Source organism: Diceros bicornis, chromosome 26 (assembly GCF_020826845.1).
Source record: "Diceros bicornis minor isolate mBicDic1 chromosome 26, mDicBic1.mat.cur, whole genome shotgun sequence".
In the NCBI taxonomy this organism is placed as follows: domain Eukaryota; kingdom Metazoa; phylum Chordata; class Mammalia; order Perissodactyla; family Rhinocerotidae; genus Diceros; species Diceros bicornis.
Genome location: NC_080765.1, coordinates 31857440 through 31929150, shown reverse-complemented (window position 1 = coordinate 31929150; position 71711 = coordinate 31857440). Strand labels below are relative to the sequence as shown.

Here is a 71711-nt window from a genome sequence, read left to right as displayed (position 1 = left end):
CTTCAAGGTTCATCCTGGTCTATTGATAAAAGATTGCTATATGTTTTTGGTGAGTAAAATGCTTTTCAAAGAAAAAGGTATTTGCTAAGCACAATAGTACATAATCAAATCAGAAAATTTTGCAAACAGATGCATTCGAAAAAATTTTAAAAATTACCTTGTCCCCTATAGATTAGCACTTTTTCTTATCATTCTATGGTATTTTCATGGAGCAATTTTTTCATTCTAGGTATATACAGAAGCATATACATTTTTAACTACAATGTATAGAAACTCATGGTTTCGGCTTTTTCCACTTGACATTAGCATTACCCATTTCCTGAAATGTCTTTGAAACATGAATTTTAAAAGCTGCCTGATACAGTCTTCCCTCGGTATCCTTGGGAGATTGATTCCAGGACCACCCAGTGGATACCAAAATCAGAGGATGCTCAAATCCCTTAGCTGGCCCTCCATATCCACGGATGTGGAACCCACAGATACAGAGGGCTGACTGCATTTCACTATATGGTTGTACAATAATTTAACAATTCTCCTACTAAGTATCATTTAGGTTGTTGCTATGTTGTCACTATAATCAGTACTGTTCTATTAAATATCTTCCTACGAGGTCTTTAAATGCATGCCTGGTTATTTCATGAGGGTAGATTACAAGAAGTGGAATTATACTCGAGAAAAGAAAATGAACATTTTTAAGGTTTCAGATACATATTATTTACCTGTATCTAAGAATGGTTATAAGAATTCACAATTCCCTAACAGTGTATGAAAGGGCCTATCAAGCAGTTAATCTTTATTATTTCTTTTTGATAGAAAGGATTTAGAGCTTGACGTTTTCTTATGGAGTTTATAGCTGTTTACTGAGTTCTTTACTAAAAACAGATTAGCATATTTTACAAGCTTGCTTCAGTTTCAAACATTAATTTGTATCCTTGTTAATAGTCTGAAAGGGAACAAATGAAAGGTTCAGTGACTATAAAAACCCCTGCATATTTATGATTCAAAGAATACCAACAAAGTACTGTAATATACTCACAGCAAGGACAGTGCTCCAGAAGCAAACGGCCAACAGAGCAACTCCCAGGTAGGCAGCAATAATGATAGGCTTCCAAAGAAAACACAAAATTCAGAGCCAGGATGAAAATGGTCAGGCAGAATATCAAGTAGGTGGAATAAAAATAATGTTAATATAATTAAAATGAAATAATAAAAAGACTCAAAGAAACTTTAAATATAGCAGTCACAAAGATTCATCTTTCTAAACTCCAAACCAGTGTCCAAGAGGTAACCACACCCCTCAAATATCCCCAGTGGATTCCACCACTTCAAAAAAGATCAGAACATGGTACTCTCATGTTTCTTTAGTGGCTGGCAGTGTTATCAGACCCTGTGACTCTGGGTAGTTTGAAGCAGAGCTCAATTTTCAGTTCACCTGGGACCCTACCAGTTCCTGTGTCTATGTTGGGCCAGAATCTCTCTGAATCACACTTTTCTTTTCATAAGTTGATTTTTGTCACTTAAAGATCACATAAGACAAAAAAATTAAGTCAAGAGAAATATGACTTTAATCAGAAATAATCAATTTTTGAGCCTTGTATAAGCCAAAGTGGTAGTAATGTATATGGTACTAATATGTGTAATTTCTCTAAGACCCTAGCTTTTAATTCTATTACATTTAATGTAAATAAAGACAAATATTCCCACTTAGTATGTATAGACTGCTCCTGAGAACTGTTCTACATCAATTGCTCTAGATTTAACTGCATATTCTTGAAAACTAGATACCTTCATTCTAAATGTTATCTTGAAGACAGTACATTAAACAAACAGAAGTATTCATTCAAAAGAATACTTTTGAAAGAATATGGCTCAACAATGGGAATGAATTAATTACTAATTTGTGCAACAACATGAATGAATCTCAGAAACACTGTGCTGAATAGAATAAGACAGACACAAAAGAGCACATATGGCACACATGGCAAGAATGCCCCTGGGATTGTGCATGCGAAAGAAAGTGCCCCTCCCCCTGCCTGGAGGTCCAGCTCAGCCAGTGGGCCAGAGTGCCCATGTATAAAATAGAAAAGCAGCAGCTGTGAGCAAGCAAGCCGTGGATCACAGCGGGCTCAGAATACACAGCTCTTGATCCCCACCCAGTGGTGGCAGATGGAAGCTGCAACCAGATGCTGTCACTACGCAGAGGCGCAAATCCACGCCATCAAACAGTATGAAAAAGATATATTAATACTCCAGACCAGAAGGAAAATGACAAGCACCTAGAAATCAATCCTGAAGGTAGAGAAATTTATAATCTAAATGACAGAGAATTCAAAATAACTATCATAAAAAAACTCAATGAGTTACAAGAAAATACAGATAGTTCAATGAAATCAGGAACTTCTTCACACAAAAGATCAAAACTATAAAGAAAAACCAATCAGAAATGTTGGAGATGAAAAACACAATGGATGAGATAAAGAAAAATCTGGAATCCCTGAATAACAGAGCTGATAGTATGGAGGAAAGAATCAGCAGGCTGGAGGACAGAAATATAGAAATGCTTCAGATGGAGGAAGAGAGAGAACTAAGACTAAAAAGAAATGAAAAAATTCTCCAAGAAATATCCGACTCATAGGAAATGAAACATAACGATTACAGGTATTCCAGAGACAGAAGAGAGGAGAATGCAGCAGAAAGCTTGTTGAAAGAAATAATAGCTGAGAATTTCCAAAACCTGGGGAAGGAACTGGAAATACAATGAAAGAAGCTATTAGAACTCCTAATTATATCAATGTATAAAGACCTTCTCCAAGACATATAGTAGTAAAGCTGGCAAAAGTCAATGACCAAGAAAAAATATTAAGGGCAGCAAGGCAGAAGAAAATAACTTACAAAAAAACCCCTATCATGCTTTCAGCAGATTTTTCAGCAGAAACCTTACAGGCTAGGAGACAGTGGAATGATATATTCAAAATTCTGAAAGACAAAAACTTTCAGCCAAGAATATTCTATCCAGTGAAAATATCCTTCAGATATGATGGAGAAATAAATACTTTCCCAGATTAAAGCTAATGGAGTTCATCGCCACAAGACCCCCCACCCTACAAGAAATGCTCAAGAAGGTGCTCATACCTGAAAAAAATTGAAAAAAGAAAGGGGTTACAAAGCCCAGAGCAAGGAGATAAATAGATAGACAAAATCAGAAAATTGCAGCTCTCTATCAAAGCAGGTTAGCAAACAATTATAACATTAAAGATAAAGGGAAGGAAAACATAAAAAAATATATAATCTCATCATTTTAACAACAAACTCACAACACAAGACAGAATAAGTTGTGACAATAATAACTTAGAAGGGGACGAGGAAAGGGATGGAACTGGCTTAGTCTAAGGAAATAAGAGGCTATCAGAAAATGCACTATCTCATATATGAGATTTTTTTATACAAACCTCATGGTAACTACTAAACAAATAATCAGAACAGACACATAAATGATAAATAAAGAGAAAACTAGAAAACAATCATAGAGAACTACCCAACTGAATTGGTTGTCTGTAAAACACGGTACGAGAAACAAGGAAAATGCAGAAGCACTGGAAAACGAGTGATAAAATGGAAAGTTTTGCCTTCATATATCAATAATCACTCTATATGTAAATGTATTGAATTCTCCAATCAAAAGACAGAGAGTGGTGGGATGGATTAAAAAACAAGACCCAAGAATATGCTGCCTCCAGGAAACACATCTCAGCTCTAAAGACTAACACGGGCTCAGAGAGAAGGCATGGAAGACAAAACTCCGAGCTAATAGCAAACAAAAGAAAGCAGGTGTTCCCATACTGATATCAGACAAAGTAGACTTCAAGACAAAATAGGTAATGAGCGACTAGGAGGGGCAGTATATAATGATAAAAGGGGCACTCCACCAAGAAGACATAACAATTATAAATATATATGCACCCAATACAGGAGCAGAAACTATATAAAGCAACTATTAACAAACCAAAAAGAGATATTAACAACAACACAATAATAGTAGGGGATCTTAAACCCCACTTACATCAATGGACAGATCATCCAGACAGAAAGCCAACAAGGAAATAGTGGACTTGAATGAAAAACTAGACAAGATGGACTTAATAGATATATAGAACTCTCGATCCAAAAATAGCAGAATACACATTCTTCTCAAGTGCACATGGAACATTCTCAAGGATAGGCCATATATTGGGAAATAAGGCAAGCCTCAATAAATTTAAGAAGATTGAAATCATATCAAGCATCTTTTCTGACCATAATGTTATGGAAACTAGAAATCAACCACAAGAAAAAAGCTGAGAAAGTGACAAAGATGTGGAGACTAAACAACATGCTACTGAACAACCAATGGATCATTGAAGAAATTAAAGGAGAAATCAAAAAATATCTGGAGACAAATGAGAATGAAAATACACCATACTAACTCATAGGGGATGCAGCAAAACTGGTCCTAAGAGAGAAATTCATAGCAACACAGGCCCACCTTAACAAACAAGAAAAATCTCAAATAAGCAATCTTAAACTACACCTAACAGAATTAGAAAAAAAAGAAGAAGAAACAATGCCCAAAGTCAGCAGTAGGAGGAGAATAATGAAAATTAGAGCAGAAATAAATGAAATTGAAACAACAACAAAAAAAAGTAGAGGGGATCAATGAAACTAAGATCTGGTTCTTTGGGAAGATACAATTGACAAACCCTTAGCCAGACACACCAAGAAAAAGAGAGAGTAGGCTCAAATAAATAAAACTAGAAATGAATGAGGAGAAATTACAATGGATACCACAGAAATACAAAGGATTCTAAGAGAGTGCGATGAAAAACGACATGCCAACAAACTGGACAATCTCTTGCTGTTTGCAGATGGCATGATCTTATACATAGAAAACCCTAAAGAATCCATCAGAAAAAAAACTCTTAGAAATAATCAACAACTACAGCAAAGTTGCAGGATACAAAATCAACTTACAAAAATCAGTTGCATTTCTATATTCTAATAATGAACTAACAGAAAGACAACTCAAGAATACAATCCCATTAACATCTGCAACAAAAAGAATAAAATATCTAGGAATAAATTTAACCAGGGAGGAGAAAGACCTATACAATGAAAACTATAAGACATTGTTGAAAGAAATCGATGATGACATAAAGAAATGGAAATATATTCCATGCACATGAATTGGAAGAATAAATATAGCTAAAATGTCCATACTACCTAAAGCAATCTACAGATTCAATGCAATCTCAACCAGAATCCCAATGACATTTTCACAGAGATAGAACAAAGAATTCTAAAATTCATAGGGGGCAACAAAACACCCCCAGTAGCTAAAGCAATCCTGAGGAAAAAAAAACAAAGCTGGAGGCATCACAATCCCTGACTTCAGAATATACTACAAAGCTATAGTCATCAAAACAGCATGGTACTGGTACAAAAACAGACACACAATCAGTGGAACAGAATTGAAAGCCCAGAAATAAAACCACACATCCATGGACAGCTAATCTTCGACAAAGTAGCTAAGAACATACAATGGAGAAAGGAAAGTCTCTTCAATAAAGGGTGCTGGGAAAACTGGACAGCCACATGCAAAAGAATGCAAGTAGACCATTATCTTTTGCCATACACAAAAATTAACTCAAAATGGATCAAAGACTTGAAGGTTAGACCTGAAACCAGAAAACTTCTAGAAGAAAATATAGGCAGTACATAATTTGTGTACACTACCGGGTATTTATCCAAAGAACTTGAAATCAACAATTCAGAGAGATTTATGCAGCCCTATGTTCATTGCAGCATTATTCACAATAACCAAGACGTGGAAGCAACCCAGGCGCCCAGCGACTGATGACTGGATAAAGAAGAAGTGGTATGTACATACAATGGAATACTACTCAGCCATAAAAAAAGACAAACTCGTCCCATTCACAACAACATGGATGGATCTTGAGGGTATTATGATAAGCGAAATAAGCCAGACAGAGAAAGACAAACACCGTATGATTTCACTCACATGTGGAAGATAAACTAACACCTGGTCAAAGAGAACAGACTAGTGTTTACCAGAGGGGAAGGGGGTTGGGGGGTGGGCATAAGAGGTAAAGGGGCACATTTATATGGTGACTGACAAATAACGATGTATAACTGACATTTCACAATGTTATAAACTATTAATGACCTCAATAAAAAAATTTTTTAAGCTATACAGCAGTGGTTGAGGCTAAAGGCTGTGGTGAATAAAGGGAGGTGAAGGCAGAGGGAGGTGAAGGAGCATGAGGAACCTTTTGGATGTGTTGGGTATGTTTATTGTCTTGATTGTGGTGATAGTTACACGGCTGTACACATATATCAAAATTCAACAAATTTGCTGCCTGTTATACACCACTTATTCCTCAATCTAGTTTCAGAAAAAAAAATGGATTTACAAGCTGTTAGAGGTTTTTATTTTCCTGACATAAATTTAAAATACTTTTAAAAATTAGTTAACAGAATTTAACTTAAGAATTTCTAAGCCATTTTGTAATTGAGAAAAATGAATAAATAAATTACAAACTTACCTTGGGATGGAAGCCTAGGTTTTCTTTTGTGCATTCATGAACTGCTTGGATATAATTCTTTGAAAAATATTCAAAAATATACCCATCCTGTATGAATGAATGGGAAAAAAATTCAAGATATAAATAAGAGAAGTATATATAGGTATGAGCATAACTACGAAGGGCAGTTGCTATTATAATTACACTGGAATTAATCTACCAGTAAAAATTAAGTATAGAATATCCTTAAGACCGAACATCTAAAACCACTGATATTTTCTTTCAATGTTAACATTTTTATTTTGAACTAGGGCACATAATGTTTGATTTCTGAACTGCGTAAGAGATTTGCATAACAGAGGACTCTTGCATGTTATATGATTAAAACTATGAGAATCAAAGCTAGTTAAAAACACAATTCAGAAGAGTCACTAGCAAGAGTTCACTGTCCAATTTCACAGTATTGCTCCTAAGACAAGCAGAGCCGGCTGACCTAGAACTTATGTGGACGGCAGCGGCCAGAGCCTGGTCAGGCTGGTCAAGAAACCTGCACTTAGGCCCCCGGTCTGCAGGGAGGACCAAGTTTTCCTCAAAGAAACCCAAAGAAGCTGTTATTTAAACCACAGTGTGAAACAGCAGAATAAAAAGGAGGGAACCCCTGATGTCCAAGATTGACTCATATTCGAGTTTGGGTAACCAGGAGACCCCAGCAAGAGGAAGACAAGCAGCCTCTGTGCCTCCACATCCCGGTTCTCTCAGGGGACACTCAAGTTGCCAGGGAGGAGGTAGGGGTGGGACAGGGGTGTGGAGGGGGTCTGGGTGTGGGCAGGGTTGGAATTGAGGGTGTGGCAAAAATGGGCGGGAGTTGGGTAGGAAAAGGGCTTGGGGGTGGTGTGGGGGGACAGGGCAGATCAAGCCTGAGAGGGGTGGTAGGAGGGTTCAGACAGGTCAGTAGGTCAGCAGGTCAGTGGGACACAGGAGCAGGTAAAGTGGACTCTCAGGAGCAGCTGGAGGAGATGAGCCTTCCGTTGGGTGCTGCCTTAACAACCCAGACGCTTTATACAGTCGTGCCCCTTTATCCATGGTTTCACTTTCCTCAGTTTCAGTTACTTGTGGTCCCAAAACATTAAATAGAAAATTCCAGAAATAAACAATTCATAAGTTTTAAATTGTGCGCTGTTTTGAGCAGCACGATTAAATCTCTTGCTGTCCTGCTCTGTCTTGCCCAGGACATGCATCATCCCTTTGCTGGATCCCCAACCATCAACACAGTATGCTCCTGACATCTAACCATTGATATGGTCATGCCTTAATCACCCTCCTTCTGAGTATGGTCCGAAGGTCAGTATAGCCTAACACTATGTCACAATGCCTACGTCATTCACCTCACGTCACCTCATCAGGTAGACAATGTATCATCTCACATCATCACAAGAAGAAGGGTGAGTACAGTACAATAAGCTATTTTGAGAGAGAAACCATATTCACATAACTTTTATTGCAGTACATTGTTATAACTGTTCTATTTTATTATTAGTGATTGTTGTTAATCTCTTACTGGCCCTAATTTATAAATTAAACTTTACCATAGATATGCATGCATAGGAAAGAACTCAGGATTTGGTACTATCCACAGTTTCAGGCATCCACTGGGAGTCTTGGAATGTATCCCCCTCGGATAAGTGGGGACTACTGTACTCTCTCTTGACCAATCTCCTGCCTTCCCCCTGTTCCATCATGGTGGACCCCATGTGACCTCATTTTTAGAACACCCCTCCCTGACCTGATGCCCCACTGCACACGATGCCAATGACAGGTCCTCTCTGGAACCTTCCAGGACCTTGTGATTCTGGTCCTTCCCAACCCAACCCCCTTCTTTCTGGAACTCTGCGGGTTTCCCCATAGTCAGTCTTGGCTGCAAAACATAAAACAAATGATGATGGAACTGCAAAAAGAATCAAATACACAAGCAGAGTAGGAGATCTTTACCCCCTCTCTTAGAAATTCACAGACTAAGCAGACAAAAGATCAGCAGGGATGCAGAAGATGAGAACAGCAAAGCATCCTAACCTTATAGAAATATATATATATAGAGAGAGAGAAATTATTACACCCAACCACTCTAGAAGATACATTATTTTCAAGCACACATGCTACATTTACAAAAATTAAATAAAAATTAAACCTATTTGGATATAAAGCAAATCTCAATATATTTCAGAGGAATGAAATCACACAGAGCATGTTCTCAGATAATAACGTGGTTGTGCTGGCAATCCATGATGAAAATACTGACTAGAAATTTCCATAAGTTTGAGAATTGAGAAGTACCATTAAGAATAAGAGTTAAAGACTATATTGGAACTGAATGATGATGATCATATAATATGGCAATAAAACACATCTCCATCTCCCCTGGGAGTGCCACTCTGCGTGACAAGATGGTATGGTCTCAAAATCATCCCCGATTAACAAGACATCTTCACACCTGAAATAGTGGTGTATATGTCACTTATCTACATCACCCTGCTACCTGTTAGCATGGGCTTTACATTATGAATCTCAGTGGGGAAAATCCAAGCTGACTCTCTCATCATTGATCTCCTGGGATCTCCAGGAAAGTGAGCATTTTAAGAGAGAAAGTTTATCATCTTGTCTCTCAGGGGACCTGGGGACAAGGCCTGGAGGCTTGGCGGCACCAGGAGTGATATGGGGGGAGAGTCAAGCAGGTGGGCAGGGGTCCAAGGACCCAGGTGACTGGGACAAACCCCAATCATGATCATCTCTCCTGGGTCCCATCCTGAGCTTCCCAAGGCGCTGTTCTGCATGACTGCACACAGTGTTTCCCCAACTCATTCAGGCCCATGGCAGATTAAAATCATTGGTTTAAATCTCACCAGTTTTTATTATTACACAAATTAATAGCAAACAGGAAACATTCTATCACTATTATAACAGAAAATCAATGTCTTTTACCATAAATATAAACCATGGAAAAACAAGCAAAATAAAAACAAAACAAGGACAACAAAACAACAGTGCATATTAAATTCTGTTGAGATGCTGTTGCCTGCCTGAAGAGCCCCAGAGGGGGCCTGTCCTGGTTATACAAGGAGAGACAAGTACAGAAGGGGTAGAAGTCAGACTAGCCCAGAAGTGAATGGGAGAGAGGCCTAGCCTGTCAGGGACTGGGGACTTCCAGAAAGGGTGCCAGGGTCACCCTGATCACAGCTCCAGCAGGGAGGAGGGAAAGAAGGAGAAGTGACAGAGCTTGGGGGCCTGGAACAGGTCATTCATGTAGCCAAGGAAGCGCTTGTTCCCCAAAGCCAGTGTTAGCCTCATGCAGGGGAGCCCCTCATGACCCCTGGAGGCCAGGCCAGGAGCCTTGGGCTCAAAGCCCAGCTGTGCTGCTTCCCAGCTGTGTGACCCTGAGCGGGTTTCCTTCATTAAAATGGGAGTGTCCATGCCTGTGTCCAAAGACTGTCACAAGGACAAGCAGCAGCCACGTGCTGAGCCCCTGAGCACATCAGCAGCATCATCTCCCAGGGGCATCTGTCCTCCCAGAACTGGCACCTTGAAGGTGTGCAGCCATTAAAGGCAATAATGATACAACCAAAGGCCCCTCCTGTTAGCAGTCTGTGCTAAATGCTGTGGGTTTTCTGCAGAGGAAAAGGCTAGTGCTGTTGGCTACCTAAGCTTCACCCTGTTATCCTATGAGATTTGGGGCAGCCGAGCACTGTGAACTGCTCAGGGGCAGTGGCTCCATCCATCAGGCCTCGCTCACCTTCCTCAGATACTTTTTGGGCTTGTCCCTGACTTCATGTGCTGCTGCAGCTCCTTGGTGAGCTGGTCTCAGTCCTGGGACAGGAACTACAGGGTAAGGACAATAAACGCCTTCACCACCTGCAGTGCAGAACCACATGGGAGGCTCAGGTTGAGCGCCAACCACTTATAGAGTTTGAAAAGTAAATGTTCATGAATGAATGGAAGGACAAGTTGACTTTTGAGCCGATAGAGGTTAAGAGCTTGGCAGCTTTGGAAAAAGATAGGACCAGGCTCAAATCCCAGTACTTCCAATCTTCACTCTATGCCTTGGAAAATTACTTAAGCTCTCTTAACCTCAGTTTCTTTCTCTGTGAAATGGGGGCAGGAAAGGTTCATTCTTCATAGGGTTTCTGTCAAGACTCCATGAGATAATGCCTATGAAACATCTGGCCAGTTTAAATTTATTATTATTTCTATAGTCATTTGTCCTATGTATATATTTACTATTACTGTATATGTTTGGCTGGAAGCTAATGGGCACTTAGTAATTTTTGGTGATTTATTATTTTTATATTACTAATTACACAGTCGCCCATATACAGAAGATGCTCAGTAAACACCTGCTGAATCATGAATGCATGCTCTTGAGCAAGATTGCTTTGATTCCTGTTCTGGCTCCACCACTGTGTCATCTGGGCAACTTATTTAACTTCTTTAGGCCTCTGTTTCCTTATCTATAAAAGGGTATAACGAGCGTCCCGAACTCATTAGGTTGTTGTGAGGGATAAATGAGCAGGCACATAATAAGAGTTCATTAAATATTAGATGTCCCCAGCAGCACCATTTTCAGTCACATATGAGGCCACAGTGCCCCCTGGTGACCCACAGTGTAAGTGCACACGCACACCAACTGTGCCCCGCCTCCACCCTAGTTCCAAGGCTGGGTAGAGATGGCCTGAAGTGTCCCCTGCACCTGCCTTCCCAGTGCCCACACACAGACACGATTACCTCTGTGTCCTCATCCTCACCTCCCCTCAAACTGGGACTGGCTGCTAGTCAAGTTGGTAGCTCTTGCAGGGCATTCTCCACCTTTGCTGGCCCAATGAGATACCTGGGGGATCAATGGTTCCTTTATGGCTTCTGAGCAGATGCCAGGCCTGGGCCGACCCAGGCCCTCAAGTCTCACGTTTTGGAGGGTCACATCTTCCCGTGGCATGGAGGATAACGGTCACAGGGAACCAGATACCTGTGACCCGGCTTTGTCATGGGCCCAAAACATAATACCTGAGCATTTCATGCTAAGAGATACGACTTATATGCTCCCCAGAGCTGCTCATCTCACTGCCTCTGATGAGGGAGGAGGGCGAATGTTCTGTCTTCTCTGAGCTCTAAGGCTTCACTCAAGCAGCTTCCTCCAGCATGAAATCTATTGGAAGCCTCAAATTTTATCTGAAACATTCATGCAAATTCTACATCCTACTCCCCATTGTAGTAGCATGTTTTAGAAAAAAGAGAAAAAGACTCTCCATTTCCTAAATATAAAAGGGAATTTGGTGCTGTAGGATAATGTGACTTTTAAAAAAAAGTTATGCTATTTTAAAACTCTTTCCCTTCCCTCTTTCTGCCCTCCTTCCAAGACTGCCAAATATTTGTTCAACAAATATTAAGTGCCTTCTATGTGCCAGACATAACTCAAAGTCTTGCGGATACAGCAGGGAACAGACATTGTCCCTGCTCCCAGGTAACTTACATTCTTCATTTTTACACTTTATTACACTTAAACTTCATACCAAGCTCAGAAAGTAGACAGTTATCATTCCTAGTTTCTCTTAAGAAAAACAGAGACTCAAAATGGGGAAGTAATTTGTCCAATGTCAGACAGCTAGTGTTGGGGCCTCGGGGGTGAATTAATGCCCATTTCGTTCTAAGGTTCATGCCATATATTTTCTGGCACAGGGACTGTGATTTTGACACGGTCAATGAGGCTTTCACAGGATGATTTTCCTATCTGAAGTTGAAAATTGCCTCCTACACGTCCTATCGTATTACTGCCTCAGCTCATGGGGTTTCTGTGCGTTAAGATGCCACCCTAATGTGCAGCCAGGTGGCACGTGGAGGTAAGAACAAGGTCAACATTTCTGATACTTTGAGATATGTAAAAAATGTCAATCTGGTGATACTTTGAACTAGAAGTGACAAGATGTAGATTCCTAGTCTGCTAAGGAACAGCTGAAAGAACTTGCAAAGGGGCCTCTGCATCTCTGTCTGTGTCCAGGTTTCTGATTCATTCATTCATTCCATGAATATTGATGGAAAACCTACACTCTTCTGAACAAAAGACATCGTAGTAAGTCAAAATACACAGCCCCTGACTCATGGTGCTTATATATAGCAGAGTAAAAATATTTAATGCAATAATATGGTAATAAATATAGCCACAAACTGAAATATATGGACTCCATATATGACGGTGGTTCCACAAGATCAGTATCACACAGCCTAGGTGTGTAGTAGGCTGTACCATCTAAGCCTGTGTAAGTGCACTCTGTGATGTTCACACAATGACAAAATTGCCTGATGACGCATTACTCAGAACACATCCCCGTCGTTAAGCAATGCACGACTGCTCTGAAGTGAAGGAGCAGGATTCTGTGAAGATATATTTTAAAAGGAAATGAACTTCTTTTAGGAGATGAGGGAAGCCTTCCCTAAGCAAGCCCTGCTTGCCCTGAGACCTGCAGGATGAACAGGGGTTCACCAGGTGAGGGGAAACCCTGGGTGGAGGGAGCAGGTCGCACTAGAGGAACTCTCAGAAGGTTCATGCAAAGACTACAGAGGGTCGGGGGTGATGACGTCAAGAGTCATGGGAGAGGTGACCTTGGTGCAGACCTTCCAGGCCATTTAAAGCCAAGATGGTAATTGTCGCCAACATCCATTCCCCCTTCTCTGCCATAGTAAGAAAACAAGCTGAGTTAAGAATGAATAATCTGAGGCAAGAGAAGCTAAACAACTTGCAAAGATCACAGAGTCACTTTGGGTTGGATTTTTTTAATTGAGGTATTATTCAAATACCATAAAATTTACCATTTTAGGTGTATAATGGGTGGTTTTCAGTATATTCATAAGGTTCTGTAACCATCACCACTAGAAGCACTTGCTTTTTTTTTTTTAATTTTTTGTTTATTGCAGTAACATTGGTTTATAACATTGTAAAAATTTCAAGTGTACATCATTATACTTCTATTTCTGCATAGATTACATCATGTTCACCACCAAAATACTAATTACAACCCATCACCACACACATGTACTAAATTATCCCTTTCACCCTCCTCCCTCCCCGCTTCCCCTCTGGTAACCACCAATCCAATCTCTGTCCCTATGTGTTTGTTTATTGTTGTTATTATCTACTACTTAATGAAGGAAATCATATGGTATTTGACCTTCTCCCTCTGACTTATTCCACTTTGCATTAAACCCTCAATGTCCATCCATGTTGTAACAAATGGCTGGATTTCATCGTTTCTTATGGCTGAGTAGTATTCCATTGTGTATATATATCACAGCTTCTTTATCCATTCGTCCCTTGATGGGCACTTAGGTTGCTTCCAAGTCTTGGCTATTGTGAATAACGCTGCAATGAACACAGTGGTGCATGTACCTTTACAAATTGGTGTTTTCAAGTTCTTTGGAGAAATACCCAGCAGTGGAATAGCTGGATCATATGGTAGTTCTATCCTTGATTTTTTGAGGAATCTCCATACTGTTTTCCATAGTGGCTGCACCAGTTTGCACTCCCACCAGCAGTGTATGAGAGTTCCCTTCTCTCCACATCCTCTCCAACATATGTTGTTTCCTGTCTTGTTAATTATAGCCATTCTGACGGGCGTGAGGTGATATCTCATTGTAGTTTTGATTTGCATTTCCCTGATAGTTAGTGATTTTGAACATCTTTTCATGTGTCTGTTGGCCATCTGTATATCTTCTTTGGAGAAATGTCTGTTCAGGTCTTTTGCCCATTTTTTAATTGGGTTGTTAGTTTTTTTGTTGATAAGATGCATAAGTTCTTTATATATTTTGGAGATTAAGCCCTTATCAGATGTATGGTTTGCAAATATCTTCTTCCAATCGTTAGGTTGTCTTTTCGTTTTGTTGATGGTTTCCTTTGCTGTGCAGAAGCTTTTTAGTTTGATGTAGTCCCATTTGTTTATTTTTTCTATTGTTTCTCTTGCCCGGTCGGACATGGTGTTTGAAAAGATGTTGCTAAGACCGATGTCGAAGAGTGTACTGCCTATGTTTTCTTCTAGAAATTTCACAGTTTCAGGTCTTACATTCAAGTCTTTAATCCATTTGGAGTTAATTTTTGTGTATGGTGTAAGGTAAGGGTCTACTTTCATTTTTTTGCATGTGGCTATCCAGTTTTCCCAACACCATTTGTTGAAGAAACTTTCTTTTCCCCATTGTATGTTCTTGGCTCCTTTGTCAAAGATTAGCTGTCCATAGATGTGTGGGTTTATTTCTGGGCTTTTGATTCTATTCCATTGATCTGTGTGTCTGTTTTTGCACCATTACCATGCTGTTTTGGTTACTATAGCTTTGTAGTATATTTTGAAATCAGGGAGTGTGATACCTCCAGCTTTGTTCTTTTTTCTCAGGATTCCTTTAGCTATTCGGGGTCTTTTGTTGTTCCATATAAATTTTAGGATTCTTTGTTCTATTTCTGTGAAAAATGTTGTTGGAACTTTGATAGGGATTGCATTGAATCTATAGATGGCTTTAGGAAGTATCTTAACTATGTTAATTCTTCCAATCCAAGAGCACGGAATATCTTTCCATTTCTTTGTGTCTTCTTCAATTTCTTTCAGAAATGTTTTATAGTTTTCCATGTACAGATCTTTCACCTCTTTGGTTAAGTTTATTCCTAGGTATTTTATTCTTTTTGTTGCAATTGTAAATGGGATGGTATTCTTAATTTCTCTTTCTGCTACTTCGTTGTTAGTGTACAGAAATGCAACTGATTTTTGTATGTTGATTTTGTATCCTGCAACTTTACCATATTCGTTTATTACTTCTAAAAGTTTTCTGGTGGATTCTTTAGGGTTTTCCATATATAAAATCATGTCATCTGCAAATAGTGACAGTTTCACTTCTTCCTTTCCAATTTGGATCCCTTTTATTTCTTTCTCTTGCCTGATTGCTCTGGCTAGGACTTCCAGTACTATGTTAAATAGGAGTGGTGATAGAAGCACTTGCTTTTAAGCACTACCTACTTTGGCCTCTTTTCATCCTCAGAAAAATTATTTTAAAATCATATTTACTTGAGATAAAAATACACATTTTAAATTACACACATCTTTTAAAAAGCTCAATAAAAATTTTACATGTGTATTTCTCTGTGGAACCACCTTCCGTGGAAACCTACCAGATCAGGACATCTCCAGCTGCCTAGCTGGCTCCCCGTGTCCCCTCCCACTTGGTATGCTCCCCAAAGTAACCACTAACCATTCTTAAAGCCCCGTAGTAGGTAACAGAAAGGCAATGACTAGAAGGGTCAGCGGTTGATCTCGCACATTATGCAAAGAGGCCTGACTAGATTCGCAATTGCTCTCTAGTACAGGCCTCCTCAGAGGTGAGCAGAAAGGTCCTAAGAGGCTTTGTCCATCTTGAAAGGGATGGTGGCAACAAGTCTCATGGCCCTGGTGGTGTGGAGGCTAGAAGACTTCATTCCTGGCCCTCCAAGACTCAGTCGGTTCCGACTGAACTGTAGGGAAGTGACCAGTGGGATCTCATTACCCCAGGCCCTCTTGGGGTAGGATGATGCTGAGGGAAGTAGCATGGGTCATTAACACAATGATATTCACTAAGGAACTCGCCGCTTACAACACTGATCACTGTGACGGATTTGTCATGTGTCAGCATGGCACCCACACACATTTCCTTTACCAATATTTAACCTCCCACATAAAGACAATGACAAAGTCATACTGCCACTCATGATCCAACTATCAGTTGTACAACTGAAAACACACAAAGCCTTTCCCTAGAGAGGTTTGTCCTTGGGTGACGTTCTCAAATATCCCTCCCTGGTTCACACATGGGTGGATATTCCTGATGTTACTTTCAGGAGATTTGTGCTGGCCTCTGTTGCTCATTATCTATGAGGTATGAGATTTCCAGATACCAAAAAAATTGATGCTGGAAAAATGTTCAAACCACTCATATAACGGGAAAGGAGGATGTCAGAGAGGCCAGTTACAATTCACGGGGGGAAATAAATAGGAGCAGCGATAAAACAGGCATTACAAAACAGGACAATGAAAAGAGACAATCTTGTAGGAAAATATTTGAAGCCTCAAATATTTTAGATGAAAAAAACGGAACATTTTTATGACAGGGTTGTACAATAACAAATAAAATACAAGATATCATTACACTTGATATATAACATTATCAGAAAATTTGCAAACAACACATCTCCATCAACATATGATTATTTATGTCTTGCTTCCGGAATAAGAACAAAGTGGCAATAATATATTAAACATTATTAAATAGAGTAAACGGATTTAAAGCAAAAGACATTTTGTAAGGAATAAATTTCAAAGGAGTTCTCACTAAATGAAAATATACTGTTGACATTTGGACTTCGAGGTTCAAGGATGTTGGATGGAATTGGGCCTAAAGGACATGACTCATATCCACGCTTAAAGCGATCATAGATCACGTCCATTTTTCACTGCAAATGGGCCACCTCTGATCACACAGGCTATTCTGACCCAGGCTAACACGGGAGGGATTCTGGGAGTAAACTGACCCACAGAGAGCGGACCCTGAGGAACCGTGACGTCTGCTGGATCCAAGAACATTCGACATCGCACAAAGCACCAAACATGAAGTTGGAGGGACGGCCTCTCACGTTCCTCTCCCGTGAGGATGACGGCAGACGTTCCCAACAGGCTCCTCAACAAACCCACACCAGGAACGGAGCAAAGGAACCACAACAACCACAAGCCCACGCCAAGCAGTTCGGGAAGGAGTCGGCTGTGCCGGGAGACTTCAGTGTGGGCTTCAGTGTCGCCCTCCGAGTGTTACTTGCAGAAACACACCGTGAGAGCCCTGCAGTCCTCGGCCCGGAAGCACCGAAGGCTTCTGGAGGCGCCACCAAAGATGAGAGCTGAGTGTGGAGAAGCCCGAAGGCTCCTGGGGAAGACTGTGCTTTCAGAGAAGGAAATGACACAGCACATGCGCCACGGAACACACAAACCGGACACGAGGCCCGGAGAGGCTGCTGCACACACACGTCAACGTTTCCAGAAACAGTTACGGCTGAAAACGACCACAGCGCTTACCTGGCCCTGGTCCTCCCGCTCCGCCGGGCAGGAGGAGCTGCCGTTGCTCCCTGGAGCCGCGGGGCCAGGTCCCGGGTCTGAGAAAGGCCAGAGAGGAGGGACGAGGTTTAGTCCCGCTTGCACAGACTGTGAGGAAGGAAAAGGGACCCTCCGCGCCTTCCTCCAGAAAGAGTCTGCGGCGCTTTCCCACCCTCAGGGCCCTCGCCGGCGGCAGAGGGCTCTCCACACGCCTCAGGTGACCCCGGAGGATGAGGGGGAGACGCGTCCCCTGACCCTTGAGGAAGACACCGCAGGGCCCGCTTCAGGAATTTTCATGACTCCTCAGCTCAGGGCTCAGCCAGCTGGCAAGAAGGTTAGGGCTGCGCCTCCACCCCCACAGAGCCCGCCTCGTGGTCTCTGGCCAACGCGCATCTGCAGAACCGCTCTTTCTGCCTCGCTGGAGGCAGCCTCTTCCCTTGTCCACAAGACACACCTGCTGCCCGGCTCAGGATGGACACACGACGCAGCCCAGGGGTCGTACGTCACCAGAAACTCGAGGAACCTTACAAAGTCCTCAGCCAGGTTGACCCACGCACTGCCAAGCCCTCAGTAACATCTCTCCATTTAACCCAACAGATCCATAGGAAGAAAGATGAAGATGCTTTCCTGTACCAGTCAACTCATCCTCTTCAGATGACCTTACCGAGTGGGGGAGGTGGAGGCGACGCGCCGGGCCTCACAGGCCGCCACTGCCCAGCGCCGAGAGGTGGCCCTGAGCCCGAGGGCATGAACGAAGGTCCCGCCCAGGGAGGAGGCCCTCCTGCCTCCACGCTGACCTGCGGAACACAAGGTTAAAGGGAGGTGGATGTGGCAGACCCGAAGCACCAACACCAACAGAAGCTGAAACCCCCTGAAGCAGGGGCAGCGCCCGGCACCCTCCCCGCCCCCAGGTGCCAGGAGAGCAGCATTCATGCCAGACCGCTCTACCCCTCCCGCTGGGGCCGGCCCAGCTTGGGGAGGAACAAACACCACGGGGATGAACCACTGTCACCACACGTCACCGCCCATGTCGGCGAAAGCACAAGAGCAAGGGGTCCTGTCCTAGAGGACCGGAGGAGGCAACACCAGACTGAGAAAGGAGCCGACTCCAGGCAGACCGGCATCTCGCTCCAGGACCGGCCTCCACCCTCCTCACCACCCCCAGCACCACAGAAGCTTGTTGGCTCTCTATTCAGAAGACAGCGCCCGAGAGGGATGGAAAAGCCCGCTCCCCATCTCTGGAAGCCGAGCTGCTCCTGGGGAAAAGCTCTGCCTGCAGGCCCCTGCCCTGCCCGTCCCCCGCCTCAGCTTCCCTCCCCGACAAAGGGGTCTTCTCCTCCGCTCGGGGTCTGCCCACGGGCACCAGGACCTCTGGGGCGCTGGGCACCCCCGGGGGCCTGCGTTTTCTGAGGGGAACGGTGTGACCGACAGGACTCGGTTAGGCTCAGCTCTATCTATCGTCACCCTCAGGGAAGGCAGATTTCTAAGCCCACCGTGAGACGCGGGCTAATTTGTGTCCAACGGAAACGTGAGGAGGGGATTCTAAAGGACAGAATCAACACAGACGTGTTTGGATTCCAGTGGTAAAACCCCGTGACGGGGGGGGGGGGATGAGGGAAGGGCCCCGCTCTAACGGCACCACAGGACACGACAGGACTGCCTTCACGTCAAGGAAAGTGAAGGCCTCTGGGGGCAATGGGTCCTGCAGCGCAGTCCTGATGTTCACTCTTCACTCCTTCGGTGTCCGTGCCCATTTCCTACTGCAGATAGGCCATCTCTGATCACTCAGACTATTCTGACCTAGGCTACCACTGCGGGGGTCCTGGAGAGTACACTGACCCACAGAGAGTGGATCCTGAGGAACCGTGACGTCTGCTGGATCCAAGAACATTCGACATCGCACAAAGCACCCAACATGAAGTTGGAGGGACGGCCTCTCTCGTTCCTCTCCCGTGAGGATGACGGCAGATGTTCCCAACAGGCTCTTCAGCAAACCCACACCAGGAAGGGAGCAAAGGAACCACAACAACCACAAGCCCACGTCAAGCAGTTCGGGAAGGAGTCGGCTGTGCCGGGAGACTTCAGTGTCGCCCTCCGAGTGTTACTTGCAGAAACACACCGTGAGAGCCCTGCAGTCCTCGGCCCCGAAGCACCGAAGGCTTCTGGAGGTGCCACCAAAGATGAGAGCTGAGTGTGGAGAAGCCCGAAGGCTCCTGGGGAAGACTGTGCTTTCGGAGAAGGAAATGACACAGCACATGCGCCACGGAACACACAAACCGGAGACCAGGCCCGGAGAGGCTGCTGCACACACACGTCAACGTTTCCAGAAACAGCTACGGGTGAAAACGACCACAGCGCTTACCTGGCCCTGGTCCTCCCGCTCCGCGGGGCAGGAGGAGCTGCCGTTGCTCCCTGGAGCCACGGGGCCAGGTCCCGGATCTGAGAAAGGCCAGAGAGGAGGGACGAGGTTTAGTCTCGCTTGCACAGACTGTGAGGAAGGAAAACGGACCCTCCGCGCCTTCCTCCAGAAAGAGTCTGAGGCGCTTTCCCACCCTCAGGGCCCTCGCCGGCGGCAGAGGGCTCCCCACACGCCTCAGGTGACCCCGGAGGATGAGGGGGAGACGCGTCCCCTGACCCTTGAGGAAGACACCGCAGGGCCCGCTTCAGGAATTTTCATGACTCCTCAGCTCAGGGCTCAGCCAGCTGGCAAGAAGGTTAGGGGTGCGCCTCCACCCCCACAGAGCCCGCCACGTCGTCTCTGGCCAACGTGCATCTCCAGAACCGCTCTTTCTGCCTCGCTGGAGGCAGCCTCTTCCCTTGTCCACAAGACACACCTGCTGCCCGGCTCAGGATGGAGACACGACACAGCCCAGGGGACGTACGTCCCCAGAAACTCGAGGAACCTTAGAAAGTCCTCAGCCAGGTTGACCCACGCACTGCCAAGCCCTCAGTAACATCTCTCCATTTAACCCAACAGATCCATAGGAAGAAAGATGAAGATGCTTTCCTGTACCAGTCAACTCATCCTCTTCAGATGACCTTACCGAGTGGGGGAGGTGGAGGCGATGCGCCGGGCCTCACAGGCCGCCACTGCGGAGCGGGGAGAGGTGGCCCTGAGCCCCAGGGCATGCCCGATGGTCCCGCCCTGGGAGGAGGCCCTCCTGCTTCCACGCTGACCTGCGGAACACAAGGTTAAAGGGAGGTGGATGTGGCAGACCCGAAGCACCAACATCAACAGAAGCTGAAACCCCCTGAAGCTGGGGCAGCGCCCGGCACTCTCCCCACCCCAGGTGCCAAGACAGCAGCATCCGTGCCAGACGGCTCTACCCCTCCCGCTGGGGCCGGCCCAGCTTGGGGAGGAACAAACACCACGGGGATGAACCACTGTCACCACACGTCACCGCCCGTGTCGGCGAAAGCACAAGAGCAAGGGGTCCTGTCCTAGAGGACCGGAGGAGGCAACACCAGACTGAGAAAGGAGCCGACTCCAGGCAGACCGGCATCTCGGTCCAGGACTGGCCTCCACCCTCCTCACCACCCCCAGCACCACAGAAGCTTGTTGGCTCTCTATTCAGAAGAGAGCGCCCGAGAGGGATGGAAAAGCCCACTCCCCACCTCTGGAAGCCGAGCTGCTCCTGGAGAAAAGCTCTGCCTGCAGGCCCCTGCCCTGCCCGTCCCCCGCCTCAGCTTCCCTACACGACAAAGGGGTCTTCTCCTCCGCTCGGGGTCTGCCCACGGGCACCAGGACCTCTGTGGCGCTGGGCACCCCCGGGGGCCTGCGTTTTCTGTGGGGAACGGTGTGCCCGACATGACTCGGTTAGGCTCAGCTCTATCTATCGTCACCCACAGGGAATGCAGATTTCTAAGGCCACCGTGAGACGCGGACTAATTTGTGTACAACGGAAACGTGAGGAGGGGATTCTAAAGGACAGAATCAACACAGACGTGTTTGGATTCCAGTGGTAAAACCCCGTGACGGGGGGGGGGGATGAGGGAAGGGCCCTGCTCTAACGGCGCCACAGGACAGGTCAGGACTGCCTGCACGTCAAGGCAAGTGAAGGCCTCTGGGGGCAATGGGTCCTGCAGCGCAGTCCTGATGTTCACTCTTCACTCCTTCGGTGTCCGTGCCCATTTCCTACTGCAAATAGGCCATCTCTGATCGCTCAGACTGTTCTGACCTAGGCTACCACTGTGGGGGTCCTGGAGAGTACACTGACCCACAGAGAGTGGATCCTGAGGAACCGTGACGTCTGCTGCATCCAAGAACATTCGACATCGCACAAAGCACCCAACATGAAGTTGGAGGGACGGCCTCTCACGTTCCTCTCCTGTGAGGATGACGGCAGACGTTCCCAACAGGCTCCTCAGCAAACCCACACCAGGAACGGAGCAAAGGAACCACAACAACCACAAGCCCACGTCAAGCAGTTCGGGAAGGAGTCGGCTGTGCCGGGAGACTTCAGTGTGGGCTTCAGTGTCGCCCTCCGAGTGTTACTTGCAGAAACACACCGTGAGAGCCCTGCAGTCCTCGGCCCCGAAGCACCGAAGGCTTCTGGAGGCGCCACCAAAGATGAGAGCTGAGTGTGGAGAAGCCCGAAGGCTCCTGGGGAAGACTGTGCTTTCGGAGAAGGAAATGACACAGCACATGCGCCACGGAACACACAAACCGGAGACCAGGCCCGGAGAGGCTGCTGCACACACACGTCAACGTTTCCAGAAACAGCTACGGGTGAAAACGACCACAGCGCTTACCTGGCCCTGGTCCTCCCGCTCCGCGGGGCAGGAGGAGCTGCCGTTGCTCCCTGGAGCCGCGGGGCCAGGTCCCGGATCTGAGAAAGGCCAGAGAGGAGGGACGAGGTTTAGTCCCGCTTGCACAGACTGTGAGGAAGGAAAACGGACCCTCCGCGCCTTCCTCCAGAAAGAGTCTGAGGCGCTTTCCCACCCTCAGGGCCCTCGCCGGCGACAGAGGGCTCCTCACACGCCTCAGGTGACCCCGGAGGATGAGGGGGAGACGCGTCCCCTGACCCTTGAGGAAGACACCGCAGGGCCCACTTCAGGAATTTTCATGACTCCTCAGCTCAGGGCTCAGCCAGCTGGCAAGAAGGTTAGGGCTGCGCCTCCACCCCCACAGAGCCCGCCACGTGGTCTCTGGCCAATGCGCATCTGCAGAACCGCTCTTTCTGCCTCGCTGGAGGCAGCCTCTTCCCTTGTCCACAAGACACACCTGCTGACCGGCTCAGGATGGAGACACGACACAGCCCAGGGGACGTACGTCCCCAGAAACTCGAGGAACCTTACAAAGTCCTCAGCCAGGTTGACCCACGCACTGCCAAGCCCTCAGTAACATCTCTCCATTTAACCCAACAGATCCATAGGAAGAAAGATGAAGATGCTTTCCTGTACCAGTCAACTCATCCTCTTCAGATGACCTTACCGAGTGGGGGAGGTGGAGGCGACGCGCCGGGCCACAGAGGTCGCCACTGCGGAGCGGTGAGAGGTGGCCCTGAGCCCCAGGCCATGCCCGATGGTCCCGCCCTGGGAGGAGGCCCTCCTGCTTCCACGCTGACCTGCGGAACACAAGGTTAAAGGTAGGTGGATGTGGCAGACCCGAAGCACCAACACCAACAGAAGCTGAAACCCCATGAAGCAGGGGCAGCGCCCGGCACCCTCCCCGCCCCAGGTGCCAAGAGAGGAGCATCCCTGCCAGACCGCTCTACCCCTCCCGCTGGGGCCGGCGCAGCTTGGGGAGGAACAAACACCACGGGGATGAACCACTGTCACCACACGTCACCGCCTGTGTCGGCGAAAGCACAAGAGCAAGGGGTCCTGTCCTAGAGGACCGGAGGAGGCAACACCAGACTGAGAAAGGAGCCGACTCCAGGCAGACCGGCATCTCGGTCCAGGACTGGCCTCCACCCTCCTCACCACCCCCAGCACCACAGAAGCTTGTTGGCTCTCTATTCAGAAGAGAGCGCCCGAGAGGGATGGAAAAGCCCACTCCCCACCTCTGGAAGCCGAGCTGCTCCTGGAGAAAAGCTCTGCCTGTAGGCCCCTGCCCTGCCCGTCCCCCGCCTCAGCTTCCCTACACGACAAAGGGGTCTTCTCCTCCGCTCGGAGTCTGCCCACGGGCACCAGGACCTCTGTGGCGCTGGACACCCCCGGGGGCCGGCGTTTTTGTGGGGAACGGTGTGCCCGACATGACTCGGTTAGGCTCAGCTCTATCTATCGTCACCCACAGGGAATGCAGAATTCTAAGGCCACCGTGAGACGCGGACTAATTTGTGTCCAACGGAAACGTGAGGAGGGGATTCTAAAGGACAGAATCAACACAGACGTGTTTGGATTCCAGTGGTAAAACCCCGTGACGGGGGGGGCGATGAGGGAAGGGTCTCGCTCTAACGGCGCCACAGGACACGACAGGACTGCCTTCACGTCAAGGCAAGTGAAGGCCTCTGGGGGCAATGGGTCCTGCAGCGCAGTCCTGATGTTCACTCTTCACTCCTTCGGTGTCCGTGCCCATTTCCTACTGCAAATAGGCCATCTCTGATCACTCAGACTGTTCTGACCTAGGCTACCACTGCGGGGGTCCTGGAGAGTACACTGACCCACAGAGAGTGGATCCTGAGGAACCGTGACGTCTGCTGGATCCAAGAACATTCGACATCGCACAAAGCACCCAACATGAAGTTGGAGGGACGGCCTCTCACGTTCCTCTCCCGTGAGGATGACGGCAGACGTTCCCAACAGGCTCCTCAGCAAACCCACACCAGGAACGGAGCAAAGGAACCACAACAACCACAAGCCCACGTCAAGCAGTTCGGGAAGGAGTCGGCTGTGCCGGGAGACTTCAGTGTGGGCTTCAGTGTCGCCCTCCGAGTGTTACTTGCAGAAACACACCGTGAGAGCCCTGCAGTCCTCGGCCCCGAAGCACCGAAGGCTTCTGGAGGCGCCACCAAAGATGAGAGCTGAGTGTGGAGAAGCCCGAAGGCTCCTGGGGAAGACTGTGCTTTCGGAGAAGGAAATGACACAGCACATGCGCCACGGAACACACAAACCGGAGACCAGGCCCGGAGAGGCTGCTGCACACACACGTCAACGTTTCCAGAAACAGCTACGGGTGAAAACGACCACAGCGCTTACCTGGCCCTGGTCCTCCCGCTCCGCGGGGCAGGAGGAGCTGCCGTTGCTCCCTGGAGCCGCGGGGCCAGGTCCCGGATCTGAGAAAGGCCAGAGAGGAGGGACGAGGTTTAGTCCCGCTTGCACAGACTGTGAGGAAGGAAAACGGACCCTCCGCGCCTTCCTCCAGAAAGAGTCTGAGGCGCTTTCCCACCCTCAGGGCCCTCGCCGGCGGCAGAGGGCTCCCCACACGCCTCAGGTGACCCCGGAGGATGAGGGGGAGACGCGTCCCCTGACCCTTGAGGAAGACACCGCAGGGCCCGCTTCAGGAATTTTCATGACTCCTCAGCTCAGGGCTCAGCCAGCTGGCAAGAAGGTTAGGGGTGCGCCTCCACCCCCACAGAGCCCGCCACGTGGTCTCTGGCCAACGCGCATCTGCAGAACCGCTCTTTCTGCCTCGCTGGAGGCAGCCTCTTCCCTTGTCCACAAGACACACCTGCTGCCCGGCTCAGGATGGAGACACGACACAGCCCAGGGGACGTACGTCCCCAGAAACTCGAGGAACCTTACAATGTCCTCAGCCAGGTTGACCCACGCACTGCCAAGCCCTCAGTAACATCTCTCCATTTAACCCAACAGATCCATAGGAAGAAAGATGAAGATGTTTTCCTGTACCAGTCAACTCATCCTCTTCAGATGACCTTACCGAGTGGGGGAGGTGGAGGCGGCGCGCCGGGCCTCACAGGCCGCCACTGCGGAGCGGGGAGAGGTGGCCCTGAGCCCCAGGGCATGCCCGATGGTCCCGCCCTGGGAGGAGGCCCTCCTGCTTCCACGCTGACCTGCGGAACACAAGGTTAAAGGTAGGTGGATGTGGCAGACCCGAAGCACCAACACCAACAGAAGCTGAAACCCCCTGAAGCAGGGGCAGCGCCCGGCACCCTCCCCGCCCCAGGTGCCAAGAGAGCAGCATCCGTGCCAGACGCTCTACCCCTCCCGCTGGGGCCGGCCCAGCTTGAGGAGGAACAAACACCACGGGGATGAACCACTGTCACCACACGTCACCGCCCGTGTCGGCGAAAGCACAAGAGCAAGGGGTCCTGTCCTAGAGGACCGGAGGAGGCAACACCAGACTGAGAAAGGAGCCGACTCCAGGCAGACCGGCATCTCGGTCCAGGACTGGCCTCCACCCTCCTCACCACCCCCAGCACCACAGAAGCTTGTTGGCTCTCTATTCAGAAGAGAGCGCCCGAGAGGGATGGAAAAGCCCACTCCCCACCTCTGGAAGCCGAGCTGCTCCTGGAGAAAAGCTCTGCCTGTAGGCCCCTGCCCTGCCCGGCCCCCGCCTCAGCTTCCCTACACGACAAAGGGGTCTTCTCCTCCGCTCGGGGTCTGCCCACGGGCACCAGGACCTCTGTGGCGCAGGGCACCCCCGGGGGCCGGCGTTTTTGTGGGGAACGGTGTGCCCGACATGACTCGGTTAGGCTCAGCTCTATCTATCGTCACCCACAGGGAATGCAGAATTCTAAGGCCACCGTGAGACGCGGACTAATTTGTGTCCAACGGAAACGTGAGGAGGGGATTCTAAAGGACAGAATCAACACAGACGTGTTTGGATTCCAGTGGTAAAACCCCGTGACGGGGGGGGGCGATGAGGGAAGGGTCTCGCTCTAACGGCGCCACAGGACACGACAGGACTGCCTTCACGTCAAGGCAAGTGAAGGCCTCTGGGGGCAATGGGTCCTGCAGCGCAGTCCTGATGTTCACTCTTCACTCCTTCGGTGTCCGTGCCCATTTCCTACTGCAAATAGGCCATCTCTGATCACTCAGACTGTTCTGACCTAGGCTACCACTGCGGGGGTCCTGGAGAGTACACTGACCCACAGAGAGTGGATCCTGAGGAACCGTGACGTCTGCTGGATCCAAGAACATTCGACATCGCACAAAGCACCCAACATGAAGTTGGAGGGACGGCCTCTCACGTTCCTCTCCCGTGAGGATGACGGCAGACGTTCCCAACAGGCTCCTCAGCAAACCCACACCAGGAACGGAGCAAAGGAACCACAACAACCACAAGCCCACGTCAAGCAGTTCGGGAAGGAGTCGGCTGTGCCGGGAGACTTCAGTGTGGGCTTCAGTGTCGCCCTCCGAGTGTTACTTGCAGAAACACACCGTGAGAGCCCTGCAGTCCTCGGCCCCGAAGCACCGAAGGCTTCTGGAGGCGCCACCAAAGATGAGAGCTGAGTGTGGAGAAGCCCGAAGGCTCCTGGGGAAGACTGTGCTTTCGGAGAAGGAAATGACACAGCACATGCGCCACGGAACACACAAACCGGAGACCAGGCCCGGAGAGGCTGCTGCACACACACGTCAACGTTTCCAGAAACAGCTACGGGTGAAAACGACCACAGCGCTTACCTGGCCCTGGTCCTCCCGCTCCGCGGGGAAGGAGGAGCTGCCGTTGCTCCCTGGAGCCGCGGGGCCAGGTCCCGGATCTGAGAAAGGCCAGAGAGGAGGGACGAGGTTTAGTCCCGCTTGCACAGACTGTGAGGAAGGAAAACGGACCCTCCGCGCCTTCCTCCAGAAAGAGTCTGAGGCGCTTTCCCACCCTCAGGGCCCTCGCCGGCGGCAGAGGGCTCCCCACACGCCTCAGGTGACCCCGGAGGATGAGGGGGAGACGCGTCCCCTGACCCTTGAGGAAGACACCGCAGGGCCCGCTTCAGGAATTTTCATGACTCCTCAGCTCAGGGCTCAGCCAGCTGGCAAGAAGGTTAGGGGTGCGCCTCCACCCCCACAGAGCCCGCCACGTGGTCTCTGGCCAACGCGCATCTGCAGAACCGCTCTTTCTGCCTCGCTGGAGGCAGCCTCTTCCCTTGTCCACAAGACACACCTGCTGCCCGGCTCAGGATGGAGACACGACACAGCCCAGGGGACGTACGTCCCCAGAAACTCGAGGAACCTTACAATGTCCTCAGCCAGGTTGACCCACGCACTGCCAAGCCCTCAGTAACATCTCTCCATTTAACCCAACAGATCCATAGGAAGAAAGATGAAGATGTTTTCCTGTACCAGTCAACTCATCCTCTTCAGATGACCTTACCGAGTGGGGGAGGTGGAGGCGACGCGCCGGGCCTCACAGGCCGCCACTGCGGAGCGGGGAGAGGTGGCCCTGAGCCCCAGGGCATGCCCGATGGTCCCGCCCTGGGAGGAGGCCCTCCTGCTTCCACGCTGACCTGCGGAACACAAGGTTAAAGGTAGGTGGATGTGGCAGACCCGAAGCACCAACACCAACAGAAGCTGAAACCCCCTGAAGCAGGGGCAGCGCCCGGCACCCTCCCCGCCCCAGGTGCCAAGAGAGCAGCATCCGTGCCAGACGCTCTACCCCTCCCGCTGGGGCCGGCCCAGCTTGAGGAGGAACAAACACCACGGGGATGAACCACTGTCACCACACGTCACCGCCCGTGTCGGCGAAAGCACAAGAGCAAGGGGTCCTGTCCTAGAGGACCGGAGGAGGCAACACCAGACTGAGAAAGGAGCCGACTCCAGGCAGACCGGCATCTCGGTCAAGGACTGGCCTCCACCCTCCTCACCACCCCCAGCACCACAGAAGCTTGTTGGCTCTCTATTCAGAAGAGAGCGCCCGAGAGAGATGGAAAAGCCCACTCCCCACCTCTGGAAGCCGAGCTGCTCCTGGAGAAAAGCTCTGCCTGCAGGCCCCTGCCCTGCCCGTCCCCCGCCTCAGCTTCCCTACACGACAAAGGGGTCTTCTTCTCCGCTCGGGGTCTGCCCACGGGCACCAGGACCTCTGTGGCGCTGGGCACCCCCGGGGGCCTGCATTTTCTGTGGGGAACGGTGTGCCCGACAGGACACGGTTAGGCTCAGCTCTATCTATCGTCACCCACAGGGAATGCAGATTTCTAAGGCCACCGTGAGACGCGGACTAATTTGTGTCCAACGGAAACGTGAGGAGGGGATTCTAAAGGACAGAATCAACACAGACGTGTTTGGATTCCAGTGGTAAAACCCCGTGACGGGGGGGGGGGGATGAGGGAAGGGCCCCGCTCTAACGGCGCCACAGGACACGACAGGACTGCCTTCACGTCAAGGCAAGTGAAGGCCTCTGGGGGCAATGGGTCCTGCAGCGCAGTCCTGATGTTCACTCTTCACTCCTTCGGTGTCCGTGCCCATTTCCTACTGCAAATAGGCCATCTCTGATCGCTCAGACTGTTCTGACCTAGGCTACCACTGTGGGGGTCCTGGAGAGTACACTGACCCACAGAGAGTGGATCCTGAGGAACCGTGACGTCTGCTGCATCCAAGAACATTCGACATCGCACAAAGCACCCAACATGAAGTTGGAGGGACGGCCTCTCACGTTCCTCTCCCGTGAGGATGACGGCAGACGTTCCCAACAGGCTCCTCAGCAAACCCACACCAGGAACGGAGCAAAGGAACCACAACAACCACAAGCCCACGTCAAGCAGTTCGGGAAGGAGTCGGCTGTGCCGGGAGACTTCAGTGTGGGCTTCAGTGTCGCCCTCCGAGTGTTACTTGCAGAAACACACCGTGAGAGCCCTGCAGTCCTCGGCCCCGAAGCACCGAAGGCTTCTGGAGGCGCCACCAAAGATGAGAGCTGAGTGTGGAGAAGCCCGAAGGCTCCTGGGGAAGACTGTGCTTTCGGAGAAGGAAATGACACAGCACATGCGCCACGGAACACACAAACCGGAGACCAGGCCCGGAGAGGCTGCTGCACACACACGTCAACGTTTCCAGAAACAGCTACGGGTGAAAACGACCACAGCGCTTACCTGGCCCTGGTCCTCCCGCTCCTCGGGGCAGGAGGAGCTGCCGTTGCTCCCTGGAGCCGCGGGGCCAGGTCCCGGATCTGAGAAAGGCCAGAGAGGAGGGACGAGGTTTAGTCCCGCTTGCACAGACTGTGAGGAAGGAAAACGGACCCTCCGCGCCTTCCTCCAGAAAGAGTCTGAGGCGCTTTCCCACCCTCAGGGCCCTCGCCGGCGGCAGAGGGCTCCCCACACGCCTCAGGTGACCCCGGAGGATGAGGGGGAGACGCGTCCCCTGACCCTTGAGGAAGACACCGCAGGGCCCGCTTCAGGAATTTTCATGACTCCTCAGCTCAGGGCTCAGCCAGCTGGCAAGAAGGTTAGGGGTGCGCCTCCACCCCCACAGAGCCCGCCACGTGGTCTCTGGCCAACGCGCATCTACAGAACCGCTCTTTCTGCCTCGCTGGAGGCAGCCTCTTCCCTTGTCCACAAGACACACCTGCTGCCCGGCTCAGGATGGAGACACGACACAGCCCAGGGGACGTACGTCCCCAGAAACTCGAGGAACCTTACAAAGTCCTCAGCCAGGTTGACCCACGCACTGCCAAGCCCTCAGTAACATCTCTCCATTTAACCCAACAGATCCATAGGAAGAAAGATGAAGATGCTTTCCTGTACCAGTCAACTCATCCTCTTCAGATGACCTTACCGAGTGGGGGAGGTGGAGGCGACGCGCCGGGCCTCACAGGCCGCCACTGCGGAGCGGGGAGAGGTGGCCCTGAGCCCCAGGGCATGCCCGATGGTCCCGCCCTGGGAGGAGGCCCTCCTGCTTCCACGCTGACCTGCGGAACACAAGGTTAAAGGTAGGTGGATGTGGCAGACCCGAAGCACCAACACCAACAGAAGCTGAAACCCCCTGAAGCAGGGGCAGCGCCCGGCACCCTCCCCGCCCCAGCTGCCAAGAGAGCAGCATCCGTGCCAGACGCTCTACTCTTCCCGCTGGGGCCGGCCCAGCTTGAGGAGGAACAAACACCACGGGGATGAACCACTGTCACCACACGTCACCGCCCGTGTCGGCGAAAGCACAAGAGCAAGGGGTCCTGTCCTAGACGACCGGAGGAGGCCACACCAGACTGAGAAAGGAGCCGACTCCAGGCAGACCGGCATCTCGGTCAAGGACTGGCCTCCACCCTCCTCACCACCCCCAGCACCACAGAAGCTTGTTGGCTCTCTATTCAGAAGAGAGCGCCCGAGAGAGATGGAAAAGCCCACTCCCCACCTCTGGAAGCCGAGCTGCTCCTGGAGAAAAGCTCTGCCTGCAGGCCCCTGCCCTGCCCGTCCCCCGCCTCAGCTTCCCTACACGACAAAGGGGTCTTCTTCTCCGCTCGGGGTCTGCCCACGGGCACCAGGACCTCTGTGGCGCTGGGCACCCCCGGGGGCCTGCATTTTCTGTGGGGAACGGTGTGCCCGACAGGACACGGTTAGGCTCAGCTCTATCTATCATCACCCACAGGGAATGCAGATTTCTAAGGCCACCGTGAGACGCGGACTAATTTGTGTCCAACGGAAACGTGAGGAGGGGATTCTAAAGGACAGAATCAACACAGACGTGTTTGGATTCCAGTGGTAAAACCCCGTGACGGGGGGGGGGGATGAGGGAAGGGCCCCGCTCTAACGGCGCCACAGGACACGACAGGACTGCCTTCACGTCAAGGCAAGTGAAGGCCTCTGGGGGCAATGGGTCCTGCAGCGCAGTCCTGATGTTCACTCTTCACTCCTTCGGTGTCCGTGCCCATTTCCTACTGCAAATAGGCCATCTCTGATCGCTCAGACTGTTCTGACCTAGGCTACCACTGTGGGGGTCCTGGAGAGTACACTGACCCACAGAGAGTGGATCCTGAGGAACCGTGACGTCTGCTGCATCCAAGAACATTCGACATCGCACAAAGCACCCAACATGAAGTTGGAGGGACGGCCTCTCACGTTCCTCTCCCGTGAGGATGACGGCAGACGTTCCCAACAGGCTCCTCAGCAAACCCACACCAGGAACGGAGCAAAGGAACCACAACAACCACAAGCCCACGTCAAGCAGTTCGGGAAGGAGTCGGCTGTGCCGGGAGACTTCAGTGTGGGCTTCAGTGTCGCCCTCCGAGTGTTACTTGCAGAAACACACCGTGAGAGCCCTGCAGTCCTCGGCCCCGAAGCACCGAAGGCTTCTGGAGGCGCCACCAAAGATGAGAGCTGAGTGTGGAGAAGCCCGAAGGCTCCTGGGGAAGACTGTGCTTTCGGAGAAGGAAATGACACAGCACATGCGCCACGGAACACACAAACCGGAGACCAGGCCCGGAGAGGCTGCTGCACACACACGTCAACGTTTCCAGAAACAGCTACGGGTGAAAACGACCACAGCGCTTACCTGGCCCTGGTCCTCCCGCTCCGCGGGGCAGGAGGAGCTGCCGTTGCTCCCTGGAGCCGCGGGGCCAGGTCCCGGATCTGAGAAAGGCCAGAGAGGAGGGACGAGGTTTAGTCCCGCTTGCACAGACTGTGAGGAAGGAAAACGGACCCTCCGCGCCTTCCTCCAGAAAGAGTCTGAGGCGCTTTCCCACCCTCAGGGCCCTCGCCGGCGGCAGAGGGCTCCCCACACGCCTCAGGTGACCCCGGAGGATGAGGGGGAGACGCGTCCCCTGACCCTTGAGGAAGACACCGCAGGGCCCGCTTCAGGAATTTTCATGACTCCTCAGCTCAGGGCTCAGCCAGCTGGCAAGAAGGTTAGGGGTGCGCCTCCACCCCCACAGAGCCCGCCACGTGGTCTCTGGCCAACGCGCATCTGCAGAACCGCTCTTTCTGCCTCGCTGGAGGCAGCCTCTTCCCTTGTCCACAAGACACACCTGCTGCCCGGCTCAGGATGGAGACACGACACAGCCCAGGGGACGTACGTCCCCAGAAACTCGAGGAACCTTACAAAGTCCTCAGCCAGGTTGACCCACGCACTGCCAAGCCCTCAGTAACATCTCTCCATTTAACCCAACAGATCCATAGGAAGAAAGATGAAGATGCTTTCCTGTACCAGTCAACTCATCCTCTTCAGATGACCTTACCGAGTGGGGGAGGTGGAGGCGACGCGCCGGGCCTCACAGGCCGCCACTGCGGAGCGGGGAGAGGTGGCCCTGAGCCCCAGGGCATGCCCGATGGTCCCGCCCTGGGAGGAGGCCCTCCTGCTTCCACGCTGACCTGCGGAACACAAGGTTAAAGGGAGGTGGATGTGGCAGACCCGAAGCACCAACACCAACAGAAGCTGAAACCCCCTGAAGCAGGGGCAGCGCCCGGCACCCTCCCCGCCCCAGGTGCCAAGAGAGCAGCATCCGTGCCAGACCGCTCTACCCCTCCCGCTGGGGCCGGCCCAGCTTGGGGAGGAACAAACACCACGGGGATGAACCACTGTCACCACACGTCACCGCCCGTGTCGGCGAAAGCACAAGAGCAAGGGGTCCTGTCCTAGAGGACCGGAGGAGGCAACACCAGACTGAGAAAGGAGCCGACTCCAGGCAGACCGGCATCTCGGTCCAGGACTGGCCTCCACCCTCCTCACCACCCCCAGCACCACAGAAGCTTGTTGGCTCTCTATTCAGAAGAGAGCGCCCGAGAGGGATGGAAAAGCCCACTCCCCACCTCTGGAAGCCGAGCTGCTCCTGGAGAAAAGCTCTGCCTGCAGGCCCCTGCCCTGCCCGTCCCCCGCCTCAGCTTCCCTACACGACAAAGGGGTCTTCTCCTCCGCTCGGGGTCTGCCCACGGGCACCAGGACCTCTGTGGCGCTGGGCACCCCCGGGGGCCTGCGTTTTCTGTGGGGAACGGTGTGCCCGACAGGACACGGTTAGGCTCAGCTCTATCTATCGTCACCCACAGGGAATGCAGATTTCTAAGGCCACCGTGAGACGCGGACTAATTTGTGTCCAACGGAAACGTGAGGAGGGGATTCTAAAGGACAGAATGAACACAGACGTGTTTGGATTCCAGTGGAAAAACCCCGTGACGGGCGGGGGGGGATGAGGGAAGTGCCCCGCTCTAATGGCGCCACAGGACTGCCTTCACGTCAAGGCAAGTGAAGGCCTCTGGGGGCAATGGGTCCTGCAGCGCAGTCCTGATGTTCACTCTTCACTCCTTCGGTGTCCGTGCCCATTTCCTACTGCAAATAGGCCATCTCTGATCACTCAGACTGTTCTGACCTAGGCTACCACTGCGGGGGTCCTGGAGAGTACACTGACCCACAGAGAGTGGATCCTGAGGAACCGTGACGTCTGCTGGATCCAAGAACATTCGACATCGCACAAAGCACCCAACATGAAGTTGGAGGGACGGCCTCTCACGTTCCTCTCCCGTGAGGATGACGGCAGACGTTCCCAACAGGCTCCTCAGCAAACCCACACCAGGAACGGAGCAAAGGAACCACAACAACCACAAGCCCACGTCAAGCAGTTCGGGAAGGAGTCGGCTGTGCCGGGAGACTTCAGTGTGGGCTTCAGTGTCGCCCTCCGAGTGTTACTTGCAGAAACACACCGTGAGAGCCCTGCAGTCCTCGGCCCCGAAGCACCGAAGGCTTCTGGAGGTGCCACCAAAGATGAGAGCTGAGTGTGGAGAAGCCCGAAGGCTCCTGGGGAAGACTGTGCTTTCGGAGAAGGAAATGACACAGCACATGCGCCACGGAACACACAAACCGGAGACCAGGCCCGGAGAGGCTGCTGCACACACACGTCAACGTTTCCAGAAACAGCTACGGGTGAAAACGACCACAGCGCTTACCTGGCCCTGGTCCTCCCGCTCCGCGGGGCAGGAGGAGCTGCCGTTGCTCCCTGGAGCCGCGGGGCCAGGTCCCGGATCTGAGAAAGGCCAGAGAGGAGGGACGAGGTTTAGTCCCGCTTGCACAGACTGTGAGGAAGGAAAACGGACCCTCCGCGCCTTCCTCCAGAAAGAGTCTGAGGCGCTTTCCCACCCTCAGGGCCCTCGCCGGCGGCAGAGGGCTCCCCACACGCCTCAGGTGACCCCGGAGGATGAGGGGGAGACGCGTCCCCTGACCCTTGAGGAAGACACCGCAGGGCCCGCTTCAGGAATTTTCATGACTCCTCAGCTCAGGGCTCAGCCAGCTGGCAAGAAGGTTAGGGGTGCGCCTCCACCCCCACAGAGCCCGCCACGTGGTCTCTGGCCAACGCGCATCTGCAGAACCGCTCTTTCTGCCTCGCTGGAGGCAGCCTCTTCCCTTGTCCACAAGACACACCTGCTGCCCGGCTCAGGATGGAGACACGACACAGCCCAGGGGACGTACGTCCCCAGAAACTCGAGGAACCTTACAAAGTCCTCAGCCAGGTTGACCCACGCACTGCCAAGCCCTCAGTAACATCTCTCCATTTAACCCAACAGATCCATAGGAAGAAAGATGAAGATGCTTTCCTGTACCAGTCAACTCATCCTCTTCAGATGACCTTACCGAGTGGGGGAGGTGGAGGCGACGCGCCGGGCCTCACAGGCCGCCACTGCGGAGCGGGGAGAGGTGGCCCTGAGCCCCAGGGCATGCCCGATGGTCCCGCCCTGGGAGGAGGCCCTCCTGCTTCCACGCTGACCTGCGGAACACAAGGTTAAAGGTAGGTGGATGTGGCAGACCCGAAGCACCAACACCAACAGAAGCTGAAACCCCCTGAAGCAGGGGCAGCGCCCGGCACCCTCCCCGCCCCAGGTGCCAAGAGAGCAGCATCCGTGCCAGACCGCTCTACCCCTCCCGCTGGGGCCGGCCCAGCTTGGGGAGGAACAAACACCACGGGGATGAACCACTGTCACCACACGTCACCGCCCGTGTCGGCGAAAGCACAAGAGCAAGGGGTCCTGTCCTAGAGGACCGGAGGAGGCAACACCAGACTGAGAAAGGAGCCGACTCCAGGCAGACCGGCATCTCGGTCCAGGACTGGCCTCCACCCTCCTCACCACCCCCAGCACCACAGAAGCTTGTTGGCTCTCTATTCAGAAGAGAGCGCCCGAGAGGGATGGAAAAGCCCACTCCCCACCTCTGGAAGCCGAGCTGCTCCTGGGGAAAAGCTCTGCCTGCAGGCCCCTGCCCTGCCCGTCCCCCGCCTCAGCTTCCCTACACGACAAAGGGGTCTTCTCCTCCGCTCGGGGTCTGCCCACGGGCACCAGGACCTCTGTGGCGCTGGGCACCCCCGGGGGCCTGGGTTTTCTGTGGGGAACGGTGTGCCCGACAGGACTCGGTTAGGCTCAGCTCTATCTATCGTCACCCACAGCGAATGCAGATTTCTAAGGCCACCGTGAGACGCGGACTAATTCGTGTCCAACGGAAACGTGAGGAGGGGATTCTAAAGGACAGAATGAACACAGACGTGTTTGGATTCCAGTGGTAAAACCCCGTGACGGGGGGGGGGATGAGGGAAAGGCCCCGCTCTAACGGCGCCACAGGACAGGTCAGGACTGCCTTCACGTCAAGGCAAGTGAAGGCCTCTGGGGGCAATGGGTCCTGCAGCGCAGTCCTGATGTTCACTCTTCACTCCTTCGGTGTCCGTGCCCATTTCCTACTGCAAATAGGCCATCTCTGATCACTCACACTATTCTGACCTAGGCTACCACTGCGGGGGTCCTGGAGAGTACACTGACCCACAGAGAGTGGATCCTGAGGAACCGTGACGTCTGCTGCATCCAAGAACATTCGACATCGCACAAAGCACCCAACATGAAGTTGGAGGGACGGCCTCTCACGTTCCTCTCCCGTGAGGATGACGGCAGACGTTCCCAACAGGCTCCTCAGCAAACCCACACCAGGAACGGAGCAAAGGAACCACAACAACCACAAGCCCACGCCAAGCAGTTCGGGAAGGAGTAGGCTGTGCCGGGAGACTTCAGTGTGGGCTTCAGTGTCGCCCTCCGAGTGTTACTTGCAGAAACACACCGTGAGAGCCCTGCAGTCCTCGGCCCCGAAGCACCGAAGGCTTCTGGAGGTGCCACCAAAGATGAGAGCTGAGTGTGGAGAAGCCCGAAGGCTCCTGGGGAAGACTGTGCTTTCGGAGAAGGAAATGACACAGCACATGCGCCACGGAACACACAAACCGGAGACCAGGCCCGGAGAGGCTGCTGCACACACACGTCAACGTTTCCAGAAACAGCTACGGGTGAAAACGACCACAGCACTTACCTGGCCCTGGTCCTCCCGCTCCGCGGGGCAGGAGGAGCTGCCGTTGCTCCCTGGAGCCGCGGGGCCAGGTCTCGGATCTGAGAAAGGCCAGAGAGGAGGGACGAGGTTTAGTCCCGCTTGCACAGACTGTGAGGAAGGAAAACGGACCCTCCGCGCCTTCCTCCAGAAAGAGTCTGAGGCGCTTTCCCACCCTCAGGGCCCTCGCCGGCGGCAGAGGGCTCCCCACACGCCTCAGGTGACCCCGGAGGATGAGGGGGAGACGCGTCCCCTGACCCTTGAGGAAGACACCGCAGGGCCCGCTTCAGGAATTTTCATGACTCCTCAGCTCAGGGCTCAGCCAGCTGGCAAGAAGGTTAGGGGTGCGCCTCCACCCCCACAGAGCCCGCCACGTGGTCTCTGGCCAACGCGCATCTGCAGAACCGCTCTTTCTGCCTCGCTGGAGGCAGCCTCTTCCCTTGTCCACAAGACACACCTGCTGCCCGGCTCAGGATGGAGACACGACACAGCCCAGGGGACGTACGTCCCCAGAAACTCGAGGAACCTTACAAAGTCCTCAGCCAGGTTGACCCACGCACTGCCAAGCCCTCAGTAACATCTCTCCATTTAACCCAACAGATCCATAGGAAGAAAGATGAAGATGCTTTCCTGTACCAGTCAACTCATCCTCTTCAGATGACCTTACCGAGTGGGGGAGGTGGAGGCGACGCGCCGGGCCTCACAGGCCGCCACTGCGGAGCGGGGAGAGGTGGCCCTGAGCCCCAGGGCATGCCCGATGGTCCCGCCCTGGGAGGAGGCCCTCCTGCTTCCACGCTGACCTGCGGAACACAAGGTTAAAGGTAGGTGGATGTGGCAGACCCGAAGCACCAACACCAACAGAAGCTGAAACCCCCTGAAGCAGGGGCAGCGCCCGGCACCCTCCCCGCCCCAGGTGCCAAGAGAGCAGCATCCGTGCCAGACCGCTCTACCCCTCCCGCTGGGGCCGGCCCAGCTTGGAGAGGAACAAACACCACGGGGATGAACCACTGTCACCACACGTCACCGCCCGTGTCGGCGAAAGCACAAGAGCAAGGGGTCCTGTCCTAGAGGACCGGAGGAGGCAACACCAGACTGAGAAAGGAGCCGACTCCAGGCAGACCGGCATCTCGGTCCAGGACTGGCCTCCACCCTCCTCACCACCCCCAGGACCACAGAAGCTTGTTGGCTCTCTATTCAGAAGAGAGCGCCCGAGAGGGATGGAAAAGCCCACTCCCCACCTCTGGAAGCCGAGCTGCTCCTGGAGAAAAGCTCTGCCTGCAGGCCCCTGCCCTGCCCGTCCCCCGCCTCAGCTTCCCTACACGACAAAGGGGTCTTCTCCTCCGCTCGGGGTCTGCCCACGGGCACCAGGACCTCTGTGGCGCTGGGCACCCCCGGGGGCCTGCGTTTTCTGTGGGGAACGGTGTCCCCGACAGGACACGTTTAGGCTCAGCTCTATCTATCGTCACCCACAGGGAATGCAGATTTCTAAGGCCAACGTGAGACGCGGACTAATTTGTGTCCAACGGAAACGTGAGGAGGGGATTCTAAAGGACAGAATGAACACAGACGTGTTTGGATTCCAGTGGTAAAACTCCGTGACGGGGGGGGGGATGAGGGAAGGGCCCCGCTCTAATGGCGCCACAGGACAGGTCAGGACTGCCTTCACGTCAAGGCAAGTGAAGGCCTCTGGGGGCAATGGGTCCTGCAGCGCAGTCCTGATGTTCACTCTTCACTCCTTCGGTGTCCGTGCCCATTTCCTACTGCAAATAGGCCATCTCTGATCGCTCAGACTGTTCTGACCTAGGCTACCACTGCGGGGGTCCTGGAGAGTACACTGACCCACAGAGAGTGGATCCTGAGGAACCGTGACGTCTGCTTGATCCAAGAACATTCGACATCGCACAAAGCACCCAACATGAAGTTGGAGGGACGGCCTCTCACGTTCCTCTCCCGTGAGGATGACGGCAGACGTTCCCAACAGGCTCCTCAGCAAACCCACACCAGGAACGGAGCAAAGGAACCACAACAACCACAAGCCCACGTCAAGCAGTTCGGGAAGGAGTCGGCTGTGCCGGGAGACTTCAGTGTGGGCTTCAGTGTCGCCCTCCGAGTGTTACTTGCAGAAACACACCGTGAGAGCCCTGCAGTCCTCGGCCCTGAAGCACCGAAGGCTTCTGGAGGTGCCACCAAAGATGAGAGCTGAGTGTGGAGAAGCCCGAAGGCTCCTGGGGAAGACTGTGCTTTCGGAGAAGGAAATGACACAGCACATGCGCCACGGAACACACAAACCGGAGACCAGGCCCGGAGAGGCTGCTGCACACACACGTCAACGTTTCCAGAAACAGCTACGGGTGAAAACGACCACAGCGCTTACCTGGCCCTGGTCCTCCCGCTCCGCGGGGCAGGAGGAGCTGCCGTTGCTCCCTGGAGCCGCGGGGCCAGGTCCCGGATCTGAGAAAGGCCAGAGAGGAGGGACGAGGTTTAGTCCCGCTTGCACAGACTGTGAGGAAGGAAAACGGACCCTCCGCGCCTTCCTCCAGAAAGAGTCTGAGGCACTTTCCCACCCTCAGGGCCCTCGCCGGCGGCAGAGGGCTCCCCACACGCCTCAGGTGACCCCGGAGGATGAGGGGGAGACGCGTCCCCTGACCCTTGAGGAAGACACCGCAGGGCCCGCTTCAGGAATTTTCATGACTCCTCAGCTCAGGGCTCAGCCAGCTGGCAAGAAGGTTAGGGGTGCGCCTCCACCCCCACAGAGCCCGCCACGTGGTCTCTGGCCAACGCGCATCTGCAGAACCGCTCTTTCTGCCTCGCTGGAGGCAGCCTCTTCCCTTGTCCACAAGACACACCTGCTGCCCGGCTCAGGATGGAGACACGACACAGCCCAGGGGACGTACGTCCCCAGAAACTCGAGGAACCTTACAAAGTCCTCAGCCAGGTTGACCCACGCACTGCCAAGCCCTCAGTAACATCTCTCCATTTAACCCAACAGATCCATAGGAAGAAAGATGAAGATGCTTTCCTGTACCAGTCAACTCATCCTCTTCAGATGACCTTACCGAGTGGGGGAGGTGGAGGCGACGCGCCGGGCCTCACAGGCCGCCACTGCGGAGCGGGGAGAGGTGGCCCTGAGCCCCAGGGCATGCCCGATGGTCCCGCCCTGGGAGGAGGCCCTCCTGCTTCCACGCTGACCTGCGGAACACAAGGTTAAAGGGAGGTGGATGTGGCAGACCCGAAGCACCAACACCAACAGAAGCTGAAACCCCCTGAAGCAGGGGCAGCGCCCGGCACCCTCCCCGCCCCAGGTGCCAAGAGAGCAGCATCCGTGCCAGACCGCTCTACCCCTCCCGCTGGGGCCGGCCCAGCTTGGGGAGGAACAAACACCACGGGGATGAACCACTGTCACCACACGTCACCGCCCGTGTCGGCGAAAGCACAAGAGCAAGGGGTCCTGTCCTAGAGGACCGGAGGAGGCAACACCAGACTGAGAAAGGAGCCGACTCCAGGCAGACCGGCATCTCGGTCCAGGACTGGCCTCCACCCTCCTCACCACCCCCAGCACCACAGAAGCTTGTTGGCTCTCTATTCAGAAGAGAGCGCCCGAGAGGGATGGAAAAGCCCACTCCCCACCTCTGGAAGCCGAGCTGCTCCTGGAGAAAAGCTCTGCCTGCAGGCCCCTGCCCTGCCCGTCCCCCGCCTCAGCTTCCCTACACGACAAAGGGGTCTTCTCCTCCGCTCGGGGTCTGCCCACGGGCACCAGGACCTCTGTGGCGCTGGGCACCCCCGGGGGCCTGCGTTTTCTGTGGGGAACGGTGTGCCCGACAGGACACGGTTAGGCTCAGCTCTATCTATCGTCACCCACAGGGAATGCAGATTTCTAAGGCCAACGTGAGACGCGGACTAATTTGTGTCCAACGGAAACGTGAGGAGGGGATTCTAAAGGACAGAATGAACACAGACGTGTTTGGATTCCAGTGGTAAAACTCCGTGACGGGGGGGGGGATGAGGGAAGGGCCCCGCTCTAACGGCGCCACAGGACAGGTCAGGACTGCCTTCACGTCAAGGCAAGTGAAGGCCTCTGGGGGCAATGGGTCCTGCAGCGCAGTCCTGATGTTCACTCTTCACTCCTTCGGTGTCCGTGCCCATTTCCTACTGCAAATAGGCCATCTCTGATCGCTCAGACTGTTCTGACCTAGGCTACCACTGCGGGGGTCCTGGAGAGTACACTGACCCACAGAGAGTGGATCCTGAGGAACCGTGACGTCTGCTGCATCCAAGAACATTCGACATCGCACAAAGCACCCAACATGAAGTTGGAGGGACGGCCTCTCACGTTCCTCTCCCGTGAGGATGACGTCAGACGTTCCCAACAGGCTCCTCAGCAAACCCACACCAGGAACGGAGCAAAGGAACCACAACAACCACAAGCCCACGTCAAGCAGTTCGGGAAGGAGTCGGCTGTGCCGGGAGACTTCAGTGTGGGCTTCAGTGTCGCCCTCCGAGTGTTACTTGCAGAAACACACCGTGAGAGCCCTGCAGTCCTCGGCCCCGAAGCACCGAAGGCTTCTGGAGGTGCCACCAAAGATGAGAGCTGAGTGTGGAGAAGCCCGAAGGCTCCTGGGGAAGACTGTGCTTTCGGAGAAGGAAATGACACAGCACATGCGCCACGGAACACACAAACCGGAGACCAGGCCCGGAGAGGCTGCTGCACACACACGTCAACGTTTCCAGAAACAGCTACGGGTGAAAACGACCACAGCGCTTACCTGGCCCTGGTCCTCCCGCTCCGCGGGGCAGGAGGAGCTGCCGTTGCTCCCTGGAGCCGCGGGGCCAGGTCCCGGATCTGAGAAAGGCCAGAGAGGAGGGACGAGGTTTAGTCCCGCTTGCACAGACTGTGAGGAAGGAAAACGGACCCTCCGCGCCTTCCTCCAGAAAGAGTCTGAGGCGCTTTCCCACCCTCAGGGCCCTCGCCGGCGGCAGAGGGCTCCCCACACGCCTCAGGTGACCCCGGAGGATGAGGGGGAGACGCGTCCCCTGACCCTTGAGGAAGACACCGCAGGGCCCGCTTCAGGAATTTTCATGACTCCTCAGCTCAGGGCTCAGCCAGCTGGCAAGAAAGTTAGGGGTGCGCCTCCACCCCCACAGAGCCCGCCACGTGGTCTCTGGCCAACGCGCATCTGCAGAACCGCTCTTTCTGCCTCGCTGGAGGCAGCCTCTTCCCTTGTCCACAAGACACACCTGCTGCCCGGCTCAGGATGGAGACACGACACAGCCCAGGGGACGTACGTCCCCAGAAACTCGAGGAACCTTACAAAGTCCTCAGCCAGGTTGACCCACGCACTGCCAAGCCCTCAGTAACATCTCTCCATTTAACCCAACAGATCCATAGGAAGAAAGATGAAGATGCTTTCCTGTACCAGTCAACTCATCCTCTTCAGATGACCTTACCGAGTGGGGGAGGTGGAGGCGACGCGCCGGGCCTCACAGGCCGCCACTGCGGAGCGGGGAGAGGTGGCCCTGAGCCCCAGGGCATGCCCGATGGTCCCGCCCTGGGAGGAGGCCCTCCTGCTTCCACGCTGACCTGCGGAACACAAGGTTAAAGGTAGGTGGATGTGGCAGACCCGAAGCACCAACACCAACAGAAGCTGAAACCCCCTGAAGCAGGGGCAGCGCCCGGCACCCTCCCCGCCCCAGGTGCCAAGAGAGCAGCATCCGTGCCAGACCGCTCTACCCCTCCCGCTGGGGCCGGCCCAGCTTGGGGAGGAACAAACACCACGGGGATGAACCACTGTCACCACACGTCACCGCCCGTGTCGGCGAAAGCACAAGAGCAAGGGGTCCTGTCCTAGAGGACCGGAGGAGGCAACACCAGACTGAGAAAGGAGCCGACTCCAGGCAGACCGGCAACTCGGTCCAGGACTGGCCTCCACCCTCCTCACCACCCCCAGGACCACAGAAGCTTGTTGGCTCTCTATTCAGAAGAGAGCGCCCGAGAGGGATGGAAAAGCCCACTCCCCACCTCTGGAAGCCGAGCTGCTCCTGGAGAAAAGCTCTGCCTGCAGGCCCCTGCCCTGCCCGTCCCCCGCCTCAGCTTCCCTACACGACAAAGGGGTCTTCTCCTCCGCTCGGGGTCTGCCCACGGGCACCAGGACCTCTGTGGCGCTGGGCACCCCTGGGGGCCTGCGTTTTCTGTGGGGAACGGTGTGCCCGACAGGACACGGTTAGGCTCAGCTCTATCTATCGTCACCCACAGGGAATGCAGATTTCTAAGGCCAACGTGAGACGCGGACTAATTTGTGTCCAACGGAAACGTGAGGAGGGGATTCTAAAGGACAGAATGAACACAGACGTGTTTGGATTCCAGTGGTAAAACTCCGTGACGGGGGGGGGGATGAGGGAAGGGCCCCGCTCTAACGGCGCCACAGGACAGGTCAGGACTGCCTTCACGTCAAGGCAAGTGAAGGCCTCTGGGGGCAATGGGTCCTGCAGCGCAGTCCTGATGTTCACTCTTCACTCCTTCGGTGTCCGTGCCCATTTCCTACTGCAAATAGGCCATCTCTGATCGCTCAGACTGTTCTGACCTAGGCTACCACTGCGGGGGTCCTGGAGAGTACACTGACCCACAGAGAGTGGATCCTGAGGAACCGTGACGTCTGCTGCATCCAAGAACATTCGACATCGCACAAAGCACCCAACATGAAGTTGGAGGGACGGCCTCTCACGTTCCTCTCCCGTGAGGATGACGGCAGACGTTCCCAACAGGCTCCTCAGCAAACCCACACCAGGAACGGAGCAAAGGAACCACAACAACCACAAGCCCACGTCAAGCAGTTCGGGAAGGAGTCGGCTGTGCCGGGAGACTTCAGTGTGGGCTTCAGTGTCGCCCTCCGAGTGTTACTTGCAGAAACACACCGTGAGAGCCCTGCAGTCCTCGGCCCCGAAGCACCGAAGGCTTCTGGAGGTGCCACCAAAGATGAGAGCTGAGTGTGGAGAAGCCCGAAGGCTCCTGGGGAAGACTGTGCTTTCGGAGAAGGAAATGACACAGCACATGCGCCACGGAACACACAAACCGGAGACCAGGCCCGGAGAGGCTGCTGCACACACACGTCAACGTTTCCAGAAACAGCTACGGGTGAAAACGACCACAGCGCTTACCTGGCCCTGGTCCTCCCGCTCCGCGGGGCAGGAGGAGCTGCCGTTGCTCCCTGGAGCCGCGGGGCCAGGTCCCGGATCTGAGAAAGGCCAGAGAGGAGGGACGAGGTTTAGTCCCGCTTGCACAGACTGTGAGGAAGGAAAACGGACCCTCCGCGCCTTCCTCCAGAAAGAGTCTGAGGCGCTTTCCCACCCTCAGGGCCCTCGCCGGCGGCAGAGGGCTCCCCACACGCCTCAGGTGACCCCGGAGGATGAGGGGGAGACGCGTCCCCTGACCCTTGAGGAAGACACCGCAGGGCCCGCTTCAGGAATTTTCATGACTCCTCAGCTCAGGGCTCAGCCAGCTGGCAAGAAGGTTAGGGGTGCGCCTCCACCCCCACAGAGCCCGCCACGTGGTCTCTGGCCAACGCGCATCTGCAGAACCGCTCTTTCTGCCTCGCTGGAGGCAGCCTCTTCCCTTGTCCACAAGACACACCTGCTGCCCGGCTCAGGATGGAGACACGACACAGCCCAGGGGACGTACGTCCCCAGAAACTCGAGGAACCTTACAAAGTCCTCAGCCAGGTTGACCCACGCACTGCCAAGCCCTCAGTAACATCTCTCCATTTAACCCAACAGATCCATAGGAAGAAAGATGAAGATGCTTTCCTGTACCAGTCAACTCATCCTCTTCAGATGACCTTACCGAGTGGGGGAGGTGGAGGCGACGCGCCGGGCCTCACAGGCCGCCACTGCGGAGCGGGGAGAGGTGGCCCTGAGCCCCAGGGCATGCCCGATGGTCCCGCCCTGGGAGGAGGCCCTCCTGCTTCCACGCTGACCTGCGGAACACAAGGTTAAAGGTAGGTGGATGTGGCAGACCCGAAGCACCAACACCAACAGAAGCTGAAACCCCCTGAAGCAGGGGCAGCGCCCGGCACCCTCCCCGCCCCAGGTGCCAAGAGAGCAGCATCCGTGCCAGACCGCTCTACCCCTCCCGCTGGGGCCGGCCCAGCTTGGGGAGGAACAAACACCACGGGGATGAACCACTGTCACCACACGTCACCGCCCGTGTCGGCGAAAGCACAAGAGCAAGGGGTCCTGTCCTAGAGGACCGGAGGAGGCAACACCAGACTGAGAAAGGAGCCGACTCCAGGCAGACCGGCATCTCGGTCCAGGACTGGCCTCCACCCTCCTCACCACCCCCAGGACCACAGAAGCTTGTTGGCTCTCTATTCAGAAGAGAGCGCCCGAGAGGGATGGAAAAGCCCACTCCCCACCTCTGGAAGCCGAGCTGCTCCTGGAGAAAAGCTCTGCCTGCAGGCCCCTGCCCTGCCCGTCCCCCGCCTCAGCTTCCCTACACGACAAAGGGGTCTTCTCCTCCGCTCGGGGTCTGCCCACGGGCACCAGGACCTCTGTGGCGCTGGGCACCCCCGGGGGCCTGCGTTTTCTGTGGGGAACGGTGTGCCCGACAGGACACGGTTAGGCTCAGCTCTATCTATCGTCACCCACAGGGAATGCAGATTTCTAAGGCCAACGTGAGACGCGGACTAATTTGTGTCCAACGGAAACGTGAGGAGGGGATTCTAAAGGACAGAATGAACACAGACGTGTTTGGATTCCAGTGGTAAAACCCCGTGACTGGGGGGGGGGGGATGAGGGAAGGGCCCCGCTCTAACGGCGCCACAGGACACGACAGGACTGCCTTCACGTCAAGGCAAGTGAAGGCCTCTGGGGGCAATGGGTCCTGCAGCGCAGTCCTGATGTTCACTCTTCACTCCTTCGGTGTCCGTGCCCATTTCCTACTGCAAATAGGCCATCTCTGATCGCTCAGACTGTTCTGACCTAGGCTACCACTGCGGGGGTCCTGGAGAGTACACTGACCCACAGAGAGTGGATCCTGAGGAACCGTGACGTCTGCTGCATCCATGAACATTCGACATCGCACAAAGCACCCAACATGAAGTTGGAGGGACGGCCTCTCACGTTCCTCTCCCGTGAGGATGACGGCAGACGTTCCCAACAGGCTCCTCAGCAAACCCACACCAGGAACGGAGCAAAGGAACCACAACAACCACAAGCCCACGTCAAGCAGTTCGGGAAGGAGTCGGCTGTGCCGGGAGACTTCAGTGTGGGCTTCAGTGTCGCCCTCCGAGTGTTACTTGCAGAAACACACCGTGAGAGCCCTGCAGTCCTCGGCCCCGAAGCACCGAAGGCTTCTGGAGGTGCCACCAAAGATGAGAGCTGAGTGTGGAGAAGCCCGAAGGCTCCTGGGGAAGACTGTGCTTTCGGAGAAGGAAATGACACAGCACATGCGCCACGGAACACACAAACCGGAGACCAGGCCCGGAGAGGCTGCTGCACACACACGTCAACGTTTCCAGAAACAGCTACGGGTGAAAATGACCACAGCGCTTACCTGGCCCTGGTCCTCCCGCTCCGCGGGGCAGGAGGAGCTGCCGTTGCTCCCTGGAGCCGCGGGGCCAGGTCCCGGATCTGAGAAAGGCCAGAGAGGAGGGACGAGGTTTAGTCCCGCTTGCACAGACTGTGAGGAAGGAAAACGGACCCTCCGCGCCTTCCTCCAGAAAGAGTCTGAGGCGCTTTCCCACCCTCAGGGCCCTCGCCGGCGGCAGAGGGCTCCCCACACGCCTCAGGTGACCCCGGAGGATGAGGGGGAGACGCGTCCCCTGACCCTTGAGGAAGACACCGCAGGGCCCGCTTCAGGAATTTTCATGACTCCTCAGCTCAGGGCTCAGCCAGCTGGCAAGAAGGTTAGGGGTGCGCCTCCACCCCCACAGAGCCCGCCACGTGGTCTCTGGCCAACGCGCATCTGCAGAACCGCTCTTTCTGCCTCGCTGGAGGCAGCCTCTTCCCTTGTCCACAAGACACACCTGCTGCCCGGCTCAGGATGGAGACACGACACAGCCCAGGGGACGTACGTCCCCAGAAACTCGAGGAACCTTACAAAGTCCTCAGCCAGGTTGACCCACGCACTGCCAAGCCCTCAGTAACATCTCTCCATTTAACCCAACAGATCCATAGGAAGAAAGATGAAGATGCTTTCCTGTACCAGTCAACTCATCCTCTTCAGATGACCTTACCGAGTGGGGGAGGTGGAGGCGACGCGCCGGGCCTCACAGGCCGCCACTGCGGAGCGGGGAGAGGTGGCCCTGAGCCCCAGGGCATGCCCGATGGTCCCGCCCTGGGAGGAGGCCCTCCTGCTTCCACGCTGACCTGCGGAACACAAGGTTAAAGGTAGGTGGATGTGGCAGACCCGAAGCACCAACACCAACAGAAGCTGAAACCCCCTGAAGCAGGGGCAGCGCCCGGCACCCTCCCCGCCCCAGGTGCCAAGAGAGCAGCATCCGTGCCAGACCGCTCTACCCCTCCCGCTGGGGCCGGCCCAGCTTGGGGAGGAACAAACACCACGGGGATGAACCACTGTCACCACACGTCACCGCCCGTGTCGGCGAAAGCACAAGAGCAAGGGGTCCTGTCCTAGAGGACCGGAGGAGGCAACACCAGACTGAGAAAGGAGCCGATTCCAGGCAGACCGGCATCTCGGTCCAGGACCGGCCTCCACCCTCCTCACCACCCCCAGCACCACAGAAGCTTGTTGGCTCTCTATTCAGAAGAGAGCGCCCGAGAGGGATGGAAAAGCCCACTCCCCACCTCTGGAAGCCGAGCTGCTCCTGGGGAAAAGCTCTGCCTGCAGGCCCCTGCCCTGCCCGTCCCCCGCCTCAGCTTCCCTACACGACAAAGGGGTCTTCTCCTCCGCTCGGGGTCTGCCCACGGGCACCAGGACCTCTGTGGCGCTGGGCACCCCCGGGGGCCTGCGTTTTCTGTGGGGAACGGTGTGCCCGACAGGACTCGGTTAGGCTCAGCTCTATCTATCGTCACCCACAGCGAATGCAGATTTCTAAGGCCACCGTGAGACGCGGACTAATTTGTGTCCAACGGAAACGTGAGGAGGGGATTCTAAAGGACAGAATGAACACAGACGTGTTTGGATTCCAGTGGTAAAACCCCGTGACGGGGGGGGGGGGATGAGGGAAAGGCCCCGCTCTAACGGCGCCACAGGACACGACAGGACTGCCTTCACGTCAAGGCAAGTGAAGGCCTCTGGGGGCAATGGGTCCTGCAGCGCAGTCCTGATGTTCACTCTTCACTCCTTCGGTGTCCGTGCCCATTTCCTACTGCAAATAGGCCATCTCTGATCACTCACACTATTCTGACCTAGGCTACCACTGCGGGGGTCCTGGAGAGTACACTGACCCACAGAGAGTGGATCCTGAGGAACCGTGACGTCTGCTGGATCCAAGAACATTCGACATCGCACAAAGCACCCAACATGAAGTTGGAGGGACGGCCTCTCACGTTCCTCTCCCGTGAGGATGACGGCAGACGTTCCCAACAGGCTCCTCAGCAAACCCACACCAGGAACGGAGCAAAGGAACCACAACAACCACAAGCCCACGTCAAGCAGTTCGGGAAGGAGTCGGCTGTGCCGGGAGACTTCAGTGTGGGCTTCAGTGTCGCCCTCCGAGTGTTACTTGCAGAAACACACCGTGAGAGCCCTGCAGTCCTCGGCCCCGAAGCACCGAAGGCTTCTGGAGGCGCCACCAAAGATGAGAGCTGAGTGTGGAGAAGCCCGAAGGCTCCTGGGGAAGACTGTGCTTTCGGAGAAGGAAATGACACAGCACATGCGCCACGGAACACACAAACCGGAGACCAGGCCCGGAGAGGCTGCTGCACACACACGTCAACGTTTCCAGAAACAGTTACGGGTGAAAACGACCACAGCGCTTACCTGGCCCTGGTCCTCCCGCTCCGCGGGGCAGGAGGAGCTGCCGTTGCTCCCTGGAGCCGCGGGGCCAGGTCCCGGATCTGAGAAAGGCCAGAGAGGAGGGACGAGGCTTAGTCCCGCTTGCACAGACTGTGAGGAAGGAAAACGGACCCTCCGCGCCTTCCTCCAGAAAGAGTCTGAGGCGCTTTCCCACCCTCAGGGCCGTCACCGCCGGCAGAGGGCTCCCCACACGCCTCAGGTGACCCCGGAGGATGAGGGGGAGACGCGTCCCCTGACCCTTGAGGAAGACACCGCAGGGCCCGCTTCAGGAATTTTCATGACTCCTCAGCTCAGGGCTCAGCCAGCTGGCAAGAAGGTTAGGGGTGCGCCTCCACCCCCACAGAGCCCGCCACGTGGTCTCTGGCCAACGCGCATCTGCAGAACCGCTCTTTCTGCCTCGCTGGAGGCAGCCTCTTCCCTTGTCCACAAGACACACCTGCTGCCCGGCTCAGGATGGAGACACGACACAGCCCAGGGGACGTACGTCCCCAGAAACTCGAGGAACCTTACAAAGTCCTCAGCCAGGTTGACCCACGCACTGCCAAGCCCTCAGTAACATCTCTCCATTTAACCCAACAGATCCATAGGAAGAAAGATGAAGATGCTTTCCTATACCAGTCAACTCATCCTCTTCAGATGACCTTACCGAGTGGGGGAGGTGGAGGCGATGCGCCGGGCCTCACAGGCCGCCACTGTGGAGCGGGGAGAGGTGGCCCTGAGCCCCAGGGCATGCCCGATGGTCCCGCCCTGGGAGGAGGCCCTCCTGCTTCCACGCTGACCTGCGGAACACAAGGTTAAAGGTAGGTGGATGTCACAGTTACAAACACCATCAGGATCTAATGCTGGAACCCAGTGATGCAGGACTGTATTTTGTAGTTTCGGAAAACAATGTTAATGTACTTCGCCGTACAGGAAGGGTTGTTTATTTAAAATGTTTGACATCTTTCATTTTATTTTTTGTGTATTTCACCTCAAGTATTATATATGAAGGCGTTTTTTTCAGTTCTGTGATTGAATTAAATAATGCGAGTAACTTTTTAGTGGCTCTTTCTCAATATTAAGGTGATACATTTCCTCTTGCACCCTCTTCTGATTTCACTGTCACATCATTTACACAAGCGTCCTTAAGGGATATTTCACCCTAAAGCAAAACATTCTCATTAATGACTTAATTTCCAATAAGAAAATTTATAAATACATGTCATCATTTTAATCTTTTATATATGTAATTTTGGTCCTCATGAAGGCTAATTTGTACAGTGGAAATTCTCTAGCCAATGTAGGTAGTCTATCTCTGAAATTGCTGAGTGGGTGATTAAATAACATCTTTCATGTTCTCTGTAGACTTTTCTTTTTCCAATATCTTCACATAGGTTTGTTACAAAACATGTATGTAAATGTCAACAGAAACAGTGGGAGATATGATAAAATGAGGTAACATCAACCAAACATATCTCATAGCTACCCCTATATTTCACATGAGCGTATTTGATCCAGCTTGGGCCCAGGAAAAATGTCAAGCACATGAAGAAAGATTCCAATCTACCACCCATAATTTGAAGGATGTCATTCAAACAATCGTTAGCCTTTTCCAGTGTCTTGATGTTATTCTTCAACAAAATACATTGAATCAGTAATAATTACTCATTACTTTACTTCTGTTTTTGGAATGTAATGCAGGCAAAGAAGGAATTTTTACTTGAAATTTAAGTATTTCAGCTGCAATAATTTTATTTTGCTGCTTCGTTTCTTTAATATTTTTCTTTAATCCATTCATCTATACTAATACATGAGAGAAATCTCAATTCAAAAATATTAATTACAGTGCTAGACAAACATCTTCTAGTGTGTGAGTCTTCACACAAAGAAAGCAGTGCTTTACTTTTATGAATCTTGCTTTGAATTTGGACTGTTTATAGAACATATGAAATAGGACAATAGGATGAAAGAAGAGAGAGCAAAATAACTGAACTATCAGAGGTGGAAGTAATTGAATGTGAAATCATGAAAAATAATTGAAAGGAAATGATACCTTCTGTTCCAAAATATATATTTTTTCTCCAAGTTCTCTATTTTGTTTTCTCATTGTCTCGATGTCTTCCTTTATTTGTTGTATATCAACTAAAAGGAGATAAAATGATTTCTAAGATTATTAGGCAAACCCAGTAAAACTGAATTATCCCAGTGTATTAGCAGCAGAGATGCATTATCTGGCACTAGGCGTGTAACCATTGTGCCTGAAGAAAGCAAATTTTAGTTAGCGGTATTTTAAATCTAAGAAAATCTTATTTCAATGACATGCCTATTTAAAATTTTTTCAAAGATGGAGAAACACAATAAAATGTCTTCTCTTAATTTCTCTCCCATCTTTAAGCACCAATCTTATAAAATTCAATCACTTCAAATAGTTAAGCCATCACCAGAGGTGAAACATAAAAATCAAGCATCCTATCAACTTATACTTCTCTCTTCCAACTATTAAGGTAAATAAATATGTCCCTGCAAAAAGCAAAAAAAAAAAAAAAACCTTATTTCCTCCAAGGTCGCCCCACTTTCATTCTCTATTTGCCATTCCACAGAAGAGAAGTTCAAAATGTCGACTGATTGGCTACTCAAAGGCCTCCAAGGTCTTCCTGCTGCCCGGTAGATTGCGTTCATGAGAACCAGGGTGGTTGGCTCCTGACAACAAGGTCTTTAGAATCAAACACACTTGGGTATGATCTGGGCTTTACCACCTAGCCACCAGAGGACCTGGATAACTCACAAGCCCTGTAAGACAAGCTTCATCAGCCCCAAGATGAGAATGTTACCATCCACCATGACATGAATACAGCACACATAAAACACCCAGTAACAGGTAGAAGACACATGGAAAGCTCCAGAACACAGCCCATAATTCCACACTCCTCTCAGAGGCATTGAATTCTCTCACCTGACCACAAAGTGCAAACTTATCTTCTATTTGCCCAACGTGAGAGCTCCGATACCCTGATCTCTCTTCTCACCACAACCACTGCTGCATTCATTCACTGTGACAAACACCAGCAGTTGAGGGCCTACTATGTGCCAGGCAGCCACCCTGGCTCTCAACACACAGAACCACGTAATCATCACAGTCTAGGAAGCCCATACAGAATGTCTTATCCCTATTTTACATCAGGTTCATTTCCACTCATTCTCTACTGGCAAGAGTGGCTCCCTCCACTTCACACTCATAACCCATGGTCATGACACACACTTTGCCTGGCAATATCTGGGTTCTTCTCTAAGCTGTAAACTTCTTGATAGTCTTCAATAGTGTTTTCTCATCTTTACATTTCACCAAGAGCCAGATCATGTCAACATACTCACTCCAAACTGCAGCGTCATACCATCACTTGTTTCCTAAACCTTTCTATGCAAAATTAAACTCGTCCCATTGTCCCTACTCCCGTGATCTGTTCCTCCTTCTGTTCTCTTATCTCAGTAGCTGGCAACTCCCTCTACATTGTCATTTAGACTCCAACTTCGGAAGAGTAAAATTTTCAAGTATTAAAAAGTCAATTAGACATCAGAAGCCACTGTATTTACTCCCAATTGAATTAAAACCCACATCAAACACCCATACTGAGAAAATATTACAAAGAAAACTAAAACCTAAGATCTTACCTTGATATACTCCAGACTTTATCTAGGAGAGGAAGAAACAAAATTAAATTTGATGTCAAAACATATTATTAGTAAAAACCTATAGTTCCTGATAAAATATAAAAACAATAGTCAAATGAAATTATAAAAATCATTTTTTCAGTGTAATGATTCATAGGATTAAAAATAAGAAAAAAAATAGAATTTCCTATTTAAGTCATGATACTTCACAAACCATCTCTGATAAAGACCACAAAGGTAAAAACTTATTTTTGACCAAAAGATTTATTTACCTTCTGTTAAATGAACACCAATCACTTCATTTTCATAATGAATGTGGCAGGCATTTTTATAAATACACTAATGCATTATTTATTTGATTTTTTTGGGTCAATTCCAATATCCACACTGAAGTCCAGAACCTGGGATTGTTTTAAAAGCCTCAAAAAAATTACAAAAAGAAAAGGCAAAATTTTTGTACTAAGATATGCCTCTTTCACTCACTAGAAAGCTTTTCTGAAATCTTACACAGATTCGGCTGTTTGCTGAATTGATAAACAATTACAACACATCAGGTCCTATGATTTTTCTATACCACTAAAAACAGAGGGTCATTAAATGAGAAAGAGAATGGGAGATGGCTAGAGAAAACACACAAGCAACAACAGAAATGACAGCTAACATTTGAAGAAAGGGCAAAAAGTGCTTCCCAGATCCAAGTCACCCCCGGTGGAATTATAGCTCAATAAAATCCAGGCAGGGCCCCATTTTAATACCATGGAAAGATTCATTTTCTTGACCCCTAAAACATATTTCCCCATTCAAAAGTTTTAAATGATGATCAGATGCTGAGGACAGTCCACAAAACTTGCCAAGACACTGGAATATTATTACAGTATCAAAAGTCAGGCATAATAATGTTGTTATAGGAAAATGCATCCATGGAAGGCAAATGGAAAATCATGGATAGTCCTCTAACTTCACACGATGCTCAGGAGACAGCGAGCTTCTCTGCCCCTTGCCTCTACCCAATCCCAGAGGCAGGGGCAAGTGGGACGAGAGATGGGCTCACAAAATACTTAATATGTACATTTTCTTTTTTAAAGGTCAGGGTTTATAAACTGTAGTTTTCTCATTGAGAACATATTGTTGTCTTACTCACTGAGTTCTTTTTAGAGTATTTTACAAAGTTAACTTCCATTTCAAAACATTGATTTGTGTTCAAGTTAGTGATATAAAGGAAACAAATAAAAGAGCTGGACTCCTGGATTCAGATCCAGCTTGTAAGGAGTTTGGAAGTTGTCACTCTTGTCCACGTAACAAGGAAAAAGCTGAACGAACGAACTGAAAATCAAAAACTCTTCATAGATCTATCAGAGAACTGATGGCGCAGGGCCAACTGTTGCCTGCAGAATCTGAGAAACTGACTGGCAGTACAGACAATCACCACTTATTGGTGCAGAAGCCCAAGCTTAGAAATCTCCATGGGAACCAGAACACCATGGTAGGAAAACTTATACTGTAATTGATGAATTCCTGGATGCTCAGTGTGGACAAGAAAGACATTTCAAAATGCCATGGTGCCCAGTGTTAAGGACCTCCCATATATGTGTGAATTTTACCTTCAGGGATCCAATAGGTTCCCACAGTAATTATTAAATAAAAATACCCTCATGCTATTGGTAGGGAGAGGGGAGAAATAGCCACTTAGAAATAAACTCATAGTATTCTGTTCTTCTTAAAAAGGCTCGCCTGCAAGAGAAACTACTTTAGCAGAGCCTAAGTGGCGTTTTTCCAAAGACTACGTGACCTAGGTGAAGGGAGATACTGGACTCCAGTGTTCTCTCTTCTTCCTGTCTCACCTAACAGTAAACTCAGCCTAACCCCCAGACAGATAAATATAAATCCTCACACTAAAGACCTATTTATCTCAGTTGTTCCTTTAAACCAGCACACAACATCCAGTGTTCAACAAAACCTTACAAGGCAGACTAAAAGAAAAAAAACACACAGTTTGAACACAGAGAACAAGCATTAGAATTACATTCAGTATGGCAGAGTTGATGGAATTATCAGACTAAGAATTGAAAACTGCAATGATTAATATGCTAATGGCTCTAAGGAAACAAATGAACAACATGCAAGAAGAGATGGTGAATGTACACAGAGAGATGAAAACTCTAAGAATCCAAAGGAAATTCTAGAAATCAAAAACACCATAACAGAAATGAGGAATGCCTTTGATGCATTCATTAACAGACTTGACATAGCCAAGGAAAGAATCAATGAGCTTGAAGAAATGTCAGTAGAAACTTCCAAAACATAAATGCAAAGAAAAAAACTAAAAATACAGCACGTAAAATTCAAGACCAGTGGGACAATTACAAAGAATGTAACATATACATAATGGGAATATCAGGAGAAGAAAGGAAAGGAAGAAATATTTGAAGCAATAATGACTGAGAATATCCCAAAATTAATGATAGTCACCAAACCATAGATTCAGGAAGCTCAAAGAATTCCAAACAGAATAAATTTAAAAAAAAATCTACATCTAGACATATACTATTCAAACTACAGATAATCAAAGACAAAGAAGAAATTTTGGAAGAAGCTGCGGGCAGAAGAGCAGGGAAATATAAAACTTTACCCACAGAGGGACAAGGATGAGAAATACATCAGACTTCTCTTCAGAAAGCATGCAATCAACAAGAAAGTGAAATGAAATCTTTAAAGTGTTACAAGAAAAGAAGCAACAACCTAGATTTCCATCACCAGTGAAATTATCCTTCAAAACAACATCACAGAGTAAGGAAAATTATGAGGGATAATGAGGGGCATAACTTTAATGGTAAAGAGGTCAATTCTCCAAGAAGACATAAAATATCTAATGTGTATGTATTAACAACAGAGTGTCAAAACACATGAGGAAAAACTGATAGAATTGCTGGGAGAAATAGAGGAATCCATCATTACAGCTGGAGACTTCAAAAACCTCTGTCATTCATTGACAGATCCAGCTTACAGAAATTCAATCAGAATACAGTTAAACTGAACAGCATCATCAATCAACTGGATCTACTGACATCTGGAGAAGATTTCATCCAACAGCAGACTACTCATTCTTCTCAAGCTCACATAGAACATTCACTTAGATACACATATTCAGGGCCATAAAATACATCTTGACACATTTCAAGTAATAGAAATCATAGAAACTATGTTCTCAGACAACAATGGATTTAAACTAGAAATCAATAATAGAAAGATAGCTGGAAAACTACAAAAAATTTGGAGACTAAACAACACACTTCTAAAGAATACATGGGTCAAAGAAGACATCTCAACAGAAATTTTAAAATAATTCAATCTAAATGATAATGAAAATAGGACTTATTAAAATTTGTGGGATGCAGTGGAAGCAGTACTTAGTGGGAAATGTGTAGTACTGAATTCAAATAAAAGGTTCAGTGACTTTCAAAATTCCTACTTATTTATGATTAAAAGTATACCCATAAGGTACTTTAGTATACTCACAGCAAGGACAGATCTCCAGAGGAAAACAGCATATGCTGAAATTCTCAGGGAAGCCGTAACAACTGTCAACTTCCACAGAATTCCAAAATCACCAGGCCCAAGACGGAAACAGTCAGGCAGAATATGGACTAGCTGAAATAATATTGGAGATAATCAGAAACCTCAAAGACATTTACAATATATCTGTCACAAAGAGTCATCTTTAGAAACCCTAAACAAGCCTCCAGGAGGTAACCACACCCCTCAAATATCTCCTCATGGAGGAGAGGGAGGACAGATGGATCAAAAAGGAGCAGGGGGAAACTTCCAGGAGTGATGAGTGTGTTTGCTATCTTAATGTGGTGATGGTTTCATTGCTGCATACATAAGTCAAATATCAACAAATTGTATTCATTAAAAATGTGCTGTTATTATACATAAATTATACCACACTTAAGCAGTATGTGACACACAAACTGTTAGAGCTTTATTTTGCTGACAAACACGTTGCAAATGTTTTTTTTTTAAATAGTTAACAGAACATAGAATATATGAGCCAACTTATAATGGAAAAATAAGTAAATACAAACTTATAGTGGATAGGAAACCTAGGTCTTCTATTGTATATTCATGAAGTAGCTGGAAAATTTCTTTGGGACATCTCCAAAAATATGTCAAGATGTATAGAAAAATGGGAAAAATAACAATCAAAAATGCGTGTTAAAGATACAAATCAGAATAATATATGGAGAGATGTTTATAGACATGCACGTAACTGAGAGAGATGGGCAGCTGTTATTATAATAATACTGGGATTATTATTCCAAGAAAAATTAATTCCAGATTATTGTTTAGCCCAAGTTTCTTTCAGTGTTTTCTTTCAGTGTTCACTTTGATTCTGAACCAGAGCACACAATGTCAGATTTCTGAAGTACATAAAGATTTGCCTAATAGTATGATCTTGTATCATGATTAACACTATGAGAATTGAGGTTAGTTGAAAACACAATTTCAAATAGCCAATAAAAAGAATTCACATTCATATTTCATAGTATTGAACCTAAATCAATCAATAGCAACCATGAAAATTAATTTGTAAAAGAATACAAAATTTCTAGAATGTATGTTCACCAAAACAAAAAGCAACCATATCGTTTTACAAAAACTAGATTTATAAGTACTTTAGAAGAAAATAAACTCACAGGGTAACTCATACTAATCTACATACCAAGTTTCAGTTTTGTGCAAATAAAACTTCCCTAGAAAGTAGCCTCTGAAATCTATAAAATTTTCATCTTCAGCCCTCACAGCTGGGGTCAGTAAAATATGTGCTCACGGGAAACATACGCTGTCTTTGAGTCACCACTGTCTGAGAGAAAGCAGTAGCTCAGCACAATGGTTAAACATGTGGATCAAATGCACAAAAAAGAAAAACACCATCTTGTCACTACCTGGTTAAGCATCCCCAGTCATGGGCACTCTTGTTACATTTGGCAACTGTCAGGAGCTGATGTCAGTAGTTCACTCCTACCTAGATTAGATCCAGTGGGGCCAAAAAGCAGAGGTTCTGATACTCAATGACCATGAGCAAGGGTGGATGTGGGAAATGCAAAACAAGTGAGTTTATCCAGGTGCTCAAAGATGAGGTAGGGAAAGAGAGCGTAACTCATCTATGAGAACACAGCCTAGGTAGAGGGGGAAAAACTCCAATGAAGACTATCAAGAAATTTCCTCCTTCATAGACTCAAAGGAAACAGAATAGATTCTTCTTTGATTACAGGTATTCATTGGGATGATTCTGCCTCAATGTGAGGGTTGTTCCTGACCACTGGACCTTTCCAGATCCCTAAGAATCTGATGCATGCCAATCAAAACAAATCTACTTATCTCTATGGGGTGTTCTCAGTCCTTCCCTCTCTCTCTTTCCTGGGGGGAGAGGTGGCTTCCAATGACAAAGTGAAACCTTTCACAGTAGGAGTCTGGAGTTTCTTTATATTTGGACAATCCTGAGGACATTAAGGACCCTTTTTGCTTTGCATAAATCAATACTGAACACGAACACTTTACTAAAGAAAGTACAACAACTCGTTCACCTCATGGTCATGTCACTCCTAATGATTTCCCCATTATAAACATCCCAGCAGGATGCAGCCACTTATTTTCTGATGGACTTCTCAGGGCTCCTATCAACCTGGTTGGACACAGAGTCCCTGGGAGCAGCTTCCAAGAGCAGAAAGGAAGGGACGACTCAGAAGTTGCTAAAAGTCAACAAGCCAGAAAGCACAGAGCACAAATGACATTTCCCTTTTTAACAGACTAGCACCAACACCAACGCTTAGACACCACTCTTCCCAGGGCTGCCAGCATTTACGTATATGAATCATGTACTTACAGGAAAACAAACTACACATGAGATGGACCCTACACCTACATAGCTTGAAGCAGGATCTTCACAAGGCTTCCAGGAGCTAGTCTAACTCCCATGACTCCTATTAAATAAGAGTTCTTTATGTTTTTAAAGTGATTTTATTGAGATACATTTCACATATCATACAATTTTCCCATTGAAGACTTACAACTCAATGGCTTTCAGTATATTCACAAATCCTTCCTTCCTGATGCTATAAAGTTACTATTTTCAGGTTTCCATCCTGTCAGCTCCACTGTGTTTGGTCCAAGCAATGCTGACAGGACCCAGAACTTGATGTGGACAGCTGTGGCCAAAACCCATTCAGGCTGGTCAAGAAACCTGCCCTGAAGTCCTTGGTCTTCGGGAAAAACTCAGTTTCCATCAAGGATCATAAGATAAAGCTGTCATTTAACCACAGAAAGGAAGAAACCACTGATGTCTGATGTTTACTCACATTCATGTTAGGGGAACCAGGAGACCCAAGGAGGAGGAGCCAGAAGATGAACGTGCGCACCTCCATGTCCTGGTCCTCTCAGGGGTCCTGAGGTTGCCAGGAAGGTGGTGGGGTGAGAGGGGTAGGGAAGGGGTTGGAGAGGGGTGGGGAGGGAGTTGGGACAGGGGTAGGAATTGGGGGTAGGATTGAGGAGGGGATGTGGCAGGAAAGGGCGTGTTGGGTACCTGGGAGGAGAAGAAGAAGGGGATCAGGGAAAGTACTGGGTCAGATCAAGTCCTAAAAGGGAAGGAGGAGGGTTCAGACAGGTCAGTAGGTCAGTAGGTCAGCGGGACACAAGGAGCAGTGAAGTGGACTCTCAGGAGCAGTTGGAGGGGACGAGGGCTTCGTCTTCCTCCGAGTCTTCTCCTGTCTGGGCGCTGCCTTAGCAACCCCGAAGCTTTATACTCCCTTTTGACCAATCCTCTGCCTTCACCCCTGGTTCATCACAGTGGACACCGTGTGACCTCATTTTTAGAATGCCCCTCCCCCACCCAGTGCCCCACCAGGAGCCATCTCAACGACAGGTCCTCTCTGGAACCTTCACAGACCTTCTGGTTTCTGGTGCTTCCCAACCCAGGCTCCCTGTTCCCCACTTCCGGGCGCTCCCTCTTTCCTTTCTGACTTCCTAAGGTTTCCAATGGCCATTGGCTGAAAAACATATAAAGCAAAGGATGACAAAAGTGAAAGAAGAATCAAATGACAAGTAGAGTGGGAGGTTCTCACACGCCCCTCTCAGCAGCTCATACAATAAGCAGACAGAACATCCGTAAAATGCAGAAGATGTTAACAGCAAATCATCTTAATCATACAGATGTATCCACATATCTATACCTGTATAACTGTTTAGGACATACTAATTTAAGAAGATATGATACATTTACGAAATTAACCCTACTTATTTGGGCTATAAAGCAAATTTTAATATATTTCAGAGGAATGAAATCACACAGAGCACATTTCTGGTAACGTGATTGTCCTAGAGGCCACTTAGAGAAAGCCAACTAGAAATTCTCATATGTTTGAAAATTGAAAAGTACCTTTATAAATAAAATATGACTGTAAGAAGAAATCCCAAAGGAAAGGAGGCTACATTTGAACTGAATGATATGATCATGATAAAATATGTCTTCTTCTGGCCTGGATATTCCACTTTGTGTGACAAGATTGTATGATCTCAAAATCATTCCCAATTAACCAGACATCTTCACACCTGCAACAATGGTGGATATGTCACTTATCCATGTCACCCTGCTACCTGTTAGCATGGGCTTTACATTATGAACCAAACTGGGGAAAATCCAAGCTGACTCTCTCGTCGTTGATCTCCCAGGATCTCCGGAATGTGAGCATTTTAAGAGAGGAAGTTCATCATCTTCTCTCCTGGGTGACCTGGGGACAACGCCCAGAGGCTTGGCAGCACCAGGAGTGATGGGCAGGGAGAGCCAAGCAGGTGGATAGGGGTCCAGAGACCCAGGTGACTGGGACAAACCCCACTCATGATCATCTTTCCTGGGTCCCATCCTGAGCTTCCTAAGGTGCTGTTCTGCATACTGCACACAGTGTTTCCCCAACTCATTCAGGCCCAAGGAGGATTAAAATCACTTCTTTAAATCCCACCACTTTTTATTATTACGCAAATTTACAGCGAACAGGAAACATTCCCTCACTGTTATAATGGAAAACCAATGTCTTCTACCATAAATGTAAAGAAACCGTAAAAAAACAAGCAAAACCAAACAAGGACAACATAACAACAGTGCATACTAAATTCTGTTGAGATGCTGTTGCCTGCCTGAAGAGCCCCAGAGCCAGCCTGTCCTGGTTATACAAGGAGAGACCAGTACAGAAGGGGTGGAAGTCAGACTAGCCCAGAAGTGAATGGGAGAGAGGCCCAGCCTGTCGGGGACTGGGGACTTCCAGGAAGGGTGCCAGGGTCACCCTGATCACGGCTCCAGCAGGGAGGAGGGAAAGAAGGAGAAGTGACAGAGCTTGGGGGCCTGGAACAGGTGAGATCTTTTTCACAGCCGAGGGAGCGCTTGCCCCCCCAAAGCCAGTGTCAGCCTCCCACGCAGGGGAGCCCTTCGTGGCCCCTGGGGCCCGGACCAGGAGCCTTGGGCTCAAAGCTCAGCTGTGCTGCTTCCCAGCTGTGTGACCCTGAGCGGGTTTCCTTCATTAAAATGGGAGTGTCCATGCCTGTGTCCAAAGACTGTTACAAGGACAAGAAGCAGCCACGTGCTGAGCCCCTGAGCACATCAGCAGCATCATCTCCCAGGGGCATCTGTCTTCCCAGAACTGGCACCTTAAAAGGTATGCAGACCTTAAAGGCAATAATGATACAACTGAAGGCCCCTCCTGTTACGGGCCTGTGCTAAGCACTGCACTGTGCAGGCATCATCTTATGGGGTCCTGAGGTCAGTACCATCTCTATCCCCCTCGCACAGATGTGGAGTCAGGTTCAGAGTGGTCAGGGAGAGGGCTGTACCCAGGCTGAGAAAAAGGTCAAAGGGGACTCAGGTCTGGGCAGGGGTGTTGGGAGAGGGGAAGGCTGAGGCCTGGAGATGCCAGAGGGAGAAGGGGCCAGAGAGAAGCTTTGCCCAGGGCCCAGCTTTACTTGGGATCCACCCTGCTCGGAAGATGAGGCCAAAAGTGGCGGCCATGGTCACACCCCAGCTCCTCGACCTGGGACTGGTGGTCAGTCATTGTTGTGCTGATGATAATATTGTCATATAATAGTTCTGCTGATGGCATTATTGTTATTATTGTTATTGTGGGAGAGGGTGCAGCCCACTCTGACACATGGCAGGGTCCTGGGGACGCTCATCTCTCTCCCTCTCTTGACCTCAGGATCTGCTAAGCCCCATGCAATACCCCCACTCAAAGTGCATCCTGTCAGGGTCCCAGTCCCTACCCAGGGCCCTGTCCGCAGAGCCACCCTACCCTGCTCACTCTCTGGTACCTCAACCCAGGCACAGCCTTCCAGCAGGCCACGGCATGGGGCCGATGCCAGCACTCAATCTGGAACCAGGAAAACACCCCCGTCCATGACAGCTTAGGTGGGGCAGGTCGTGCCAAGGTCTATTCATCCTATCTGCCTGCAGTGGCCTCCACTGAGTGCCAGGGCTATTTGTCTTGCAAGCTGGGGTGGGGGGTGAAGGCCTGGGAGTGTGCGTGTGTGCATGTGTGTGTTTGGGTGTGTAAATCTGCATTATGGACCTGTGAGTATGAGTTTCTGTGGCTGTGAATATATTGATTGTGGATGTGAGTTTTCCACTGTATGGCACTGTTTCCCTCTGTGTGTCACTGTATGCATTTGTGTGTCTGTGTCTGTATCTCTGAATGAGTGTATGTTGGTTGTGCAAATCTCTGTGTGTGTCTCTGGGCATGTGTCCCCCTGCTGGAGCATCTGTATGTGTCTGTGTTTTATATCTCTGTGTGCACTGGTTGTGTGTGTGAATTCCCCGCCCCTTTGTGTGTTCCTGATTGTACCTGTGCATGTGTGAGTGTCTGTGTTCTCTCTGTGTGTGTCCAATGTGTGTAGGGCCTGCCCTGTGGGGCTGTCTCATGTGGCCCTGAGTGTGTATGTGTTTGTGTGTGTGTGTGTGTGTGTGTGTGTGTCTGTGTGTTCCCCCCAGGGGCCGTTGCCTGTGTCTGCAGTGTGGGTCTGTGTGTGAGCCTGTCCATGAGGCCTATGCCTGAGTCCCTAGGTGAGGATGGGGGTGATTTTGTGCCTGTGTGTCTCTGTGCTTGTGGTATCTTATTTCTCTGTGAGTGTGTGTGTCAGCGCACCACAAAAATGGGCAGCTGCAGAGGGGATCTCTCCATGGGTGACCCCAGTGGTGGGTGAGAAGGAGACAATATGTGCTTCTCCCACCCCCAGGCTCGGCCCGTTCTGCCCCTGCTTCTCCCAGCCTCTGGTTTTCCCCACAGTGGTCCCATCTCAGGCCCCAAGGACAGAGAGAGTAAAGGATCAGTTCACAGGACCCAAGACCAGGGGGTCAGAGGGACTGTGGATAGCAGGAGGGGGTTATAGAGGTGGGGGAGGGGTGTGTGGGGAGGACACTGGGCCCCTGGGGAAGGGCTAGGGGAGTCCTGGGCCCTGGGAAGAGATGAGTGGGTGTGCTCATGTCGGGGAAAGCTGAGGGGTGAAAGCCTCTGGGTATGAATGAGGGACTGGGTACCTCTGGAGAGGTCTGGAAGAGTCCTGTGGGACTCCTGGATTCCCAGAGAGCAGGTCCCTCACTCACCCATGTGGGATCTAGGAGAGGCTGGTGCCTGGGGCTGCTTGGAGCATCTCTCTGGACCTCTGTGTCCTGGTCATCTACTGGGTGCACAGGGCCACCCAGGAAGCTGGGGCCAGCAGAAAGAATCGGGCCCCAGGCTCTCTCTGATGGGGATTGGAGAGAATTACAGAGGGACTGCATTTAGCACAAGTTCATCCACAGAATGAATGCACAACACAGGCACACCATTGATGTTCATATTCATATTTTATTACCTCCAGCCCCAAACTGAGCACTTATCTGGGCAACCCAGAAGGGTCAGTTCACAGGCCCTGAGGCCACGGGGGATCAGGAGGGCTCTGGATGGCAGGAGGGGGTTATAGAGTGTTGTGTACGAGTGTCTGGGGAACACACTGGACCCCTGGCTAATGCTTGGAAGATTCCTGGGCCCTGGGAAGAGTGAGTGAATGCGGGCCCCTAGGGAGAGCTCTGGAACAGAGCTCCTGGGTCCCTGGGAACAAATGAGGGACTGGGCACCCCTAGAAAGGCCTGGAGGAATCCTGCAGGATTACTGCATCCCCGGAGGGCTGGTCCATCACTCACCTGTGCTGGTCCAAGCTGGGACCTGGAAGCAGCAGCAGCAGTAGCAGAAGCAGCAGCAGCATTATTGGTGAGCACAGAGGCAGTGAATCTATTGGACGGTGGCAGGTGAAGGTTGGTCTGGCAGGCAAATTTAGTCACCAAGCTGGGCTGCCCACTCCTCCTTCCCCTCTCCCCAGATCTCACATTCACCCCGTCCTTGGCCTCACCCTCCAGCAGGGCATGGGCATGCCAAGCAGTGGCAGACACCTGGGGCCATATGGAGTGTCCCTCCTAGGGCTACCATTAAGTATGATGTTAGCTGTAGGTTTTTTCCACATGTCCTTTATCAAGTTGAAGAAGGTCCCTCTACCTAGTTCGCTGAGAGTTTCTTCATCAGAAATGGGCATTAGCGAAAAACTAATGGGTCAAAGAAGAACTCAAGGGAAATCAGAAAGTATCCTGAGAGAAATGAAAATGAAAAGACAACACACCAAAACTTATGGGTTGCAGCAAAAGCTATTCTAAGAGGGAAGTTTCTAGTGATAAATACTTAATTTAAGAAAAAAGAAAGATCTCAAATTAACAACCTAGCTTTACACCTCAAAGAAGTAGAAAAATAAGAACAAACTAAGCCAAAGTTAGCAGAAGGAAAGAAATAATAAAGATTAGAACAGAAATTAAGAAAATGGAGACTGGAAAGACAATAGGAAAAAAATCAACAAACTGAGTTGGGTTTTTAAAAAGATAAATGAAATTGACAAAACTTTAGCTACATTAATCAAGAAAAAAAGGGCCCAAATAAAATTATAAATGAAAGAAGAGACATTACCATTGACACCACAGAAGTACGAAGGATCATAAGAGGATGTGCCGGTAGGTGCCAGCCACATAGTAGGCCCCCAATAAGTGTTAAATGGATGGAAGAAACACTACAGAACAGCCCAAGAAAAGAGGAAGGAATTTTTGTGTCCAATGCAAATCCAGGAATCCACAGCATGAGCTACTCTCAAGCAAGGAGGAAACAACCAAGAGAAAGTTTCCACAACCTCCTTGCATCACAGGAAGTTTCAACATCAGCCTACATTTCAAAAGGCAGTAATCTGACACCTAACCCATGTAAATTAAGGACAGCTTGAGGAGAACACATAATGACAACAAAGTTCAGTGAGCTCAGTCTCCTGCCCTTCTCAGTTCTTCCCCAGCCATTGGAGAGGTTACACCCCAGAAAGAGACAGTATTCAAGAGACCACATCTGTGCTGCCAGGATGCTTGAGGAAATATTATCTACTTAAAAGATATAAATGAAGCCTTCTTTTGTGGCTTTCTCAGGAACCACCTTTGTGCCTGGGACCCCCACCCCACCCCCCGCCAAGTGACTGCCAAGAAAATTCTCTATCGATTGCACATGTCCAAGGCCCAGTGCATTCTGGTCAATGAGGCTATGGCCACACTTGTGGACTCTGTTATGTCCAACTGCCCCACCTTGAAGACCAAGCTCCTGGTATCAGATATGAGCTATGACAGGTGGTTGGGTTTTAAGGAGTTGATGAGGTAAGTGGATACTGAAAACAAGATGCTTAAATCAAGAAAATACCTGATTTTGGAAGACATGATGATGTGTGAGAAGTGTTGATGTAACTTGGGTGGTGTGAGAGGAGAGAGAAGGAAGCTGGACAGCAATTTCTAGTCCTGAATCCAGAATACCCCCCACCCCAAGAATTCCTGATCTGTCTCACAAGGTCTCCGTCTGAGTGAAAGTCTCATCTCCTGATTCACACATGAGTGTTCATTCTGAGAGGTGGTCAAAAAATAGGTGATAGTAATATAAATAACCAGGACACATACTAAAAATAACAAACACTCACCCCAACTGGTAAATGGGGAAATACTTATTAAAACAATGAGATGACGCCATGTTCATCCTTAGGTTAACGAACTATTGAGTTTGATAATTACAAATGTGGTCTCTAGAGGGCAATATTTCAGCGTCCAGGGATATAAAAGTCAACAAGACAGGCAAAATCCCTTTCCTAATAGAGCTGATATTCTAAACAGCAAAACGAACAAACAAGAAAACACATAAATGATCAAGATAATACAGGGCAATAAGAAAGAGTGACCCTATGTGGGACAGGGAAATTATTTTAGATTTGCTGGCTTCTGAAGAGAGGACATTTGAGCTGAGATTTGAACACCAAGGAGCCAGCCTTTTGAAGTTCTGTGGCAATTGTGTCCCTGGCAGAGGGAACACTAAGGTAAAGCACCTGAGGTGGGAATGAGTTGGACCTGTTTGAGGAGCAGAAAGAATGCCAGGGTGCCTGAAGTGCAATGAGAGAGGAAGAGAGTAGGAGGAAGAGAGCTTGATGAGCAAGAGAGGGTGGACTGCAGAGGCCTTGTAGGTCATGCAGGAGAGGGAAGGACTTGATCTGACTTACACTTTTAAAAATACTCTCTGGCGGCTGTATGAACAATTGAACACAAGAAAGAGACCTGGCGGAGGGCTGTCCAGGTGAGAGGCTATGTTGGTGTGGACCAAGGAAGCAGCAGTGGAGACAGGACTCACCTCAGGCGCAAAATTTAAATGGGCACCAAAATATTCAGTGATCACGAAAAATAACATTTTAATTTTAAAATAAATTTTTAAAAATACATGTAAATAATAAAACAATGCTGTTTTAAAATGTATATATTATATATAATTTTCAATATTTATTTTATACATTTTTTGTATTTGTATGTATTTGTAATTTATGAATAATCATAATTCTGACTTTATAAATCTTTTAAAAGCAAATATTTTTAAAATTTTTTGACATTAAAAATAATCAAATTGGGGCCGGCCCCGTGGCTTAGCGGTTGGGTGCGCGCACTCCGCTACTGGTGGCCCGGGTTCATATCCTGGGTGTGCACCGATGCACCGCTTCTCCGGCCATGCTGAGGCCACAACCCACATACAGCAACTAGAAGGATGTGCAACTATGACATACAACTATCTACTGGGGCTTTGGGGAGAAAAAAAAAAAAGAGGAGGATTGGCAATAGATGTTAGCTCAGAGCTGGTCTTCCTCAGCAAAAAGAGGAGGATTAGCATGGATGTTAGTTCAGGGCTGATCTTCCTCACAAAAAACAAAAACAAAAACAACAAATAATCAAATTGGCAAACTACAGCCCTCAAACCAGCTGCCTGTTTTTATAAAGTTTTATTGGAGCCAGGGACAGGATTAGGGTGACCAAGTGAGTTGAGTCATGCAAGTGCTAGGCTGGATACTGTATTTAGCTAAAATTTTAATATTTTGTTTATCATGCATTAATTTTTACCTTTTAAGAAATATGACATTAAAATATTATTTATCTTGACTACTGAATTTGTTGGCATCCCCTTATACACCACGCCTGAGGCAAATGTTTCACTCACCTCACACCAGTCCAGTCCCTGAGTAGAGATAATGAAGAGAACAGAGAGACTAATGATACGTTTTGGAGGTAGAGTTGGCAGGGCTTGTCAATGGATAGGATGTGGCGTAGGTAGGTAGGTAGGTAGAGATGGAAAGTAGAGACAGTAAAGATTACTACAGATTTTTGGCTTGAGCAGTTGGTTGAATAGAGGATATTTTACTGAGAAAAATAAGGCTGGAGTGTAAACGCCTCATATGTTTCTCACGCAACAAAAATCAATATAGAATTTTTTTTAAAACAGAAAAAATGGCAGCCACCCCTCTAAAAATCATGCCCCAAAATGCCAACATACGGGCTGTTATTTTCAAAAGGTACAGATTACCAAATCAGGGCCCTAGGCTCTAAGTCAGAGAACCTGCATTTAGAACTCACTGTTGCCTCTTTGGTGACTTACTGAGTTGTCCCTCCAAATCAGACATGCATGAGGACAAAGAATCAAGATCCAATGGCCATCTGTTTCACCAACAGGACAAAAGGAGCTCCCCCACCAGTCGAGTATTCCAGTATGGTTTGGGAATGGGATTTAGTCAGGCTTCAAGGTACAGTCCTCACACAGCCTGTACAGCCTTGGGGAATGAAGGGAGAGTTTCATGGGACTGTAGGGGAGGAAGAAATTTTCCTCTATCCTTGTAGGTTCTTCTGGCTGGTCTAAAAATTAAATTGACATGAGATGGAATAGCAGGAGAAAAATCAAAAAAGTTTAACAACATGTACACAAGGGAGAAACCCAGGAAAACCAAGTAACTCCCCAAATTGGCCAAAGCCACCACCTCAAATACCGTCTTCAGCTAAAGACAACAGAGAATGTTGGGGATAGTGGTTTCGGACTTCAAAGGGGAGGAAAGCAATTCATATGGAGACGTAAAAGCAAATGTTTGGTAAACAAATGTTTGCCATGCCTTGCAGAGACAATGAGACATGGAAAGGACTTTGATCAAATGGGCCTTGCTGGGTTCTTCCCTGTCTACCACACCTAGTTCATATTATACTATAGTTATCCATGGTGATAGCTCCTTCCTGAAATAGGCCTTCTATCTTAAATTCTTTTAGGTAGTTAGGGGAAGGTCAAAGTTTCTTCCTGATTCCTTTATTCCTAAAAATAATCAAGCCAAAGAGACACATTTTGTGGTGGCAAGTTCTGCTCCCCTACAGAAGTAGAGCTAAGAAAGGAGTTTCTTACCAAAGACTGCAGAAAATGTCAACACTGAGATGAAATACATGAGTGAAAGCAGAGTGGGAGGGTGCACACAAAAAGATCAAAAGCAAATTACTGTAGAACCAGAAATCTAAGAGTCTGAGGGAGAGAGGAAGAGCAGTGGGTCCATGTAGCTGGGGAGGGATCCAGGGCAATTACTCAAAAGACACACGATCGTGTGTTACCTGTTCTTCTATGCTAACAGAACCATGTGAACCAGTGGTTGACCACTATATGTCATGATAAACACAAAGGCAGAGGCACAACTTATAAGGGGTTTGGGTCGAGAGTCAGCATCTAAGATGAAAATCCCATGTCATCATCCTATTCTTTAAAAAAAATCTTCTAAATAGCTCGTGGATACTGTATCATCTCTTGGAAAATACAATCTAGTTCATTTTTCCTCCAGCACTGAAACTGATTTCAACCTCTTGGTTGAAGACCCATTGAAGTAACTGGCTTGCATTCGTTTTGTTCTGGTTTGTTTGGGGTTTAGTTTCCCCAACTTTACAGTCAATTCTCCCTAAGATACATGGTAGTGTGCTGTGACTCTATGCTCAAGTTCTCTTAACAAACTCTACCCAAGGATCCCTTAGGGGAAACAGATACACGTATATGTGTTGCCCAACCTCACCACAAAGTCTTTGACTCTATAAAAGCCAATGGATATCAGATAGAGAATTAGAATTGGAGAAATTGAAATTATTCATTCATTCAATCCATGAATTCATAAAAGTGAGGCTAGATTATATCCAAGACCCCCTAAAGCCCTGGTACCTGGAAGGCAACAATAATGCCAATTAAGACAGATACCAACAGAATTTAAGGAGATGCTCTTGGCCTCAAGCTCATACTCTGAGAGTCAGGAAATGTCCCCAAGTCATCTAGATCTAGAAAGAAAGGAGATTTCACAGTGATTCCGTAAGATCCAGGATTACAATCTATACCAAGTTCCCAGTCTCCAATTCCAGCTCCCTCACAACACAACACCAAAACCCACAACACAACACCAAAACCATCCACATCATTATGGTGGGGAGATAAGAGGGGACTAGAGGCACCTGGAGGGCTGAAACTGGGTCAGAGGCCTACAGGCAGATGTTTAACAGATCTTGTGTTCTAATGCAAATATCAGAAGATATAAGCAATCAAGGAAAGCTAAACACAGATTTAGGACCATGCAGAATCAACTTGCCTTAAGGAGGTCAAAGAGTGCAGGAATTGAGAGCAGATCTGAAGTTCTCTAATGTCATTTCCAAATCTGTGTTCATTGTAGGTCTCCATACAGTAAGTGTGATATCTGATCTCTACTCTGTGTTGGTCACTAGATCGGAAAAAAGGAATAGTTCAAAGATAAGTCAAGTGTGAACTTCACCCTCCAGAATTCTACAGGGTAGTCAGAAAGCCAAGACAAACATATGAATAACTGTAATGCGTGGCAGAAATTTGTGGCTCTATAGGATAAAGCCTTACAAGGCTCAGAGGACAAAGCGATCATTTCCAAAAGAGAGGGGCATATACAGGGTTAGAGACGAACCTTGCATATGGGATTTGATTATGTGGAGACAAAAGTGGAAAGAGCACTCAGAGCAAAGGAAACAGAGTAAATCAAGGCAAAGCCCGGAGGAGAAAAAGCAAGAGCAGGTATGGAGCACAGGGCCAGTTTGGCTGAAATATAAGGTGTAGAAAGAAAAGAAATGAGAGGTGAGGGTGAGGTCGGATGGCCTTGAATATCAGAAAAGAATATGGCCTTTATCATGACAGCAGTGGTGAGCCATTGAAGGATTTTTGTGTGTGTGTGTGTGTGAGGAAGAGCAGCCCTGTGCTAACATCCGCCAATCCTCCTCTTTTTTTGCTGAGGAAGACTGGCCCTGGGCTAACCTCCATGCCCATCCTCCTCCACTTTATATGGGACACCACCATAGCATGGCCTGCCAAGCGGTGCGTCGGTGCGTGCCTGGGATCCGAACCAGCGAACCCCGGGCCGCCACAGCAGAGTGCGCGCACTTAACCGCTTGTGCCACCAGGCCAGCCCTGAAGGATTTGTTTTTAAGCAGGAAAATATGATAATCAGAACAGAGTTCTAAAACATGAGATGATTAGATCAGGAGACAGTGCCCGTGGTAGTTTAGCTCATAACAGCCAGGATAACAGTCCTGCACATTCCCTAGCCCTCCTGTTCTGCCATCTGAATCTGGAGAATTCCCTGGTGCCACTGCTTCACTCTGGAGAAGCTCTGACTCCAAAGAATTATTTGCTCCCAGCACAATAGCAAGGCAAGTGTTGAGCACTGAGGTGGCTCTGGCATTAAATGGATAAGCGTTCAAACCCCAATGCTGCCAATGAGTAGGTGTGACCTTAGGCAAGTCATTTCACCTCATGATACTTCAGTGACTTCACTGTAAAATGGGATAATGCTGTATTTTGTGGACTCCAAGATGCACTTTTTTTTTTTTACATTTCACTCTTAAAATCAGAAAGTGCCTTACAATCAACAGCATGCCCAAGTTTAAGTAGCATTGCTCCGTTGTCTTGATGAGTCATAGAGCAATGGTGTGACTCACAATTGATGGCATCTTAGATTGAATAAATACAGGAGCAGCTACCTCCTAGGGTTGTAATATTTAAATGAGCTATTGCACATAGCATGCTTAGCTAAATGCTCAGCCTGAGGCTGGAGATTACATGGGCAGGAGGCAGTATGACATAGTGTTTCTGAGCCCATTGGCTAGATCAAGGTTCAAATTAAAGGTCTGCAGTCACCACCTTGCACTAGCTATTTCATGTCTATGAGATGGTTCCCTCATCTATCAAAATGCCAATCCTATAGTGTTTTTGTAAGAATTCAATTAGATATAATTTGAAGTAAAATTTAGCAATATCTCTCAAGATTACAAATGCACATGCCCTTTTACCCAGCAGTCCATTTCCTGTAATTTATCCCACAGATAACGTTGCCAAGGATGATTGTTACAACATAATTTCTAATAGCAAAAAGGTTATGTTTGGGGGCTGGTTAAACAAACAAACATACATCTATCCAATGCAATATTATGCTACTATTTTAAAAATATAGCACATCTATATGTTTGATATGGAAAGATCTTCAGTATGCACTGCTCAGGAAAACAAACAGTGCAGAACAGTGTGTATAGTGTGCTTCTATTTGTATAGAAGAGAGCATTTAATACGTTAACATGTGTAAAGCACTGAACACAGGACCACATATATGGTGTAAGAGCCTGAATATACAAATAGACAATGGCCAGACCACACATCAAAACAGAACTCTGGCCTATAATCTGCAGCAACCAGCCCAGGAAGCCACCCTGCTGTCTCTAAATCAGACTTGGAGGAAGTCAGACAACTAGCCCCCAACATCCTCCTTTGACTTTAGCTGAAGATGGCATTTAGGGTGGTTGCTTTGGCCCTTTTAGTG

At 50.1% G+C, this 71711-nt stretch overlaps 1 protein-coding gene across 1 annotated transcript; it reads right to left on the bottom strand.

The window, feature by feature from the left end:
* Positions 1–20750: 20750 nt before the first annotated feature.
* LOC131422019 (basic proline-rich protein-like) lies at positions 20751–63704 on the bottom strand. Its single transcript, XM_058568875.1, has 33 exons — positions 63643–63704; positions 63064–63166; positions 61776–61834; positions 61239–61306; positions 49420–49552; positions 48738–48814; positions 48405–48537; positions 47681–47769; positions 47066–47161; positions 46347–46423; positions 44637–44769; positions 43955–44031; positions 42248–42380; positions 41566–41642; positions 39859–39991; positions 39177–39253; positions 37470–37602; positions 36788–36864; positions 35081–35213; positions 34399–34475; positions 32700–32832; positions 32018–32094; positions 30311–30443; positions 29629–29705; positions 27921–28053; positions 27239–27315; positions 25533–25665; positions 24851–24927; positions 23428–23504; positions 23145–23277; positions 22463–22539; positions 21407–21495; positions 20751–20887 (listed from the first exon to the last, which is right to left on the bottom strand). The coding sequence occupies exons 1-33, from the start codon at positions 63702–63704 to the stop codon at positions 20751–20753; spliced, it is 3300 nt and encodes a 1099-aa protein (XP_058424858.1).
* Positions 63705–71711: the final 8007 nt, after the last annotated feature.

What these genes read in the sequence shown, in the direction of transcription:
- LOC131422019 (XM_058568875.1), bottom strand. Translation starts at nt 63,704, where the DNA reads ATGCTGCTGCTGCTTCTGCTACTGCTGCTGCTGCTTCCAGGTCCCAGC. An exon ending in AGCGGGAGGACCAGGGCCAG is followed by an intron (nt 39,992 to 41,565) that starts GTAAGCGCTGTG and finishes TGTGTTCCGCAG; the next exon opens with GTCAGCGTGGAAGCAGGAGG. An exon ending in AGCGGGAGGACCAGGGCCAG is followed by an intron (nt 30,444 to 32,017) that starts GTAAGCGCTGTG and finishes TGTGTTCCGCAG; the next exon opens with GTCAGCGTGGAAGCAGGAGG.